General features: G+C 44.3%; 1 protein-coding gene across 1 annotated transcript; it reads right to left on the bottom strand.

The window, feature by feature from the left end:
• Window positions 1-18,867: 18,867 nt before the first annotated feature.
• On the bottom strand, window positions 18,868-31,681 carry LOC149437870 (uncharacterized). The gene is made up of 4 exons (XM_089660554.1): window positions 31,310-31,681; window positions 28,132-28,258; window positions 21,638-21,711; window positions 18,868-20,097 (listed from the first exon to the last, which is right to left on the bottom strand). Exons 1-4 carry the CDS (start codon window positions 31,638-31,640, stop codon window positions 19,724-19,726), a joined length of 906 nt encoding a protein of 301 aa, XP_089516680.1. The 5' UTR covers window positions 31,641-31,681; the 3' UTR covers window positions 18,868-19,723.
• Between the last annotated feature and the right edge of the window lie 29,267 nt (window positions 31,682-60,948).

Raw genomic sequence — 60,948 nt, 5'->3', positions numbered from 1 at the left:
CACAGGCGGCTGACCGGAACGCACTGCCAGGGACCCTCCGCTGCCACCAGCCACCAAGGGGAGACAGAGCCACAACAGCAGCACGGGCAGGACCCAGGTAGGCTGTAAGGGTTATCCCTCATGGAGCTCATGATGGGCGTCTGGAGCTCCCACGCTCTGCTGCCTCACATCGCCATGTTCCAATCCCCCAGTCCCTGCATTGCTTTTTCTTTTACATGGTAATAATGTATTCTCGCTAGAACATCATGTGGGACTGCGTCTGGGAGATAATGAGGTATTGGTAATCTGTGGTTACCTCATACTTCTGTAGGTCTGGCACCAATGTGTGCAATAGTTACAAAAATATATAGAGTTTAGCAGTGGAGATGGACTCAAGCACCGCTCTAAACTTGATGTTGCATCTGGATCTATCTTCCCAATCAGCCAATTTAATTTGAATGGCCTTCAACTCAGCCTGCTGCTCTTTACAGGTTTCCACCAGACTATTATGGGCGATAAATACATCCTCCATTTCATGTTCTATGTGCACCACTCGGCCTTGTAGATGTTATTCCTAGATTGTAAGCTCTAACGAGCCGGGCCCTCTGTTTCCTCTTGTACCAAATTGTATTGTAGCTGTAACGTCTACCTTCATTTTGTAAAGCACTGTGCAAACTGTTGGTGCTATATATATCCTGTATTATAATAATAATAATAATAAGAAGAAGAAGAATGTTGTACGTCAGCATTAATCTTTGCCACCATATTCACCATATCTATATGTAAAGAATCGCGTAATGAAATCAATATTCCTTTGAGCTCAGATAATGACACAGACTGAGTAGATGCTGCGAAATGCTCAAGAGGGGGATGTTGTGGTTAAAAAATCTGGGAGTCATTTCCCTTAATGTTATCATCCTGTGGGAGTCCTTTTCTAGCTTTCATAAGTTTGGCTGAGCTGTTGGTGGATGGACTGTCTGGGGGCGAGATCCCTCCAGAGCTGGTCACAGGCAAGTGAATCGCAGTGATGGTGGAGGTGGAGGAACCACTGGTGTTTGAGGCAGAGTCCTCCACTGCTGAGGTGCACATAGATGGGTCGGGGCCATCTTGGGTTTCCCATTCTCCTGGCACCTGGAAGAAATCCGTCAGCTTTAGCGGCAGTGCTTCCTCTTTTGGGCATCCTGACTACCTCTTTTGGGCATCACAGCTGGCAGCTGGCAGTGGGCACCCTAGTGAGCCTCTGGAGGACAATGCTCACAAACACCACCGTTGCTGAGGGTAGATGCTGTGAAGACCAGTGCTCCTTAGAATGCAGCCATTCCAGAAGCCTGAAGGATATGCCCCCCTTTTTTTGAAACTTTTAAAAACAGCCTCTGATTTTTGGGTCTCTCAAAATGTGACAGACAGTTTCCCGACTATTTAACATCTTTCAAGACCCTGTGTGAGAATGGTGAATATGTGCCCTAGACTGCCATATGCTGTACCCTATACTAATACTCTACTACTGTGTGGTAGCAACAGAAGCAGTTCTTGAGGCAGAGACCAGGTTGGCCAGGACAGGAGGGACAAAAAAAAATGGGTGCTGAATCTTATTCCGTGTCTGCTACAGACGCGACATCTTCTTTGGGGTGACCTTCGAGTTGGGGTACCAGAGAGGACATCCGGAAAATGCCTCCCATGTTGGGGATTTGGGCCACAGCGCCTTCTGGTGATGATCTCTTCCTGAAATTTTAGGAAGGATACACTTCATCCAATTGCTTTGTAAATTACAAACGCGTTATACACGGCTCAAAAAAGTGAAAAGAAGACTTTTTAATCCGAGTCTAGCATCAAGTCAATGAAACTCCTGGATATGAATCTGGTCAGTTAAGTAGCAGAGGGGGTTGTTAATCAGTTTAAGCTGCTTTGGTGTTAATGAAAAAACAGGTGCACTAGATGGGCAACAATGGGATGACCCCCAAAACAGGAATGGTTTTCAGGTGAATGCCACTGACATATTTTGTCCTTACTCATCTTTTCTGACTGTTTTTCCCTAGTTTTGCATTTGGCTAGGGTCAGTGTCCCTACTCGTAGCATGAGGCGATACCTGGACCCTACAGAGGTTGAACAGGCAGTCCAACTCTTCCAGGATGGCACATCAATACGTGCCATTGCCAGAAGGTTTGCTGTGTCTCCCAGAACAGTCTCAAGAGCATGGAGGAGATTCCAGGAGACAGGCAGTTCCTCTAGAACTGGACAGGGCCATAGAAGGTCCTTAACCCATCGGCAGGACCGGTATCTGCTCCTTTGTGCAAGGAGGAACAGGATGAACATTGCCAGAGCCCTACAAAATGACCTTCAGCAGGCCACTGGTGTGAATGTCTCTGATCAAAAAATCAGAAACAGACTTCATGAGGGGGGCCTGAGGGCCTGACGTCAATATATCAAAAATAGTGCTGTGCTAGTCTCACCATAATAAATGTGATCCTAAACATCATGAAATGTTCCACATACTATAACTAATATAATACCATAATATATTACTATGCATATAAATTAACGCATGTATATGTGTTTAGTGCCAATTACAAATGTCCCAATCTCAAAACACAGAGTCCATATATAGATCCAATTGTGAACTGGAAACGTGCTTCAAAACAAAACTTCACCTCCGTGTAGAAATATTCAACATGAATTCCAGTGCCAAACCATCACCAGGTGAGCTCTCATCTTAAAAATATGACCTCCCACCAAGTGTTCGGTCAACAGCACTTTTTGGTCCTGCCAACAGGACCGAAATCGATTCCTCCTCTCCAGTTAATGCTCCAATGTTTCATACATATCTCCTCCTCCTCTCAGCTCCACCCCATGACATGAAAGAATGTTGTAGATAGTGCCTTTTCCTTATTATACTTTATTAATAAAACCAACAAACATATTGCACTCACATGTATAGGGTGCCAGCCCACACTGAGGTATACATCCAATGGATAGATATAGCAATGTTCATAATTGCCTCTGTGTGCTATTCAGACTGATTTCCATATGGACGTTGTGATGTAATTCAAGCCCCGCCCCAACGCTTTTCATCACAGGGCACGTGACTTTTTCAAGGGGAATGATTGGATCATCACCTACTCCACTGTACTTGTATATGCTAGCTGGGCGCCATTTTCCTGTAGTCATATCATAATTGACCATATTGCTGAAGGCCCACGTACTATTTTTGCACATGTAATCCTTTTTTTTGGCAAATCTTACTGCCTATCCTAAATGAGTATATTAATATAAAAAACCCTACAAGGTAAATGTAAATATGCAAATTATAATAATGTCCCACATCCATACTTAGGCAGAAAGAGCACAGCGTCAGATAACTAAACTGCCACATCTTCACAGTCTCTAGTGCAGGGGTATAAAACTGGTGGCCCTCCAGTCCCATCATTCTTCTGCCTTTGGGAGTCATGCTTGTAACAGTCAATCTTGCAATGCCTCATGGGACTTGTAGTTTGGCAACAGCTGGAGGGCCGCCAGTTGATACCTGTGCTCCAGTGGATCCTGTGCTCACTGATCGGCACCATAGAGCATGATTGACATTTGCCATTGAACCCCAGAATTGGCAGGTCCACCACTGGTGCCCTGTGCTTTTCACAGATGAGAGCAGGTTCACCCTGAGCACATGTGACAGACATGAAAGGGTCTGGAGAAGCCGTGAAGAATGTTCTGCTGCCTGTAACATGGTTCAGCATGACCGTTTTGATGGTGGGTCAGTGATGGTCTGGGGAGGCATATCCATGGAGGGACATACAGACCTCTACAGGCTAGACAATGGCACCCTGACTGCCATTAGGTATCGGGATGAAATCCTTGGATCCATTGTCAGACCCTACGCTGGTGCAGTGGGTCCTGGGTTATCCTGGTGCACAACAATGCCCGTGCTCTTGTGGGGAGAGTATGGAGGCAGTTCCTGGAGGATGAAGATATTGATACCATTGAATAGCCCCCACGCTTGTCTGACCTAAATCCAATGGAACTCCTCTGGGATATTATGTTTCAGTTCATCTGACGCTACCAGGTTGCACCTCAAACTGTCCAGGAGCTCAGTGATCCCCTGGTCCAGATCTGGGAGGAAATACCACAGGACACCATCAATTGTCTCATTAAGAGCCTCCCCTGACATTGGCAGGCACGCATACAAGCACAAGGGGGCCATACAAACTACTGAGGACCATTCTGAGTTGCTGCAATGATATTTCAGCAAAATGGACTCGCCTGCTGTATCATATTTCTACTTTGATTTTCGGGGTGTCTTTGTGTTCAGTCCTCTGTAGGTCGATTACTTTCATTTCCATCAAGCGATGGGGCATCCTTACGTTCCTAAGACATGATCCAGTCCATATCAGTAGTGATGAGCCGAACACCCCCCTGTTCGGTTCACAGTTGAACAACCGAACCTACAGAATGTTTGACCGCGAACTTCAAACATGAACAATTTAGTGAGTGGCATCCTAGCGCACCTGAGTATATGGTAAGACATCGCTTAGTTGCTAAAATCCAGATTTTATTATGAAGTCATGTGGTATTTTAGTAGTGAAATCACAGAAATGCATGAAGCTCATTATCGTCTCATATCTATGCCTGGCCATGGTAGCAGAGCACACAGGCATATGATGAATCAGGTCTGTGGACCAATAGGACCGCAACTCATTCTTTTTTGTAATAGGCAGGTTGAGAGTTAAGCAAAAAAAAAATTTAAATTCAGAAACCATAATTGGTTTCTATCCAAATTGTCTGGCAAGAGCTGAATTTGGGTTTGTAGCGACATATTGTTGTGCATGTAAATTGCTTTGGCCCTCAATCAAATTGTACAAATCTTCCTAGAAAAACACCTCCATAAAATCAAGGGGAGTAGTTACATAGTTAGTCTGGCTGAAAAAAAGACAAAAGCTCATCCAGTTCAACCATTACAAAAAAAAAAAGTCCTATACCCACAGTTGATCCAGAGGAAGACAAAAAAACCCAGCAAAGTATGATCCAATTTGCTCCTGCAGAGGAAAAACTTTCTATCCTGATCCCCTGAGAGGCAATCAGATATTCCCTGGATCAACTTTACCTATAAATGTTACATCCAGTTATATTCTGTGTATCCAAGAAACAATCCAGGACTTTCCTACACCAATCCACTGAGCTGGCCACAACCACCTCTTGAGGGAGTCTATTCCACATTCTCACAGCTCTCACTGTGAAGAAACCTTTCCGTGTTTGGAGATTACATTTCTTTTCCTCCAGACGTAAAGAGCGCCCCCTTGTCCTCTGTGATGACCTCAGGGGGAATAACTACACTACATAAGTTCACTATATGAACCACTGATGTATTTATAAATGGAGATCATATCCCCCCCTTATGTATTATACATGGTGATCATATCCCCCTTATGTATTATACATGGAGATCATATCCCCCCCTTATGTATTATACATGGAGATCATATCCCCCCTTATGCATTATACATGGAGATCATATCCCCCCTTACGTATTATACATGGAGATCATATCCCCCTTATGTATTATACATGGTGATCATATCCCCCCCCTTATGTATTATACATGGAGATCATATTCCCCCTTATGTATTATACATGGAGATCATATCCCCCCCTTTTGTATGATACATGGAGATCATATCCCCCCTTATGTATTATACATGGAGATCATATCCCCCCTTATGTATTATACATGGAGATCATATCCCCCTTATGTATTATACATGGAGATCATATCCCCCTTATGTATTATACATGGAGATCATATCCCCCCTTATGTATTATACATGGAGATCATATCCCCCTTATGTATTATACATGGAGATCATATCCCCCTTATGTATTATACATGGAGATCATATCCCCCCTTATGTATTATACATGGAGATCATATCCCCCCTTATGTATTATACATGGAGATCATATCCCCCCTTATGTATTTTACATGGAGACCATATCCCCCCTTATATATTATACATGGAGATCATATCCCCCGTTATGTATTATACATGGAGATCATATCCCCCTTATGTATTATACATAGAGATCATATCCCCCTTATGTATTATACATGGAGATCATATCCCCCCTTATGTATTATACATGGAGATCATATCCCCCCTTATGTATTATACATGGAGATCATATCCCCTTTATGTATTATACATGGAGATCATATCCCCCCTTATGTATTATACATAGAGATCATATCCCCCCTTATGTATTATACATGGAGATCATATCCCCCCTTATGTATTATACATGGAGATCATATCCCCCTTATGTATTATACATGGAGATTATATCCCCCCTTATGTATTATACATGGAGATCATATCCCTCCCTTATGTATTATACATGGAGATCATATCCCCCCTTATGTATTATACATGGTGATCATATCCCCCCTTATGTATTATACATGGAGATCATATCCCCCTTATGTATTATACATGGAGATCATATCCCCCCTTATGTATTATACATGGAGATCATATCCCCCCTTATGTATTATACATGGAGATCATATCCCCCCTTATGTATTATACATGGAGATCATATCCCCCCTTATGTATTATACATGGAGATCATATCCCCCTTATGTATTATACATGGAGATTATATCCCCCCTTATGTATTATACATGGAGATCATATCCCCCCTTATGTATTATACATGGAGATCATATCCCCCCTTATGTATTATACATGGAGATCATATCCCCCTTATGTATTATACATGGTGATCATATCCCCCCTTATGTATTATACATGGAGATCATATCCCCCTTATGTATTATACATGGAGATCATATCCCCCCTTATGTATTATACATGGAGATCATATCCCCCCTTATGTATTATACATGGAGATCATACCCCCCCCCCTTATGTATTATACATGGAGATCATATCCCCCTTATGTATTTTACATGGAGATCATATCCCCCCCTTATGTATTATACATGGAGATCATATCCCCCCTTATGTATTATACATGGAGATCATATCCCCCTTATGTATTATACATGGAGATCATATCCCCCCCCCTTATGTATTATACATGGAAATCATATCCCCCTTATTTATTATACATGGAGATCATATCCCCCCTTATGTATTATACATGGAGATCATATCCCCCTTATGTATTATACATGGTGATCATATCACCCCTTATGTATTATACATGGAGATCATATCCCCCCTTATGTATTATACATGGAGATCATATCCCCCTTATGTATTATACATGGAGATCATATCCCCCTTATGTATTATACATGGAGATCATATCCCCCCCTTATGTATTATACATGGAGATCATATCCCCCCTTATGTATTATACATGGAGATCATATCCCCCTTATGTATTATACATGGAGATCATATCCCCCCTTATGTATTATACATGGAGATCATATCCCCCCTTATGTATTATACATGGAGATCATATCCCCCCTTATGTATTTTACATGGAGACCATATCCCCCCTTATATATTATACATGGAGATCATATCCCCCGTTATGTATTATACATGGAGATCATATCCCCCTTATGTATTATACATAGAGATCATATCCCCCTTATGTATTATACATGGAGATCATATCCCCCCTTATGTATTATACATGGAGATCATATCCCCCCTTATGTATTATACATGGAGATCATATCCCCTTTATGTATTATACATGGAGATCATATCCCCCCTTATGTATTATACATGGAGATCATATCCCCTTTATGTATTATACATGGAGATCATATCCCCCCTTATGTATTATACATGGAGATCATATCCCCTTTATGTATTATACATGGAGATCATATCCCCCCTTATGTATTATACATAGAGATCATATCCCCCCTTATGTATTATACATGGAGATCATATCCCCCCTTATGTATTATACATGGAGATCATATCCCCCCTTATGTATTATACATGGTGATCATATCCCCCCTTATGTATTATACATGGAGATCATATCCCCCTTATGTATTATACATGGAGATCATATCCCCCCTTATGTATTATACATGGAGATCATATCCCCCCTTATGTATTATACATGGAGATCATATCCCCTTTATGTATTATACATGGAGATCATATCCCCCCTTATGTATTATACATAGAGATCATATCCCCCCTTATGTATTATACATGGAGATCATATCCCCCCTTATGTATTATACATGGAGATCATATCCCCTTTATGTATTATACATGGAGATCATATCCCCCTTATGTATTATACATGGAGATCATATCCCCCTTATTTATTATACATGGAGATCATATCCCCCTTATGTATTATACATGGAGATTATATCCCCCCTTATGTATTATACATGGAGATCATATCCCCCCCTTATGTATTATACATGGAGATCATATCCCCCCTTATGTATTATACATGGTGATCATATCCCCCCCTTATGTATTATACATGGTGATCATATCCCCCCTTATGTATTATAGATGGAGATCATATCCCCCCTTATGTATTATACATGGAGATCATATCCCCCCCTTATGTATTATACATGGAGATCATACCCCCCCCCCTTATGTATTATACATGGAGATCATATCCCCCTTATGTATTTTACATGGAGATCATATCCCCCCCTTATGTATTATACATGGAGATCATATCCCCCCTTATGTATTATACATGGAGATCATATCCCCCTTATGTATTATACATGGAGATCATATCCCCCCCCCTTATGTATTATACATGGAAATCATATCCCCCTTATTTATTATACATGGAGATCATATCCCCCTCATGTATTTTACATGGAGATCATTTCCCCCCTTATGTATTATACATGGTGATCATATCCCCCCCCTTATGTATTATACATGGAGATCATATCCCCCTTATGTATTATACATGGAGATCATATCCCCCCTTATGTATTATACATGGAGATCATATCCCCCCTTATGTATTATACATGGAGATCATACCCCCCCCCCTTATGTATTATACATGGAGATCATATCCCCCTTATGTATTTTACATGGAGATCATATCCCCCCCTTATGTATTATACATGGAGATCATATCCCCCCTTATGTATTATACATGGAGATCGTATCCCCCTTATGTATTATACATGGAGATCATATCCCCCCCCCCCTTATGTATTATACATGGAAATCATATCCCCCTTATTTATTATACATGGAGATCATATCCCCCTCATGTATTTTACATGGAGATCATATCCCCCTTATGTATTATACATGGTGATCATATCCCCCTTTATGTATTATACATGGAGATCATATCCCCCTTATGTATTATACATGGAGATCATATCCCCCTTATGTATTATACATGGAGATCATATCCCCCCTTATATATTATACATGGAGATCATATCCCCCCCTTATGTATTATACATGGAGATCATATCCCCCCTTATGTATTATACATGGAGATCATATCCCCCCTTATGTATTATACATGGAGATCATATCCCTCCTTATGTATTATACATGGAGATCATATCCCCCCTTATGTATTATACATGGAGATCATATCCCCCCGTATGTATTATACATTGAGATCATATCCCCCTTATGTATTATACATGGAGATCATATCCCCCCTTATGTATTATACATGGAGATCATATCCCCCTTATGTATTATACATGGAGATCATATCCCCCCTTATGTATTATACATGGTGATCATATCCCCCCTTATGTATTATACATGGAGATCATATCCCCCCTTATGTATTATACATGGAGATCATATCCCCCCTTATGTATTATACATAGAGATCATATCCCCCTTATGTATTATACATGGAGATCATATCCCCCCTTATGTATTTTACATGGAGACCATATCCCCCCTTATATATTATACATGGAGATCATATCCCCCGTTATGTATTATACATGGAGATCATATCCCCCTTATGTATTATACATGGAGATCATATCCCCCTTATGTATTATACATGGAGATCATATCCCCCCTTATGTATTATACATGGAGATCATATCCCCCCTTATGTATTATACATGGAGATCATATCCCCTTTATGTATTATACATGGAGATCATATCCCCCTTATGTATTATACATGGAGATCATATCTCCCCTTATGTATTATACATGGAGATCATATCCCCCCTTATGTATTATACATGGAGATCATATCCCCCCTTATGTATTATACATGGAGATCATATCCCCTTTATGTATTATACATGGAGATCATATCCCCCTTATGTATTATACATGGAGATCATATCCCCCTTATTTATTATACATGGAGATCATATCCCCCTTATGTATTATACATGGAGATTATATCCCCCCTTATGTATTATACATGGAGATCATATCCCCCCCTTATGTATTATACATGGAGATCATATCCCCCCTTATGTATTATACATGGTGATCATATCCCCCCCTTATGTATTATACATGGTGATCATATCCCCCCTTATGTATTATAGATGGAGATCATATCCCCCTTATGTATTATACATGGAGATCATATCCCCCCCTTATGTATTATACATGGAGATCATACCCCCCCCCCTTATGTATTATACATGGAGATCATATCCCCCTTATGTATTTTACATGGAGATCATATCCCCCCTTATGTATTATACATGGAGATCATATCCCCCCTTATGTATTATACATGGAGATCATATCCCCCTTATGTATTATACATGGAGATCATATCCCCCCCCCTTATGTATTATACATGGAAATCATATCCCCCTTATTTATTATACATGGAGATCATATCCCCCTCATGTATTTTACATGGAGATCATATCCCCCCTTATGTATTATACATGGTGATCATATCCCCCCTTATGTATTATACATGGAGATCATATCCCCCTTATGTATTATACATGGAGATCATATCCCCCTTATGTATTATACATGGAGATCATATCCCCCCTTATGTATTATACATGGAGATCATATCCCTCCTTATGTATTATACATGGAGATCATATCCCCCCTTATGTATTATACATGGAGATCATATCCCCTCTTATGTATTATACATGGAGATCATATCCCCCTTATGTATTATACATGGAGATCATATCCCCCCCTTATGTATTATACATGGAGATCATATCCCCCTTATGTATTATACATGGAGATCATATCCCCCCTTATTTATTATACATGGAGATCATATCCCCCTTATGTATTATACATGGAGATCATATCCCCCTTTTGTATTATACATGGAGATCATATCCCCCTTATGTATTATACATGGAGATCATATCCCCCCTTATGTATTATACATGGAGATCATATCCCCCTTATGTATTATACATGGAGATCATATCCCCCCTTATGTATTATACATGGAGATCATATCCCCCTTATGTATTATACATGGAAATCATATCCCCCTTTTGTATTATACATGGAGATCATATCCCCCTTATGTATTATACATGGAGATCATATCCCCCCTTATGTATTATACATGGAGATCATATCCCCCTTATGTATTATACATGGAAATCATATCCCCCTTATGTATTATACATGGTGATCATATCCCCCCTTATGTATTATACATGGAGATCATACCCCCCCCCCTTATGTATTATACATGGAGATCATATCCCCCTTTTGTATTATACATGGAGATCATATCCCCCCTTATGTATTATACATGGAGATCATATCCCCCCCTTATGTATTATACATGGAGATCATATCCCCCCTTATGTATTATACATGGAGATCATATCCCCCCCTTTTGTATTATACATGGAGATCATATCACCCTTATGTATTATACATGGAGATCATATCCCCCCCTTATGTATTATACATGAAGATCATATCCCCCCCTTATGTTTTATACATGGAGATCATATCCCCCCTTATGTATGATACATGGAGATCATTGTGCCAAGTGTAAAGTTTGGTGGAGGGGGGGGGGGGGGGGGTTATGGTGTGGGGTTGTTATTCAAGGGTTGGACTTGGCCCCTTAGTTCCAGTGAAAGGAACTCTTAAGGTGACATTTTGGACAATTTCATGGGTCCCAACTTTGTGGGAAGAGTTTGGGGATGGCCCCTCCTGTTCCAACATGACTGCACACCAGTGCACAAAGCAAGGTCCATAAAGACATGGAGGAGCCAGTTTGGGGTGCAGGAACTTGACTGTCCTGCACAGAGTCCTGACCTCAACCCCATAGAACACCTTTGGGATGAATTAAAGCGGAGACTGCGAGCCGGGCCTTCTCGTCCGACATCCCAGAAGAGTTGGAGCTGTTATAGCTGCAAAGGGCGGGGCCAACTCAATAATGAACCCTACGGACTAAGACTGGGGGGCCATTAAAGTTAATCTGTGTGGAAAGGCAGGCGGACCAATAATTTTGGCAATATAGTGTATATAATCCTTCAGTGCATTAATACAGAAATGTGCAGGTAGCTGCTGAGTTACTTATATAAATAAGACACACACAATACAAGGTGCGACAATTTAATTCCCAGAATGGACTGTAAAAAGAAAGTTTGCTTACACCATTGCTATACAATAGCGGCTGTTGTCACCTTCAAAGTATTCCCATTGTGAAATGACGCTTTTTTCTAGATGAATATGCTGCTGCCAGAAACATTTCTGGAATTTGTTTTCCAGAACGCTGCGCAGTATCTTTGTCTTGACGTGTCGAAATGTCATCAAATCTGTGTCCTTTTGAGACATTTTTTAAAGTGATACTAAAACTTAATTTTCTTTTTAATATAAAATAAAAAACATGTCCTGCTGACCTGCCCTGTGCTGTGATTTTGCACACAGCTGCCCCGATCCTTTTCTTTTCAGGTCCCTTCTTGTGCTCCAGAAAGCTGCTTGCTGGGGGCACCGGTGCACGCTCGCTCCCAAGCTGCTGCTCTATGGTTCCGTAAGACTCATAGAGCTGTGACTCAACCCCACCCTCTTGCTCTCTCCTCATTGATTCACTGGCTGTGATTGGCAGCAGTGGAAGCCAATGGGCTCCCGCTGCTGTCTCAGCCAATGAGGAGGGAGAGTCTCAATACAGCCAAGGCTATCATGAACATTGCTGGATCGGAGGGGGCTCAGGGTAAGGATCTGCACACAAAAGGTTTTTTTAACTTTGCATTGGGACTGCACTGGGGAAGGATGCCCAGAGCTTCCCAACGCAAACAATGTCAATGGGACCTTAATCAACCAAATCAAATCCCAAAAACTAATTAAACAAATTTAAAAAAAAATCTAAATTATTTAAATAAGAATCAAAATGAAATGAAACAAAACAATTTTTTTCATTCTGCACCTGACTGGTCTTTTTATATGCATGGAAAAATCCTGGTGGGACGTCCTGGACCATGTACACTTACCTGCGGGGAAGTCTCATGAAACTTGTATAATAAACTGATTTTTCTACATCTGCCAAGAGAATGGATTTGTTGAATTGAGAGTAGCGATGTGGGGAATCCTACCTAAAGAGTACCCAGAGAAATCTAGGAGAAGAGGCTGACCTGAGTATCTGTTTAATCAAACACTGTGAAGGGGATGACCTGAGTACCTGTTTAATCAAACCCTATGGTGAAAAAAACATCGTTTGACTCACTTAATGTAATTATAGGGGTCAGTACATTCTGGTGAGCCTTTATTTTTTTTCCAAAAGCCCACAGAGCACACTGGTGGAATATTTTCTGGGAGTTGAAGACACCTCCTTACTATGACCACAAGGGCCTACTCGCTTAGTGGAATATCCACATATACCAAGAGATGACCATGTCTCCAGATGAACCCTCCTGGGTGCCTAGTAGCCTCCAATGCTCTGGATCAGTCTCCTGTACCTGGAACTCACATGTATCTGTTTTTCACCATAGGGTCATAGCAAACAGAAAAAAACCTCCATAGCGTGATATTGCAAATACTTTTATTGCCAGCCAGAAGAATATTAAAATGCCCACTCACATTTCCATAGTGTACACTATGTCATCCAGTGTACATACCAATAACAGGATAACGCCTAGTGTACACTATGGGAATAGGTGGATATTCCACTAAGCGAGTAGGCCCTTGTGGTCATAGTAAGGAGGTGAGGAGGCATTTTGGCCACTTACGGATATCACATCACAGTGTGTGGCACTTATTGTCTGTGGTTACATTCACATGCACTTGCACTTCTGGAATTGAACATATGGACTGCTATACAGCATGATGTATTGAATTGGGACACTTTTTTCACGTGTTATTAATTGTGTTCCCCTGCAAGGAATCACTTATTTCACTATCAGTTGGTCCCCCATATTGGGGATTTTACATGTGGGGGGTCACGAGTTCAGTCTGTGATTGTTATGGTTTAAGCTCATACACGTTTTTGTTATTATACATGTTTATATCAGCACTTTTAGCGCTACATCATTTTTGTATAACATTATCATTTACTATGTGGTTGAAGATCAGGTGGTAGCTGCTTAGGGTAGGGTGATCCATTTTCAGCGCAGGAGGCTTCCTTTCTTATTTTTCAAAACCTGCCCCAGTCATCCAGCTCCTGTCTGTCTGGCTGCTATATTTTACCATTGTTCCCGACTCAGAAGGATGTATGTGTTGTATCAGACACACTTAGTATGCTCTAACCCAGAGGGCTAAATGACATTAACTCTGAGTACAGGTAGTCCCCGAGTTACAAACATTCGACTTATGTACAACTCATACTTACGAACGGAGGCAGCGTGACATCACTTACAGTTGCTTGAGCTGCACATTGGTCCCGGAAACTGCTAGGCGACCATCTTGCTGCTCCCCACATGCTGCCACCTACTGTCCGGTGAACCTGTCCACAATCCCACATCACTGCATGGCCAGAAGCATCCGGAACTCGTGTAACTGGTGAGATACGGTTTATTATAACAATCCCGACTACGTCTGTTCTCCCTCGGGCTGGAAGAACTTGTGCATTGTAGGCACTGTGTGTGGCCATTACTCTGTGCCCGCTACAATTGGGAGTATGCCCTAGTTTCCACCTGTAACTTGCTGTACTGTATATAGTTGGTTAATAAAACATTTTATGTACTTTATGTTGCTTGTTCCTAAATGTAAAAACACTCACACTTGGGATGCCGGCACCGGGAAGCGAGGACAGTCAGTAAGGACTGCTCTGGTGAAGACACTGATGGATCGAGGGACAGATGAGTGGCTGTTTTTTACAGTTTTTAGTTTGACTGGAGCTCCGCCTTAAGCTTTGACATTAAAACCTGGAAGCTGATTGGTTTCTATGCAGAGCTGCACCAGATCTCGCACTCTCCAGTTTTAGTAAATCACCCCCAATGTTCACTTTGAGAGGATTTTTTACTTAGCTTAGTGAGTGAGGTGACGTTATACTAACTTCCATCATTCAGGTATTTATAAATGTTACATCTCAAACCAATGGCTTGCAATTTCCCTGGGACTCCAAAAGATGTGGTCCAAATTTCCATGCAATGTACAATAGTGTATTGACTAATTCTGTGAACGTGAAAAAAGAAAAAAAGTGGTTTATTGGCACACAGTAAGGTAAAAATCAAAACCTATGATTAAAAAAATAATAATAATAAAAAATGGAGAGTTCCTTGTAAAAAAAAAAATCATTCTCCATTCTGGAGTGTTTTTTCCATTGCCTGTGACAAGAGAAATAGCTAAAGATCTTTAAACTGACTAGGAGTTTGCTGGACAGCAAGTCTGATAGAACAAAGTCCTTGGTTTGCATTATTATTATTGTTGTTGTTTTTGTTGTTGATATTATTTTTACTAATATTAATTTTGTTGGTAAAATATTGTTGTTAAATATATTGCGAATAATAATAATCATTATTTTTTTTCTTTTGCTGTTATTATTATTATTTTTATTGTTACAAATATTACTGTAAATTATATTTTGAATAATAATAATTTTATTATTATAATTTTTTTGTTGTTGTTGATGTTACTATTATTAGTAATATTTTCATGGTGGATTTTGGTAGTCAGCTTACTGTGTGTCAATATGCCTTTTTCTTTAGTTCCCATGTTCACAGAATTATGTGCACGGTGACGGATTATTATTTGTAATTGTACGCACAGATTTGGGTAGACAAAGGAAAATGTGTACTTCCCATAAAAGTAATGACTAATTTCATCTATACCCCTAACAGCAGACAGCATACCTGGAGATTTGGTACCCGCCCTATATTATGGGATCCAATGCTTTATATTATACGTTTTGAACAAAAGGAAATAGCTGTAGGCAGCGGTCAGGATGAGAGGTCATTTAATGAACAGTTATTTATAATTACAGAGATTCTACAACCTTTCACATATCACAGGAAGTGAGTTGGGCTCATGGCTGATAAAAAGGTGGATCAACCTAACAAGATCAGACAGTAAGATATTGTAGTAGCACCATAAACCATGGCCGGATCTAGGGGGGTGCTGGGGTGGGCGATACCCCCCAGATATCAGTTGTGCCCACCCAGGCAAGCTGTGGATGATGTCCATCAGATGAAGCTGTGTGCAGCGGTTGGCTGCATCTATCAAGTCCAGTGTCTGTGCCAGAGCCCAACCAGCACACTCCCCTCCCCTTCTCTGCATGGACGGGATAGGAGAGATCAATGTGCACTTCCTCCTCCTCCCACTCCTCTCCTTGTGACTGCCCCACCCCTCTCCTCATGTATGCCCCACCCCTCTCCTTGTGTCTGTCCCACCCCTGTCCTTGTATCTACCCGCCCCTTTCCTCATGGATGCCCCGCCCACACTGCAATTCTCAACCAGTGCTGTACTTGAGAAGATGTGTGGGCGGGAAACTTGAAGCTCTATAGCTGGCAACTACATGGTGGCTGCAAGACTGAAGACTGCCTGAGCCACCTGACCAGCCTGGGGTGACTGAGCTGAGCCCATCTCCCTCCCTTCTCTCCCCCATCTTTCTCCCTCCCCCCTCCTTCTCTCCCCCATCTTTCTCCCTCCCCCTCCTTCTCTTTCCCATCTTTCTCCCTCCTCTGACTCTGATTTAAGAAGGGGATTATACCAGAATCTGAGGTAAGGGGACACTCTGCAAGACTCTGATGTAAGAAGTGGACTATACCACAATCTAATGTAAGGGGACACTCTGCCAGACTCTGATGTAAGAATGGACTATACCAGAATCTGATGTAAGGGGGCACTCTGCCAGACTCTGGTGTAAGAAGGGGACTATACCAGAATCCGATGTAAGGGGGCACTCTGCAAGACTCTGATGTAAGAAGAGGACTATACCAGAATCCGATGTAAGGGGACACTATGCCAGACTCTGATGTAAGAAGGGGACTATACCAGAATCCGATGTAAGGGGGCACTCTGCAAGACTCTGATGTAAGAAGGGGACTATACCAGAATCTGATGTAAGGGGACACTATGCCAGACTCTGATTTAAGAAGGGGACTATACCAGAATCTGATGTAAGGGGGCACTCTGCAAGACTCTGATGTAAGAAGGGGACTATACCAGAATCTGATGTAAGGGGACACTATGCCAGACTCTGGTGTAAGAAGGGGACTATACCAGAATCTGATGTAAGGGGGCACTCTGCAAGACTCTGATGTAAGAAGGGGACTATACCAGAATCTGATGTAAGGGGACACTCTGCAAGACTCTGGTGTAAAGTGGTGGCTCTCTGGGGACACTGAGTGACACTCAGTAAGGCAGTCTATACATCAGTCATTTTTTGTTCAACATCGGGGATCCCACGTGGATGCGGAAATCACTCCCGCTGAGGTATTGTGTTCTGACATCGGAGATACTTATCACTTAGTACTGATCAGTGCTGCCGGCTATAACTGGCGGTGCTGATCGGGTGGAAATGTTCCTAGAAGCTGGTTGTACAGAAGTCCATCGGTACCCCACCCTCCAAACTGCTGATTCCTGACCTCTGCTCTGCTAACCCCGTCCTCTGACCTGTACACTCCGCTATTCATTCCTGTTTGTGTACACTGCCCTGCAGACCTCATACCCTCTGCCCCCCTGACATTTATTACTGCACCCCCATATCATACTGGCTAGATCCGGCCCTGCCATAAACAGTATGTTTAGGGGAGATGAGGAAAGGTTCCCATATTTTTAGGGAAGAAATGGAAGCGTTATGGCAGCATTACTGAAGATTACTTCAACTGGAAACCCCTTAAAGTCCTTCCCTCTGACCATTACCCAATCCAAATTATTTTTTTTTATTTTTTTTAAGGCTTTCAAATCAGTTCACTTGCTTGAGTCTCCCACCCACCGCCTTTGCCAGCAATCCAGCATTTCCATCCACGCCGGCCGCAGCCCGGCTCGCTGTCTTTTGAGCCCCCCTTGCTGGACAGCCAATAGGAAGCATCATCATCACCCAGTGAGAGACCACCTGAATGAGGACCCTCCCACTATTTTTCAGTCTTGATGACAACAGACTCAGTGCTCAGTACATCACATGACCATGGATTTAGGTGAGTAAAAGAGATATTTAGATTAGCTGGGTTTTTTTTTTATTAATGTAGCAATTACTCAGAGGAGGATGGGGATGTATTTGTGATATCAGTGGTCATATGATGGAATACCTAGGCTTTTTGCTGTGTAAGTGTAGCGCCCCCTTAGGTAGGTTTGTAGTATGTATATAGTTTAGTTTAGTATAGCGTGGTCTCCTGCTTAACCCCTCCCCCTCCAGAGGATTCCCCCCCCCCCCTTCCTGACCAGGCCATTTTTTGCGTTATGGCGCTGCATTACTTTAACTAAATTTATGTCCCTTTTTCCTACAAATTGAGCTTTCTTTCAGTGGTATTTGATCACCTGTGCGGGTTTTTTTGCGCTATAAAAAAAAGACCGACAATTTTGAGAGACATTTTTTTTTACTTTTTGCTATTAAACATGTTCAGTAAAAATTTTTTAAAAAATCAAATTCTGTCATAAATTCATGCTAAAATGTATTCTGTGACATGTTTTTTGCTTAAATAAATCCCAATACGTGGAAATTAATTGGTCTATGTGAATGTTTTAGCGTTTTCAAATGGCGGTATGGATACTGGGATTTTTTTTTTTTTTACTAGTAATGGTGGCGATCAGCGACTTCCCCAGTGACACCAATACAGTGATCACTACTAAAAAAAAGCACTGACAGTGTGCTAATGGCACTGGTCATGCAGGGGTTAATGTGAGGGGCGATCAAAGGGTTAACTGTGTGTAGGGAGTGTTTTACTATGGGGGCGGGGTGCTTTGCTCCATGTTTGTACAGTTGGCTACACAGATTCACTAAGGAAAGCCCACAGATAAGCCATCCTCAGTTGTCATAGTTAGATTCAGAGTATCCTATTATATCCCTTCCCTTTCCCAGTTCCAATGAAATAAAGACAACAGAGAAGCTAGAACCCCCAGACTGATGATTGGAGTAATAAGTGAACGTTGTGTGCACCTGGTATAAGAAATGTGGTGTGCTTGGCTGTGGGAGAAGATCTAGGGGAAAGGCTGGGCAAGATACAAGCAGCCCCTGCGGGGGGAGCTCTACATAAGAAGCACTGGTGGGAACTAGTAGTAACTTTTATTATGTATTTAGCTGTTTCTGGAAGACAGTTAGCAAAGCTTTATGTCTGCATTGGGGAAGGTCCAATTTGATAACTTTGATCACCTCCTACTTTTCTTTTTTTTTTTTTTCTGCAGTGGTTTTCATACACGAGAACCATAAAAGTGTTTTAGTCATCATACGGAAACGTTTTAAACCATCTTTTATCTGCCAGAGCTTTCAGCCTCTCATACTCCTGTTTTTTAGCTTTTGCTTTTGTCTCGGTAACTATAAATTCATATACAAATTTCAGAAGGAACTTCTTGTGCTGTATACGTTCTTTCATTGGATTCCTTGGCTGTGTCAGGCGGAATCTTACTTCTTGCAAAGCTTCCACGATCACTTTCTGTATATCATTGCACCGTCCCGGAGTCTTCCTGTGGTCTGTGGGGGTGTAATTCTCAATGGCCAGCACCATTTCTGCTCCCGCATCTCTAAACTTTTCTTCTAAGTCTTTGTAGTCGTTCTTAAACTTGTGTGTAAGGACAACAACAGGAAAAACCCCTGTCATAATAAAAAAATAGGAATTTTCAGTTGAAAATGTAAACTTCCAAGAGTTCACTACCTTTAACAAGTTTATTTTTCTGGTCATATTAAGAATGGCCTTTCCTTTTCAGTGTGCAGCAAGAAATGTTCTTCTTTACATCCATGTCAATGGGAACCTGCATATGGCTCCTGACAACTCTCATAATTCAGCGCAGAACCTGAGATCACATTACAGGCACTGAGTCACATTCAAAATGGCATCTCTATGGAATATTTGTATCTTTAGATTTTTGAAATATTGTTTTTTTAAGGTTCAGTTGTAAATTTTCTTTGTTTTTCTGTATGACACTTTTTTTTCTTTTTTTCTTAAATGAAAGTGAAGTATAAAAATGGCAACCCTGGCACTGATCGTAGATTTACTGCATTCAAGGACAGGTGCATTACTGGCCATTTGTGTATTTATACAAAATATATGTAGAGGGAGAAAATGCTGTACAATTGTATATGATCTCAAAAACGAATTAATGAAAGTGTATGTGAACACAAGAACACAAATGTAATATATTGCAGCTTTCCAGTCCTCAGATGGTGAGGAGTGTCAAGGTGTTGTGTCAATTGCAATTTAAATTGCAAAGCTTTTTTGGCCCTATTTCTCCTATGGATCACAGGCGTGCAGTTCATTCTGCATGACTGTGGCCCACTTTCAGCCAACAGACGTAACTCAGCTAGTCCAGGTGCTGGATCGATCCCGACTCTACTGTCAGGATTTACTCAGCAGCCCGAACCGGCAGCAAGTTGCTGAGAGCCTGAGGCAGCCCTTCTTGCCCCCTCCACAGCTCAGCGTTACAGTGAGTGCTGAGGGGCAGAGCAAAGAGCTGGTGACTGACAGTCCCGGTTGGTTTTCTTCTCAGAATGGAGGGGGGAATTCAGTGATCAGGGGTGTCTGATCGCTCAGTTCTCAGTGCAGAATCGTCAGGGGACAGATGCAGCATCAGAGTGATGCTGCATTCACCTAGGTGAGTATATATTTTACATAAAGAAGAGTGACATAAAGAAGAGTGACATGAGTGAGGAGTGCCCTGGATTTTGTTTTCTTTGATTGCTACTTGAAAATGTGCTGTTTTGGTTCATAGCAAGTGGAATCCTTAACTGCTTGTGCCCTCTCCATTCTGACAGAGAGCTTGCATGGGTTCCAAACAAATTCACACCTTCTTGTTGAATGTCCCTGAATAATGGTCATAGCATCCTGGGCCTCTTCCTCCAACATAGATACCACCACTATGTGATTCAAAAAACTTATGGAAGGGGGGGTGAAGGTGTGAGGGATACATTTCTTTAGGAAAACTTTGAGGAACACCCCCTTGACCAGACCTGTGTATATACTTTCAGTCATGGTAAGTGAGCTATTAATTACATTTTTTTCTTTTACAATCATCTTGGCTGATAGAAGAGTCACCTCACTCTATTCTTTTTTGAATCCCTTAAGTCAACAAAGATGTTCTTCAGGTAGTCTTAGCAGTGAAACATCTGAGCTGTAACATCTGAGAAGTGAAGTTACCTGTCATAGCTCTGCAGTTCGTGAAAAAACTGTGCAATTCATAAAGTTGCTCCTGTGGAAGTTTGTGCCTCGCACTAGAAGAAAACCAAAGTTTAGTGTCCTTATATACCAACTTTCTTCAAAGATATTTCATTTTTTTAGATAGGAAAGTTGTTTCACCTCCTGACATCTTGTATGTCTATAAATGATTGGGAAGACTAGCTGAGAAAGGCAGACCTCTTGAATATGGACTGGTGGGTAGAGGATGGGACACAAACTGCTGCAGGACAGTCCCACATGAAATGACATTCAAAGAAAATTGACAACTCAACTTATAACTGCTTGCCTACAATGTAACTGATATACTCTCACCGGCCACTTTATTAGGTCCACCTTGGTAGTACCGGGTTGGACCCCCTTTTGCCTTCATTCTTCATGTCATGGATTCAACAAGGTGTTGGAAACACTTCTCAGAGTTTCTGGTCCATATAGACATGATAGCAACACGCAGTTGTTGCAGATTTGTTGGCTGCACATCCATGAACCGTTGATACAAGGCAGGATGGATCCATGCTTTCATGTTGTTTATGCCAAATTCTGACCCTACCATCTGAATGTTGCAGCTGGAATTGAGACTCAGCATACCAGGCAACATTTCTCCAATCTTCTATTGTCCAATTTCGGTGAGCCTGTGTGAATTGCAGCCTCTGTTTCCTGTTCTTAGCTGACAAGAGTGGCACCCGATGTGGTCTTCTGCTGCTGTAGCCCATCTGCTTCAAGGCTGGATATATAGTGCATTCAGAGATGGTATTCTGCATACCTCGGTTGTAACAAGTGGTTATTGGAGTTACTGTTGCCTTTCTAGCATCTGGAACCAGTCTGTCCATTCTCCTCTGATCTTTGACCTCAACGAGGCATTTTCCTCCAAACAACTGCCACTCACTGGATATTTTCTCTTTTTCGTTCAAAGTCACTTAAATCCCCTTTCTTCCCCATTCTGATGCTTGGTTTGAACTTCAGCAAGTCGTCTTCACCACATCTAGATGCCTAAATGCATTGAGTTGCTGCCATGTGATTGGCTAATTAGCACCAATTAGTTACCAAGCAATTGAACTGGTGTTTCTAATAACATGGCCGGTGAGTGTGTAGGGCAGCAAGAAAATAACATTAAAGTCGTTGTAAACATTTATTTTAATAACAAACATGTCTACACTTACCTGCTCTATGTAATAGAATTGCACAGAGTGGCCCCCGATCCTCCTCTTCTCAGGTGCCTTGCCTGCACTCCTCGCTCCTGAGTCCTGCTGCTGCATCCAGTGACACAGACAGCGGGACTTGGCCCTGCCCCCCACTCCCTTATCAATGGAGTTGATTGACAGGAGCAGGAGCCAATGGCTGCTATCAATCTGCCCAATGAGGAGGGACAAAGCCAGGAGAGCCCCAGCTCTCATTCACAGCTTTGCATCACGATGAGGCTCAGGTAAGCATGGGGGGGGAGGGGTAAGGGGGCGGGTCTGTGACGTAGAAGGTTTTTTTACCCTTTCTTAAGATAGAAACCTTGAGGCTTTAGAACCACTTTAATGCCGACCCCCCGCACACACGTGTTCATGCTGGTTGTGTGCAGTGAGAACGCTCTCTGAGCACTCCCACCACACTGACTAAGCTGTTACCAATCAGAGAGCCAGCAGGATAGACACCCAATCATGTAAGAGTCCTGAGAGCCAATGACAGCGGTCACATGATACAGTTAGATAATTAGCACAACTACTGGAACCATTCCTGTCAGCGGGACTGCGATAGTACAATGGAAAAACAGAATGGTTGGCGGCACAAACAGCAATGTGGTGGATGAAATCCTCTATTGGAATCCTTAACATGCAATATGATAAGAACATGACAGATCCAAGACAGGACAGAGGAGCAGTAGATGCGTTTCACATGAACACGTGCTCATTTCTAAGTCATTTGCAAAATTGAATAAACAACTGAGATGCCTAACAAGGAAAAATTCAATTTAATAGTATTGAAAATAGAGTCCCAAAGTTGGGTAACTCAAAAGTTACATGTAAGTAGACATGGCTGACTCACTACATGTGATACAAAAAGCGGTGTCCTCGGAACCAATTATATCATAAGAAAAACAAAGAAAACCAGGGGAAGGGATCCACTGGCATAGAGGTTCCAATGAGAACAAACCTCGGCTAAACAAAAACCAAAGTATATTCCTAAGTCAAAATCAAAAAATTTGCAAACAAAATGATATGTCCGACACCTCCACCACACACAGACAGATAAAAGACAACGTGGTCATGCAAAAGAACAGCCCACGTTCCGAGGTCCTGGCACCTCCGACATGCACCTGTAACGCTGAACAATTAACGTCAATATTATTATTATTACACAGTATTTATATAGCGCTAAAAGTTTGCTCAGCGCTGTACATTATAGTGGGGACAGAACATGAGACAAGACAGTAACAATACAATACACGAGGGGTTCAAGGGCCCTGCTCTTTCCAGCTTACAATCTAGGAGTGAGGGGATAGTGGTACAGGAGGAAGTGGCTGTGGGGGATGGAGTGGTAGGAGGAGTGGAGGAGATCGGCTGTTAGGTGAGGGTGGGGTAGGCTTCCTTGAAGAGATGGGTTTTCAGGGTGCGCCTAAAGGTGAGGAGTGTAGGTGACAGTCTGATGGATTGGGTAGTGAGCTCCAGAGGATGGAGGAAGTCCTGGAGAAGTCCTGCAGTCGGGCGTGGGAGGAGGAGACCAGGGAGCTAGAAAGTAGGAAGTCTTGTGAGGAGCGGAGGGCACGGGTAGGGTGGTATTTGGGTATCAGGTCGGTGAGGTAGTTTGGGGCAGTATGGTGGACGGCTTTGTACGTCAGTGTTAGTAGTTTGAATTTAATGCGTTGGGCAATTGGGAGCCAGTGGAGGGAATGACAGAGGGGGGTGGAGGACACTGAGTGGAGGCCAGTGGAGGGAATGACAGAGGGGGGTGGCGGATACGGAGCGGTTGGTAAGGTGGATGAGTCTGGCCGCTGAGTTCAGGATAGACTGGAGCGGGGATAGCCTGCGTTGGGGTAGGCCGGTGAGGAGGGAGTTGCAGTAGTCCAGACGTGATATAATAAGGGAGTGAATGAGTTGTTTAGTGGTGTCTGGGGTTAGGAACAAACGTATTTTGGAGATGTTGCGGAGGTGGAGCCTGCATGAGTTTGTCAGCGATTGGACAGGAGGTTGGAAGGACAGGTTTGAGTCAAGAGTGACACGTAGGATTTTGGCTTGCAGGGTGGGACTGATGGTGGTGTTGTTGGTCGTGATGGAGAGGGTGGGTGGGGGGTGTGGGCTGGGGGGAAGATTAGGAGCTCGGTTTTGGAAAGGTTCAGTTTGAGGAAATGGAGCGACATCCAGTCTGATATGTCGTTCAGTATGTCGCTGTACATTATAGTGGGAGACAGAACATGAGACAATACAGTAACAGTAACTGTGCTCTTGCCACGAAACGCGTTAGAGATAAGGATACCTCTCATACCACTTGCTACCTACATGGTCCATGCATGTGACTGTCGGCCATCTTTTTGGATTCTGTGAATCAGCTTCTTTGGATTTTACTATGTAAGTGTGCTACCTGTTTTTACCAATCTCTTGAATAAAAATACTACACTATCAAGATTTCTCTCTTTTGGGTCTTATTGCTGAGTCCCTGAGGTGATCTCCTGATATGAAAGCACACCACCCCTGGCGATAGAGGATATAAGGCAAATTCGTGTTACTGTAAAGAGGCGCACTCCCCCTGGTGGTAGGAGACGGCAAGAGCGGTGCACAGTTGTTCCTGAGGGCTCTACGCTGAGGACCATTGGGCTGTGACCAGGAGTAGGTCATTATACTCCAATGCGCTTTGTCTTGCGCTATCTGTTTAGTGCATTTTACAGCTATTCTCCTATCACAGAAGTCACAGATTTGATTGATACTCGGATCTACTCCTAGATCTAATGACTCTAACATCCCTATCACTATATGCACTTTGATTGGTTGGATGAATCTGTACCACTTACCCGACCACTGTTTACATTAATTGATGTACGCTATACCTGGTGCATGTCGCACTTTTAATGCATTTCCTTCTATTACTGCTGTACATATGTCAATTTTCCTACTATACACTTAAGCGCTGCATTTTTTGCTTTATTTTATTCTCTATGAAGAGGTTACACGAGGTTTACCTTTATGCTAGCAGCTTGAATTTTTCAGACCCAGCGCTCGTTTTTATTCTATTTTATCATTCAGGTAAATGCTTGCTTATAGCAAAGTAATTCTTTGCTATAAGCAAATTGTGTAAAAAAAACAAAAATACTGATCACTTCCCCAAAGTAGTACAATGTTACTATGGTAACAGTGTACTACTTTGGTCATAGTAAAATCTGAAAAAAAAAATCTTAAAAAAAAAAAAAAAGTAATAAAAAATTAAAAATAATAAAAAAATAAAACATATATTTTTTTTTCATACTGTCACCAGTCAGTGTCCCTGTTCACTGCCATGCCAGTTATATGATGACGCTGTACTGCACTGGTGACAGTATGTAAAAAAAAAAAATAGTGAAAATAATTTTTTTCATTTTTTCATTTTCCGAAAAATTCTGACAAAACAAAATACAACTTCAAAAAACTCGCCATTCCTCTTATGAAGTACGTCGGACTGTCTACTCTTCAAAAAGGGGTCATTTGGGAATATCTGTACTGTCCTGACATTTGGGGGGATATCTGTACTGTCCTGACATTTGGGGGATATCTGTACTGTCCTGACATTTGGGGGATATCTGTACTGTCCTGACATTTGGGGGATATCTGTACTGTTCTGACATTTGGGGGATATCTGTACTGTCCTGACATTTGGGGGATATCTGTACTGTTCTGACATTTGGGGGATATCTGTACCGTCCTGACATTTGGGGGATATCTGTCCTGTTCTGACATTTGGGGGATATCTGTACCGTCCTGACATTTGGGGGATATCTGTACCGTCCTGACATTTGGGGGATATCTGTACTGTCCTGACATTTGGGGGATATCTGTACCGTCCTGACATTTGGGGGATATCTGTACCGTCCTGACATTTGGGGGATATCTGTACTGTCCTGACATTTGGGGGATATCTGTACTATTCTGACATTTGGGGGATATCTGTACTGTTATGACATTTGGGGGATATCTGTACTGTTCTGACATTTGGGGATATCTGTACTGTTCTGACATTTGGGGGATATCTGTACTGTCCTGACATTTGGGGGATATCTGTACCGTCCTGACATTTGGGGGATATCTGTACTGTCCTGACATTTGGGGATATCTGTACTGTCTCAAGAAATTAGATTGGCTGTCAGTACTTCAGGATTGATCAATTTTCAGATCTATATCATAGTTTGTGAACTCTATAACTTTCCTACAAACTAAAAAATACATCCTAATTTGGGTTATTTTCACCAAAGACATGGAGCAGAATACATCTCGGCCTAAATTTATGAAGAACAATTATTTATTTGTAAACTTGTATAACAGAAACAAAGAAAAACGTGTTTTTTTTTCAAAATTTTTGGTCTTTTTTTGTTAATTTAGCAAAAAATAAAAACCCCAGCGGTGATTAAATACCACCAAAAGAAAGCTCTAGTTGTGTGAAGAAAATGATAAAATTTTAGTTTGGGTACAATGTTGTATGACCGCGCAATTGTCATTCAAAGTGTGAGAGCGCTGAAACGTGAAAAATGGCCTGGGCAGGAAGGTGTAAAATTGCCCGGTATTGAAATGGTTAAGACATTCAACCAATTTATTTGTCCAATTTATTGGTTTCTATGTAGAAATGATCCTGATTTTGAACTCTACCGGCGTTAGTAAATAAACCCCTAATTGACACTGGGGTGGGAACTGACTGACACTGACATCACCAGTGATACTAACACAGTTTTCAGTGATAATGCTGTACACTGTCACTGTACTAAAGACACTGGCTGGGAAGGGGTTAACATCTAGGGGCAATCAAAGGGTTAACTGTGTGCCTACCAATCTGTAAAGTGTGTGATGTATGCAATATGTGCTGCTTTTACTAATAGATGTGGCTGTCTCTTCTCCCTGATTTGCAGGGAGAAAAAACAGGCACATTGCTGCTCTATGTACAGAGCCCTGTGTTTTTAGTAAACATAGGGCTCTGTACTGTGATTTGCTAAGCTGATCAGCAGGTCCTGGTCATAAGTCATTGGCCGGAACCTGCTGACCAACTTGTGCTGTACTGTATGACAGTACAGATGGGCATTGCGCCCGCATGCGCTCCCCATACCTGGAAATGCTGGATCGCATACATGTATGTTCCCAGCGCAGAGCGGCTGACCTGCCGCAGTAACAGTACATGGGACGGCCCACAAGTGGTTATACTTTATAGCCAATTACAGTCATGCAAAGCAGCACAAAACATACATCAAATATTATAATTTTGTCATAACAATGTATGCAAAGCTTTCTATAGATCCATACCTGTAAACAAATATGGGGACAATAAAATCGGTGTAGTTTGGTGTTAGGTCAGAATCCTCCACCCGGGACATTATCCACACAAAGTCCTTAGTCAGCACCACTTCCTCATCCAAGGGGAGAAAATGACCTGCGAGTGACAACAGACAGACATAAAAAGATACCAGAGTTATAGGAGCTACATGACTGGTGTCCACCATAACGTCACACATCGGGGCCAATTTACTAAAGATTAGAGCATGACCACTTTGCAGAGTCAGTTTTCTCACTTACAGTAGCTTAGTACATGAGGAGAAAATGAAAGCACAATTCTTTTGTTCAGGATATCTTACCATCTGTATGGAAAATGAAAGAAAAAATAAAGATGTTGGCTTGCCCATGATAGGAGGACTGAAGTCAGCCAGATTCAGCGCATCCTCTAAGTGCAAATTCACTTATTTAATGTGGAACTTTAACTAAAATATAAAAACTGTCAGACAGGCAGGAATTGTAATGCAGAAGACTCATGCTTTGCCTCTTCTGCACTAAAGTTACTTACCTGCCTGTCCACCCCTGTAGAGTGAGCCGCTCACTGTACAAATTCAGGGATGCCAAACCTCACGGAACTCCCGTGTGTGTGGCCAATGACAACGAGCAATGACAGCCGCCGCTTGCTGTGGTGGCACACCTGTAGATCCGCTCCTGAGTCCATAGACACACATAGTGCAGCTTGGTCCTGCCTCCCATTCCTTTCCTACAGCATTTGATTGACAGCAACAGAAACCAATGGCTCCCACTGCTGCCTTTGTGTCCTGTGAATTCTTGGAGAGAGAAAAGAGCCACCACAGACGGGCACAGTGCTGGATGGAGTGAGGACTCAAGTAGTTGGGGAAGGGGAGGGGGGGGTCAAATAATGGGACATTTACTACCTTAAAGTGGTTGTAAAGGTTCAAGGTTTTTCACCTTCATGCATTGTATGCATGAAGGTAAAAAACTTTCTGTGTACAGCCTCCCCCCAATACTTACCTGAGTCCCATTCCAATCCATCGGTGTGCATAACAGCTTCAGCTGTCCCGAGTCTCTTCCTCCTCATTGGCTCTCACTGCTGTCAATCACAGCCAGTCAGCCAATGAGGAGAGAGAGGGGGCAAGGCGAAGCCACACCTCTGTGTGTGAATAGATACACACAGCAGCAGCTTGGCAACATGCCTACTCAGGTGCCCCCGTAGCAAGCTGCTTGTTATGGGGGCGTCCGACATAAAGGAGGAGCCAGGAGTGCCAGAAGGGGACCCAAGAAGTGGAGGATCCGGGCTGTTCTGTGCAAAACCACTGCACACAGCAGGTAAGTATATCATGTTTGTTATTTTACAGAAAAAAAATAACCTTTAGTATCACTTTAAAATGATCGGGATCTTTTTTTTCTTAACATTTTAGGCAGGTTATACTTACAATGGTTCTGCACACAACAACCCCCAACCTCCTCCTCTGTGGTCACCCACCAGTGCTCCTGACTCCTTTCCCCTTCCAAATGCCCCTATAATAAGCCACTTACTATGGAGATACTAGTGCAGGCTTACTCCCAAGCTGCGCTGTGTGTGTCCATTGACACACACATTGCAGCTCAGCAACACCACTGCTGCCTCCTCACAGGCTGTGCCTAACAGTAGCAAGAGCCAACGTCCAGTGAGGAGGAAGAGAGAGGAGGGAGCCACTGCTCTGGGGATTGAGATTGGGCTCAGGTAAGTATTTGGTGGGGGGAGGGGGGGGTAGGGCAGCTGAACACAGAAGGATTTTTACCTTAATACAGAGAATGTAAACAACTTTCTGCCTTTGCAACCATTTTAATGCAGGGAATGTATTAAGGTAAAAAATGTCTAGGTTTTACCATCATTTTAAGGACATGAAGTAGGGAGAAAGGAGAAGGTGGCAGGTGTCTCCAAGCTGGCCCTTAGGGGACTATTACTCCCCCTGACACCAGAAATGAGGAATTAATTTTCCCACTGACACCAATCATGGGGTACTATTCCTTCAACTGACACCAAAGACAAGATACTATATCTCACCTTGAGACCAGAGATGGGGAACTAAATCTCCTACTGACACTAATTATAGGGCACAATTCCTCCCACTGGAACCAATGGTGTCATTTTTTTACTCCCACTGACCACCAAGCAGGGCTTTATTTCAGTGGGAATATGGGGGAATGTAGTTCCATCACTAAATGTATGTTATGGCTAGGGATACTGGGGTGTGTTGGAGTATCTATTGATGCTGGCTTGTACAGGATCAGTTGTCACTTGGAGGATCTATTGTTGCAGGGGGTCTATGGTTGTTGACGGGGGCTCTATTGTGTCTTGTGGGAGAACTATTGCTGCTGGAGGGGGTGTTATGTTGCTGGGAGGGATCTACTGATGCTGGCTGCTGGGAGATCTATTGTTTCTAGCAAGGGTCTATTATTGCTGGGGGGGTATTTGTTGCGAGGGGGTCTTTTTTTTTTGGTTCTGTATTCTCTAAAAGGACTGTACTGAGAGGTGGGACCAAGGGACAGTGCTCAAAGGTGGGTGAGGGATGGAGACAAGGGGTGACTCGAAAGGGGGAGTACCTGCACCTATTCTCTGAGAAACAAAAGCCATGCCACCAAGCCTATGACATTGTGATGGCGGAGCATTTTCTACTCCCACTGGCCACAGTCTGAACCCCCATAAAGTAAACTGGCCCTTTGTTTTGAAAATTTGGAGACCCCTGATGTAGAGAAACCTCGAGAACATCTATAGACACCCTCCCAGACTCAGAGAACCGCTCTGTAGTCATCTTTCGGCTATATTGCGGCAATGTGGTGGTTAATAATTGATAATTGACATTTGCTTTAGTAAATCTCTCTCACCATGACATCTGTTGCTGTTTTCTTTATAGGATTATAGTCTATTTTATAGTCCATCGGTCTTTTTTTCTTTTTTTACACCATACTACCAACCAAAAATGCTGACATATGACATAAAAGACCACCTTCATTGTCAGAGGTTTGTGGCAAAATGTTTCCAGTCTTTGCAATTTCTATTTAAAAGTGAAAAATGGCAACAAATTCATTAGATTTGGGGCAGCTGAATACAATATAAACATATTTTATGAGACATTTCATTACCATTGTATGAACTTTCCTCCCAAGCATAATAGGTTGAAAAAGAAAATATTTTATAGATTACCTAGTTGTGCATAAGCCACCGCTTCCTCAGCTCCGTCCTTTGTTCTGAATCCTCTGTTGTCCACGATGGAGATGGTATCAGTAAGTTCATACATGTTTCTCCTCGTTGTGATAACGGAGGATTCAGCTGATCCAGTTCTGGCACGGGTCCGGAATTCGTGTTCTCCAAGGGTGTAGATGCAGGAGTTGACAAAAGCCGATTTGCCATGACCGGTATAACCAAACAGCTGCAGGAGCACCCTGGTGTATGTCTGGTCCTCTGAGGAACCTCCTGGAAGATGAAAATCAAGGATGAATTGTTTGTATTTTGTGGGGTCAATTGCTGGAAACATTGCCCAGTGTCTTGTTTCTGTGATATTCTGTTTCTGGTAAATGTAAAAATTTGCTTCCACTTTTGCTGCGTACAAAGGTGATGGGAGTGTGCTGAAATGTTTCTTATACAGATTACATTCCTTGCACACAGGTATAACAACATGCCACAAACTGAACCGGGTCCTGCCCTTGTATCTTACACACAACTATAGGAAAAATGTTTATTTATTTTTTTCATATTTGGATACCATAAGGGAGGGTTATGTTTGTTTTTTTCTGTTTTTGTTTTGTTTTTTTGCAACTGTGTCCTATTGGGGAGATTTCTTTTCACTTCCTGTCCCATAGCCACAACAGGAAGTGGGAGGAAATCCCTCCAAATTGACAGAAGGTTCTCACCAGAACCAGGGCTCTTTTTCTCAAAGAATAGGTGCAGGAACTCTCTCTATCCTAGGCGCCCTTGTCCCCGCCCCTCACCCACCTCCAAGCACTGTTCCTTGGTTCCACCCCCTAAACCCCCCCCCCGTGTTACTTTTTTTAGAGCATACAGAAGTATCATTTTGTTGTGTTAAGTAATTTGTTAACAACAAGAAAAGCAGTAAAATAGATCCCCTGCAGCCAGCAACAAAATACCCCCCAGCAACACTAGACTCCAAGCAGAAACAACAGATCTTCTCTCAGCCCTTATGTTACATGGGGGTCAGTTGTTGATGGGTGGGATCTACTTTTGAGGGAGGGGTCTATTGTTACTGACCCTCCAGCAGTCAGGAACAATATACCCTTTTGAGGGAGGGGTCTATTGAATTGACCCTCCAGCAGTCAAGAACAATAGACCCTTCCCTCAACAAGAGACCCCCCGCAAAAATAGATCCCCCAGCAACAATAGATCCTCAGCAGCCAGCATCAATAGACCCTCCAGGACACCCCAGCGCCCCTTTGCCTCTACATACAATTAGTGCTGGAGGTGCTGGAATGTGTTCCCATGCGTTCCTGATGAAAGAAGCCCTGACCAGAACTAGTGTCCCCAATGGGAGATTTCCCTTTCTATTCCTGTACTGGTAACAACAAAAATGTTTTTTTTTTTTCAATTTCACTCTGTACAGTAATGGTAAATAGGATGAATAGAGAGGATGAATCTCCCCGACGGCACAATCGGCAATATACACTTGGCAGGGGTTCTAATCCATGTCCACTCCAACTAAAAATGGTAGAATTACAGGCTAAATAAAACTTAAAAATCCCCCCCCCTCCCTTTCTAGCACCTATGTTGGCTAACCTGTATAAGAAAGATGTATATACAGTACTCACCCTTCTTCATCTCGCTCCAGTTGGGTCATGTGATCCGGCTCCCTTGTGTCAGCCAGCAGTGGGTGCAAGGCAAAGGAGGGAGCGACAACAATGGCTGTGACATGGGGGCCTGTAAGAGACATCACCGCTCTAGCTTTCCCAGTCATTGTTCAGCGCCCCCTCCTCTCCCCTGCAGCTGCCACTGGCTGACACAAGGGAGATCATGTAACCAGACCAGAGAGGGCTGAAAATAGGTAATAGGCATAAGTGTATAAGTACACGGCTCAAAAAAAATGAAAAGCAAAAGAAAGACTTTGTAATCCGAGTCTAGCATCAAGTCCATGACACTCCTGGGATATTGATCTGGTCAGTTAAGTCACAGAGGGGGTTGTTCATCAGTTTCAGCTGCTTTGGTCTTAAAGAAATGAACAACAGGTGGACTAGATGGGCAACAATGAGGTGACTCCCAAACAGGAATGGTTTTACAGGAGGAGGCCACTGACATTTTTTTCCCTACTCAACTTTCCTGTTTTTCGTTAGTTTTGTATTTGGCTAGCATCAGTGTTAGTACTGGTAGCATGAGGCCATACCTGGACCCTACAGAGGTTTCACAGGCAGTCCAACTCCTCCAGAATGTCACATCAATACGTGCCATTGCCAGAAGGTTTGCTGTGTCTCCCAGCACAGTCTCAAGAGCATGGAGGAGATTCCAGGAGACAGGCAGTTAGTCTAGGAGGGCTGGACAGGGCCGTAGAAGGTCCTTAACCCATCAGCAGAACTGTTCCTTTGTACAAGGAGGAACAGGATGAGCACTGCCAGAGCCCTACAAAATGACCTCCAGCAGGACACTGGTGTGAATGTCTTTGACCAAACAATCAGAAACAGACTTCATGAGGGTGGCTTGAGGGCCCGACGTCCTCTAGTGGCCCTGTGATCACTGCCCGGCACCATAGAGATGGATTGGCATTTGCCATTGAACACCAACATTGGCAGGTCCGCCACTGGTGCCCTGTGCTTTTCACAGATGAGAGCAGGTTCACCCTGAGCAAATGTGACAGACGTGAAAGGGTCTTAAGAAGCCATGGAGAATGTTCTGCTGCCTTTAACATAGTTCAGCATGACGGTTTTGGTGGTGGTTCAGTGATGGTCTGGGGAGGCATATCCATGGAGGTATGCAAAGACCCCTACAGGCTAGATAATTGGACCCTGACTGCCATTAGGTATCATGATGAAATCCTTGGACTCATTGTCAGACCCTACGCTGGTGCAGTGGGTCCTGGGTTCTTCCTGGTGCAATGGGTCCTGGGTTCCTCCTGGTGCACGACAATGACTGGCCTCATGTGGCAAGAGTATGCAGGTAGTTCCTGGAGGATGAATGAATTGATACCATTGAAAGGCCCCCACACTCACCTGACCTAAGTCCAATAGAACACCTCTGGGATATAATGTTTGGGTCCATCCGATGCTGCCAGGTTGCACCTCAGACTGTCCAGGAGCTCAGTGATGCCCTGGTCCAGATCTGGGAGGAAATCCCCCAGGACACCATCCGTGGTCTCATTAGGAGCATGCCCCGTCATTGTCAGGCATGTATACAAGCACGTGGGTGCCATACAAACTACTGAGGACCATTCTGAGTTGATGCAATGACATTTCAGTCAAATGGACTAGCTTGCGGCATCATTTTTGGCGTGTCTTTGAATTCAGTCCCTTGTAGGTTGAATTACCCCGTCCATATCAGTATAGATATCCAGCATGATATTTTCCCCATTAAGAACTGATGTGTTTTCAAAGTCTTCCTTTCATTTTTTTGAGCAGTGTATATACATCTTTCTTACTCGGCTTAACATAGGTGCTGGGGGGGGGGCATTTTGAATCCCTTGGTGTCAGCGCCTCCCAGCCCTTTAAAGGGTTTGTGGTGCCAGGAGTAGGTTAGGGTGATTGGTTATCACGGCGGTCACATGATCGGAAATCGCAAGTAGTGATCAGGACCTTTCTGTGAGGCACCGGTAAATTTGCTGGATGCACACATGGTGCTCACTCTCGGTGCATATTTTGTTTACATTGGGTACACAAATATGCGGTCCCTCAGCGCCAAGGCCCAGCCACCAAGAGGCCCCATATTTGCGTGCACTTGGCCCCGAGTTAAGATAAGTTAGGTTTAGGCTGAAATTCTACTCTAACAGTTCCTTGGGGGGGATTTACTAAAACTGGAGAGTGCAAAATCTGGTGCAACTCTGCATAGAAACCAATCAGCTTCCAGGTTTTTTCATCAAAGCTTAAGAGTGCTGAAGTTTTAGTAAATCTCCCCCATAGTGGTTTATAAAAAAGGATATTAAACAAGAGAGGGCCTGCCCTTTTATTGGCAGCACAGGACACCACAATGCATAGGAGTGAGTTATTGTGCATCGCCATGTGCTGCAGTGCAGGTCCTTTGCCTTAGCGTGTTAGGGCGCCATTCAGGAAAAACATGTGTAACCCAAAAGTGTGAAACTGAAAAGAACTCTTGTGACTTTTGTGCCTAAAGATTGTAAATATTGGGGGTTAATGGGTGACCAGTAGATGATATGTTATAATTGTATATTTATAATACAGTACATCCAGTTTCCCTGCAAGCCAGTATGAATTCAATGTAGCACCCTATAGTGTACATTGTTTTTTAAAGTAGTTTGAGGCATGTTAGAAGCCTGAGTTTAGTTAGAGGGTTACTTCAGGTCAGGGCTAGGGGGCTCTGTAGGTGAGTCCTCTGGTATCTGCCCCTGCTTGAAGTTTCTAGAATCCAGTAGGCAGAGGTGAGGAGGGGCCGATCTGCATATTTATGAGAGTCTGATCAATCCTAGGCAGAGGCCTTGTAGTGTGGCAGACCACCCCATAAATATGAGAGAGCCATGCTTGCAGGAGAGGTGGGTGGAAAATGTAATGCTGAGAAGTGTTGCTGTGTAGCCTGGAGAGGCTGGAAGCTGAAGAAGAGCCCTGCAGTCCACTGGGGAAGAACAGCCTCCATAGCCTGGAGAGGAACTATTTCAGCTACAGAGGCCTGAAAGCAATTCTATCCACCGCTGCAGGACAAGGACAATGTGAGCACCTCTATACCCCCAGGGCCTAGAAGGGAGAATTCTGCTGGATGCAAGTTCTTGGCAAGTCTTGGCAGTCTAATGCTTAGCCAGTTCCTTGTTCTTGGATTGGATACTTAGCCAGATGAGCTGGGATGAAAGATTGGCTCTTAAGGAACTCAGGGATGAAAGATTGTCTCTTAAGGGACTCAGGGGGAAATGTGATGTTGCTATCAGAAACAGCATATGAAATGGAAATAAAGCAACAATTAGGTGATACCTCAACGTATGTTAAACTATCTAGCAACCTTTTTCCATCATTGGTCATGTCCCTTAATGAAAAACTGTCCTGGGCACATGATGTGGGCTTGATAACCAAGAAGGATCCTGCAATATACATCATTCCCAAGGTACATAAAATGTAAACAACCCCCCTGGAAGGCCCATTATATCGACCATTAAGGGTACCCTGGAGCACATAGGAAGGATATCTTAATCAATCGATGGTGACACGCCTACCATCATATGTTCAGGACACTAGGGATGTTCTCATCCAATTAAACCATGTGGAAGTTAAAGTAGGTACTATACTTGTGGGTATTGATGTTGAGTCGCTTTATACTTCCATTCCCCATCAATGGGGACCGGGAGCAACGGTTCATTTCCTACAGTCATATTATCCTGAAATGGGAGCTCAAAATGAATTTATCTTGAAATTACTTGAATTTGCTCTTAGCCACAACTGCTTTCAATTTTTAGGAACCAGTTATCGTCTGATAAGGGGGACCTCCATGGGAACTCCCATGGGCTCCTGCATATGCGTGCCTACATCTTGGGTGGTGGAAAGAGGAGGTCATCTACTGTTCACCGATGTACCTTGGCCACGCTTGTCAAAAGGCCTGAAAGCAGTCAGCAACCCACCACGCTGACAGGACAGGACAGTGTGAGTACTTCTATATCCCCTGGGCCAGATAAAGGGAGAAGGAGGTCAGGTGAAATATCCAACTAGTTCTCATTTGGGACTACTTAATTGTTATATCTTGGAATCCCTTGCCCCGGGACAATGTTAGGTACCGCCCGGCGGTATCTCTAGTGAACCACAGAACGGGATTCCCCAGATTGTGGAGTCTAAGCCCCAGTCTGCTTATTTGCCAGAGCCCCTGTTGGTGGGGATGGACTTGGAGCAGAACTGAGACCAGGTCGCAGCCCCTGGGTACACCCAACTGTGGTAGAGAGGGTCGCCGGAGGTATGTACAGGAGAAGAGCCTGATGTGAAGAGACTGGCAGGCCCTGGACAGTAGCGACTGGATCCGAGCGGGATGGATGGATGGGTGGATGACAGTATGGAGTATAGCGGGGTCGGACAAGCCAGGTCGGTAACAGCAGAGGCAGAACGGTACAGGGCAGCAGGCAGAGAGTAACCGGGTCACGAGCAAAGGTTCGGCAATAAAAGGTCAAATAATTCAGGAGTAGGCAGAAGAGTAGTCAGGGACGAGCCAGGGATCAGAGCAGGAGACGGTCAACGGATCAGGGTCAGGCAGGGTCGGCAACTTGCAATCTCTCTGGAACACAAGATAACAGGAAAAGCAGGAAAGACCATACTGCAATTTGAGTATTGCCAGAGTCTGTTAAAATAGTGCGCCCTGTGCACTCATTGGTGCCAGGCGTGCGTCTGTGAGCGCGAGTGTGCATGCATGGCCGCCGTGGGCGCCCAGGTCCTAGCACCCGCACGCTATTGCGCCTAGACAGACCGCGCTTCCGCAGACTCATGAGCCGCGGTAACTCCCGGAGTCCCTGACATTGCCCCCCCCCCCCTCCCTACTGGCAACCTCCAGATGCCCAACTGATTTCTCCTTTGGGGCTGGTTGTGAAGGAATTCCCAAATAAACCTAGGAGCATGAACATTTTGAGCAGGCTCCCACAAATTTTCTTCTGGCCCATAGCCTTTCCATTTGATGAGGTATTGCGTCTGACCACCCCTCCTCCTGCAGTCAATAATTGCTTCTATCTCAAATTCCTCTTCTCCATCAATGTCTATGGCCTCCGGGAGTCTAGATCTACAATCTGAAAAGGGATCCGGTGCTGCAGGTTTGAGCAAAGACACATCAAAGACAGGGTGTATCTTAAAAGATTCCGGAAGCGCCAGCTTATAAGCAACCTCATTGATCTTACGTTCTACCCGGAATGGGCCCATGAATCTGGGTGCCAATTTCCTTGAAGGACATGCTAGTTTCAGATTGGTCGTTGCCAACCAAACTTGGTCCCCTGGGTGCACAACCAGTTCCCCTCTTCTTCTCTTATCAAAAGTTCTCTTGCTATCCTCCTGGGCCCTTGCCATTGTCTCCTGTAACAATTTGTTATTGGACGTAAAAACATTTAGGGTCTCTTGAGCCGCTGGGACTGAGTTTTCCGGGACCATATCAGGCAGGAAAGTGGGATGGAACCCATAGTTGGCGAAGAACGGGGACTGCTTAGTGGCCGAATGGCATGCTGTCAGGAATGGACTCAGCACTGGTGGTGGGACTCACCTGCCGTGTGGGCTGCAGTAGTGTTCCTGTTTCGTTGCTGACCCGGCTTGATCCTGACCTCTGCTGACCGTCTCCTGTTGAACCCCTGGCTTGCCTGACCATCCTTCTGCCTGATCCCCTGTACCGCACTGCCCGTGAGTTACTGAACCCAGCTTGTGACCTTGACCATTCTCTGCCTGCTCCTTTGGTACCTTGCTGCCCGCACGTTGCTGACTTGGCCCGTCTGACCATGCTAACTACTCTGCCATCCATCCATCCTGCACGGATCCAGCCGTACCTGCACATACCTCTGGCGGATCCCTCTACCACTAGCAGGTGTACTCAGGGGCCACGACCTGGTTCCTGTCTGCTCCAAGTCCATCCCCACCATCAGGGGCCCTGGTGAATAAGCAGACTGGGACTTAGACTCTGCGCCCCGGGGAATCCTGTCCTGGGGACCACTAGAGGTACCACCAAACGGTCATTACAGAACCCTACGGCCGGCCTGACCGTTCCACCTCTCCAGCCCTGACTACGCCTGTGTTCCTGCACCTACTAAGATTAGTGGAAGGTTGGTTTGTTCACTGTGCGTTTATATATATATATATATATATATATATATATATATATATATGGGTGGCTAATAATAAACTGTATTATTATACTATACCTGAAACCTGCGTTTCCCTGTGTCAGTCCACACCTTTCTGGTCATTCCTAGATTCCTGACATCACACCAAGGCCTTTCCTGACCAGAAGTGGCTGCACAGGGAAGCCATCTTGACTTGTTGTGAAGGATGCATCCTGATGAGGTTATATATTTGTCTATGCTAGTCTTTGATGACAGAGAATATGCCTATCAGACTCTGCGGGAGTATACCAGGGATCAGCTGCTAGAGTGCATACGGGTCGCTCATTCCCTAGTAGGTCAGGTCCTAGAGCTCTCTGAAGTTCAACCATTGATTCAGGCTTGTGTTGAGTTGGCTTCATCTAGTACCCCTGAAAGCAGGGATGAATTCCTTCCTCCATTCAGGGTGAGTCAAATAATATCACTGGTATGGTTGTTGGAGGATGATCCGGATTGCTTCTTGGAGCATTATTCAGCATGTTCACCACATGTGCTAAAGAAGTGTATAAACGCAGTGCAATCTTCGACCAGACAGGCCTTGTGTAAGCTGAGCGTTGTCCAACCCTTACTGCAGACATGGTCAGACTTGTTACAGCTAGCCTCAGTCAGCTTGCAACAAACCAGTCCTGTTTCTCATCATTCCTCTGCTCAAAGCTCTTTTCCTGCATTTCCGACAGCACCCCCAGTGACAGCCCAGTATACCCTGCTATCTACCACATGTCAGTCCCCTGCTCCCACTCGCTGTACCATCCTGCTAGTATCCAAACCGGTCAGCCTGTCGTCTGAGAACCCGTCTTCCGTGGTTCAGCCAGTTGACTTGGTGCCCGCTGTCGTACCAGTTGACTCGGTGCCCGCTGTCGAGCCAGATGACTTGATGCCTGATGATTCGGTGCCCGCTGTCGTGCCCGTTGACTTGGTGCCCACTGTTGTACCAGTTGACTCGGTGCCAGTTGACTCGGTGCCCACTGTCGTGCCAGTTGACTCGGTGCCCGCTGTCATGCCAGTTGACTCGTTGCCAGTTGACTCGGTGCCCGCTGTCGAGCCTGATGACTTGATGCCTGATGATTCGGTGCCCGCTGTCGTGCCAGTTGACTTGGTGCCCGCTGTCGTACCAGTTGACTCGGTGCCAATTGACTCGGTGCCCGCTGTCGAGCCAGATGACTTGATGCCTGATGAGTCGGTGCCCGCTGTCGTGCCAGTTGACTTGGTGCCCGCTGTCGTACCAGTTGACTCGGTGCCCGCTGTCGAGCCAGATGACTTGATGCCTGATGATTCGGTGCCCGCTGTCGTGCCCGTTGACTTGGTGCCCACTGTTGTACCAGTTGACTCGGTGCCAGTTGACTCGGTGCCCACTGTCGTGCCAGTTGACTCGGTGCCCGCTGTCATGCCAGTTGACTCGGTGCCAGTTGACTCGGTGCCCGCTGTCGAGCCTGATGACTTGATGCCTGATGATTCGGTGCCCGCTGTCGTTCCAGTTGACTTGGTGCCCGCTGTCGTACCAGTTGACTCGGTGCCAATTGACTCGGTGCCCGCTGTTGAGCCGGATGACTTGATGCCTGATGACTCGGTGCCCGCTGTCGTGCCAGTTGACTCGGTGCCAGTTGACTCGGTGCCCGCTGTCGAGCCAGATGACTTGATGCCTGATGATTCGGTGCCCGCTGTCGTGCCAGTTGACTCGGTGCCCGCTGTCGAGCCAGATGACCTGATGCCTGAGGACCCAATGCCCGCTGTTGAGCCACATGACCCGATGCCTGATGACTCGGTGCCCGCTGTCATGCCAGTTGACTTGGTGCCCGCTGTCGAGCTTGGTGACCCGGTACCCATGGTTCTGCTAGATGGCTCGGTGCCCGCTGACATGCCCAGTGACTCGGTGCGCGCTGTCGAGCTTGGTGACCCAGTACCCACGGTTCTGCTAGATGGCTCGGTGCCCACTGACATGCCCGGTGACTCGGTGCCCGCTGTCGTGCCAGTTGACTTGGTGCCCGCTGTCGAACTTGGTGACCCGGTACCCGCGGTTCTGCTAGATGGCTCGGTGCCCGCTGACATGCCCGGTGACTCGGTGCCCGCTGACTTGCCAGGTGACTCTGTGCCCGCGGTTCTGCTAGATGGCTCGGTGCCCGGTGACTCAGTGCCCGCTGTCGTGCCAGATGACTTGGTGCCCGCTGTCGTGCCAGATGACTTGGTGCCCACTGTTGTGCCAGTTGATTCAGTGCCCACTGTTGTGCCAGTTAATTTGGTGCCTGCTGTCGAGCTTGGTGACCCGATACCCGCGGTTCTGCTAGATGGCTCGGTGCCCGCTGATGTGCCCGGTGACTCGGTGCCCACTGTCGTGCCAGATGACTCGGTGCCCGCTGACGTGCCTCTGCCCGCTGCACAGCCCGACATGCCAGCCCCTGATGTCCAGCTAAACTGGCCAATAACTGATTCCCAGCCTGCTCCTGGAAATCCTGTGCCCAGTGACCTGCCTTCCTGGGTTCTCCTACACAAAGAGAAGTCTACCAGCAGGAAACCCAGCCAGCCGGTTTACTCCGGCAGTTGGATATTCAGCCAGCTACCTGACCCGGGCGGTGGAACATTTTGCCCACTAAGGACTGTCTTTAGCGTCCTGAGGCCGCTCCTTGAGGGGGGGGGTACTGTCAGGAATGGACTCAGCACTGGTGGTTGGACTCACCTGCCGTGTGGGCTGCAGTACCAGAGCTGACCAGCGGGTGCTCTCAGCAGCCAGAAGCTCACACCTGCAGTCAGCCAAACCTGGGGGCTGATTGCAGAAAGGTGTATTTAAGGCATGACCAGGCCTGTGATCTGGGCCTTTGTGTATGTTTTCCCATGAGCCTCTGTACCTGGTATCCGTGCGTTTATATATATTTATATATATATATATATATATATGGGTGGCTAATAATAAACTGTATTATTATACTATACCTGAAACCTGCGTTTCCCTGTGTCAGTCCACACCTTTCTGGTCATTCCTAGATTCCTGACACATGCATTGTTATAAGCAAACTCTGCTAGGGGCAGGAGTGCCAGCCAGTTATCTTGGAGGAACGAGGTGTAACACCTAAGGTATTGTTCCAGAATTTGGTTAGTTTGCTCAGTCTGTCCGTTCGTTTGCGGATGATATGCTGAAGAGAAAGACAGTTTGATTTCCAAACCTTCGCGCAAGGCCTTCCAAAACTTAGAAGTGAACTGGACTCCCCGATCTGAAACGATATTGTTCGGCACTCCATGGAGTCTCACTATTTCCTTAATGAACACTTGTGCCATTTCGGAAGCAGGAGGTGTACTTTTCAATGGGAGGAAATGAGCCATCTTAGAGAGACAGTCCACCACTACGAAAATCACAGTATGATTCTGCGATGGTGGCAATTCCACAATAAAATCTATAGAGATCATGCTCCTGGGTACCGGCAAGGGTCGCAACAGACCCCAAGCCTTGTCCCAGGTGGGCTTGTTCCATTTGCAGATAACACAGGTCTTAACGTACATCTCACAGTCTTTGGCCATACTTGGCCACCAAAATGTACATCGTACTAACTCTAAAGTCTTGTGTGTTCCAAAATGACCCGCCAATGGGTGGTCATGGCAATAGCCCAGGACCAGGGTCCAAGCTTCTTTGGGTACCAGGATCTGCTCCCCCCTCCATAAGAGACCCTCTCTGCTCTGTACAGAGACTCCAGGTAGGTTGGGGGCCCTTGTGGATGCAGCCTGTAACTTAGACAGGAGTTCAGACTGTAGCAATAAGAAACTACCTGCCGGCAAGATGGTATCTGGCTTGGGCATTTCTTTAGGGTCTTCAAACATCCGGGAGAGAGTGTCAGGCTTGGTATTCTTAGATCCAGGTCAGTGGGTTATATGCAGAGTGAATCTTGAAAAGAATAACGCCCATCTGGCCTGACGCGGTCTGAGGCATTTAGCTGTCCTCAGGTATTCCAAGTTTTTATAGTCTGTGTAGACCAGAATGGGATGCGAGGCTCCCTCCAACAAGTATCTCCATTCCTCCAATGCCGTTTTGATTGCCAACAACTCCTAATCTTCGATGTCATAATTCCTTTCTGACGGGGTAAGCTTCCTAGAAAAGAAGGCCACCGGGTGCATAAGCTCCTTTACCCCTACCCTTTGAGACAGTATTGCTCCCACTCCGTTTTCTGACGCATCTACCTCTAAGATATAAGGCAGTGATGCATTGGGGTGACTTAGGATAGGAGCTGCCGTGAACAGCTTCTTCAAGGACTCAAAGGCGGCCTGTGCCTCTGGGATCCACTGAAAGCTTACCCCCATCTTCATAAGTTGGGTGAAGGAAGATACCAGGCCTGAGAAATTCTTAATAAATTTCCTGTAGAAATTGGCAAAGCCATTAAATCGCTGAACCCCTTTCTTATCTGTGGGGACCGGACATTCTAAGATCGCAGAGATCTTCTGGGGGTCCATAGCAATTCCAGTGGTGGAAATGATCAGCCCCAGGAATGGGATACTGTGCTGTTCGAAGCTACACTTCTCGGCTTTGGCATAAAGCCCGTGCTGGCGAAGACGCCCCAGCACGCTTCTGACATGACCTCGATGCGCCTCCAGAGATGAGGAAAAAATCAGAATATCGTCTAAGTACACGATCACAAAGATATCCAAAACATCGTTCACAAAATGCTGAAAGGTGGCCGGTGCGTTACATAACTCGAATGGCATAACTAAGTATTCGAAGTGCCCGAACCAAGTGCGGAAAGCGGTTTTCCACTCATCCCTTTCACGTATGCAGACCAGATTGTAAGCACCCCTAAGATCTAGCTTAGTAAAAACAGATGCCGACTTTAACCTTTGAAACAATTCAGGGACTAAGGGAAGGGGATAACGGTTCTTAACTGTAATTTTGTTCAGATCCCTATAGTCAACACAGGGCCTCAGGGACTGGTCCTTTTTTTCCACAAAAAAGATTCCGATCCCAGCCGGTGATGTGGAAGGATGGATGAATCCCTTCCGAAGATCCGGTTCTCCAATCAATTTGGGGATCATTCGCTCGTAACCAGGGGAGCCCCAAAATGACTGGAAATAAAGGGGACGCAATGGCGTCCAAGCGGAGGAGTTCTTGATGATGACTGGCCACTGTGGTGTGTATAGGAGGGGTCTCCCGATCTACCAACCCGGACTTAATTTGAGACCCGTCAGCCAGGAAGATGTTCAGGCACTGCTCTTTAGACAGTAACGGAATCTGCTGTTGGGCTGCAAAGCTAAGGTCTATGAAGCAGCTGCAGGTCCCTGAGTCAATAATGGCCATCACTTATACAGTTCTTCCAGGGAGCTGAAATGAGATTGGTACGGCTAAATGAGTTGGGTCATCTAGGCCAGCAGGAGACATAGCAGAAACAAAAGAAGAGTACTTGCATAACTTCTCCGGACAGGAGCACACTATATGACCCGCTAGAGGTCACAGATTGTTTATCCGGCGTCTCTGGCATTCTTTCACCATGAGAAAAGGCTGCATTAGTCCGAGCTGCATGGGTTCAGTCCGGTCTGATGGCTCTAGATTCTTATTACTGACTGCGGGATTCGGCAGGACTGGCACCCGTGGCAGCATCCATGTTGGTCTTGGCCCTTGGCTGGACCTTTCTTGCCTCCATTCCCGCAACCTGCGGTCGATCTGGATGGCCAGGATGATCAAATCTTCCAAGGAGTCAGATACTCCCACTCTTGCCAACTCATCTTTAAGTGGATCAGACAACCCTAGGCGGAACTGATGGCGCAGAGCCGCGTCGTTCCACTGAATGTCTCCGCTCCAGCACCTAAATGCAGAGGCGTAATCCTCTGCTGCCCGGCGACCCTGCTGTAAGGTATGTAGAGCTGCCTCAGCCGAAGCAGCTCATTGAGGGGTCGTCGTATAACTGCGCATCGCTTTAAAGAATGCACCAACTGAGTTCAGGTGTGGATAGTGAGCTTCCAGCAGACGGTGTGCCCAGCCCTGGGGTTCACCCTGCAGCAGGGATATAACACAGACTCTGAGGAAAACGTCCGCGGTTGCAGGTCAAAATATAGCTGGCAAGAGTTCTGGAAGGCCCTGAACTTCCCTCGATCCCCATTGAAACGCTCCGGTGTTGGTACACGAGGTTCCGGTGGGGGTATGGCGACCATTGCTCCGGCGGGGGTTTCAGTAGGTCCCTGGGCTGGAGTCGAGATTCCTGTGCCTGCCGGTGGAGTTGCTGGCAGGGAGAGTGTCTGAATGCGTCCCTCCAGATGCGTATACCCCTCTTGAAGAGTCTTGACAGCTTGGGTGCTGGCATATGTCATCCAGCAGAGAGGGGCCTCTTCCAGACTCAGTCATGGCCGAACGGTCCTGTTAGGTACCGCCCAGCGGTATCTCTAGTGAACCACAGAACAGGATTCCCCAGGGCGCGGAGTCTAAGCCCCAGTCTGCTTATTCGCCAGAACCCCTGATGGTGGGGATGGACTTGGAGCAGAACTGAGACAAGGTCGCGGCCCCTGTGTATGCCCAACTGTGGTAGAGAGGGCCGCCAGAGGTATGTACAGGAGGAGAGCCTGATGTGAAGAAACTGGCAGGCCCTGGACAGTAGCGACTGGATCTGAGCGGGATGGATGGGTGGATGACAGTATGGAGTATAGTGGGGTCAGACAAGCCAGGTCGGTAACAGCAGAGGCAGAACGGTACAGGGCAGCAGGCAGAGAGTAACCGGGTCACGAGCAAAGGTTCGGGAACAGGAGGTCAAATAATTCAGGAGTAGGCAGAAGAGTAGTCAGGGACGAGCCAGGGATCAGAGCAGGAGACGGTCAACGGATCAGGCAGGGTCGGCAAATAGCAATCTCTCTGGAACACAAGATAACAGGAAAAGCAGGACAGGCCATACGGCAATTTGAGTATTGCCAGAGTCTGTTTAAATAGTGTGCCCTGTGCACTCATTGGTGCCAGGCGCGTGAGTGCAAGTGCGCATGCGCGGCCGCCGTTGCTGCCGTGGGCACCCAGGTCCTAGCGCACGCACGCTAGTGCGCCTAGACAGACTGCACATGCGCAGACTCGCGTGCCGTGGTAACTCCCGGAGTCCCTGACAGATATCCTTTTTGCAGCCTGGTGAGGAGGAGGGATTCATGTGGTGTCTGAGAAGTGCTTCTTTAAAGAGACAGTGCTATTTTTTGGATACACATATTTTTATAGTGTACAGGTTTCCAAGAAGTTGTTGTTAAGTTTACAGTTCCTCGGGCATCCCATATACCCCTAGACACCATCCAAGTTGTTAACCCCATAATAAAAACAACTAAAAGCCAGCTCCAGGGCTGCTTACTGACTCTGAATGTGCAAGTGGGAAAATGCATGTTGCCTGGCCGTGCAGAGCTTAGTGGGACCCAAGAAAAATTCAGTGGCCCCTGAGGGGGTAGCACTACACTACTACAAAACATTTTTCTTTATTTTTGTCTTTGTTTGATTTGCTCACACATCATGTCTGGTAAAATCATAGTCACCAGGACAGGAAAGCTCTTCAATGAAGCTCGGGAATCGGGATAACAGTAAAAACCCAACACTTACTTTTCCACTCCATACAAAATTAAAAATAAAAAAAAGTTTTGACTTGACTCCACATAACCAAAACTAATCAGATACATTAAATGAGAAGTTGATCTATAGATTGTATCTGCCCATACATGGATTGAAATGTGGCCGGTCCCTCCTGAACTGCCCCAATTTCGATCCATGTATGGCATGCTTTAAAGCGATTGTAAATTTTAAAAAAATAACAAACATGGTATACTTACCTGCTTTGTGTAATAGTTTTGCACCAATCATCCTCTTCTTGGGTCCCCTGCTGTCGCTCCTGACCCCTCCCCCTTACCCATGGCCCACTAGAGCAAGCCACTTGCAATGGGGGCCCTCATATGTACTTGCTCCCAAGCTGGCTCCGTGGAGTTGATTAACTAAAGGCAAAAAAACTGCAAGGAAAGTTGGTCCAGAGCTTAGTAAATGAGGAGATGATTTGCTGACTTCCATCATCCAATCATGTGCAAGCAAAACTGCTATTTTTTTTTATATTTTCCTTGCATGTGATTGGGTGTTGTTTGCAAAGTGAAGCTTTACCTCATTTACTAAGTTCTGGAGCAACTGCACATTCAGAGTCTGACTGCACTTTGCAGAGTGCACAGCCTATTTTTCTTTAATAAATCAACCCCATAGAGCGGGGCTCGACCCCACCCTCCTGCTCCCTGCTCACTGGCTGTGATTGGCAGCAGCGGGAGCCAATGGTTGCATCTGAGTCAATGAGGAGGGAGAGAGCTGAGAGAGCTCTTATGCACATCGCTGGATTGAGATAAAGCTCAGGTAAGTATAAGAAGGGGGGGAGGAGGTGTGTGGCTTGATCACAGCCAAGATGGCGGCTTAACACTCTGGCACATGGAGGAAAACAATAGCGGCTCACGGCTTACAGAGGCTTTGTTCACTCACCCCAACTTGGCGGTTTGTCTTCCTACATCCAGGTAACATGCCCAGAAAGCAAAAAGAGGGTCACAAACCCCAGAAACTTACGGCATACTTCTCCCAGCCACAGCTGTGGCGTGGCCAAGATGGCGCCGGCTCACATTCCTCTTCTCCTCCAGCAACTCCTCGTTCCCTACACAGGGATAGAATGGCTTCTATGGTGACAACATAGAGTCAGCCACAATATATCAAGCCTCTACCCCAGGGGTGGGCAAACTTTTTGACTTGAGGGCCGCAATGGGTTCATATATTGGACCCGGGGGCCGGACCAAGAGTAGATGAATGATGTGCATGTGTCATCCATAGTAAGTATAGTAATATTCCCCCATAGTAAGCATAGTAATTAATCCCCCATATAGTAATTCATCCCCCATGGTAATTCATCCCCCATAGTAATTCATCCCCCATAGTAATTCATCCCCCATATAGTAATTCATCCCCCATATAGTAATTCATCCCCCATAGTAATTCATCCCACATAGTAATTCATCCCCCATATAGTAATACATCCCCCATAGTAATTCATCCCCCTATAGTAATTCAACCCCCATATAGTAATTCATCCCACATAGTAATTTATCCCCCATATAGTAATTCATCCCCCATAGTAATTCATCCCCCATATAGTAATTCATCCCCCGTAGTAATTCATCCCCCATATAGTAATTCATCCCCCATAGTAATTCATCCCCCATATAGTAATTCATCCCCCATAGTAATTCATCCCCCATATAGTAATTCATCCCCCATATAGTAATTCATCCCCCATAGTAATTCATCCCCCATAGTAATTCATCCCCCATATAGTAATTCATCCCCCATAGTAATTCATCCCCCCTATAGTAATTCATCCCCCATATAGTAATTAATCCCCCATATAGTAATTCATCCCCCATAGTAATTCATCCCCCATATAGTAATTCATCCCCCATATAGTAATTCATCCCCCATATAGTAATTAATCCCCCATATAGTAATTCATCCCCCATAGTAATTCATCCCCCATATAGTAATTCATCCCCCATAGTAATTCATCCCCCATATAGTAATTCATCCCCCCTATAGTAATTCATTCCCCATATTAATTCATCCCCCATATTAAGTCCCCAAGTCCCCCCCTGTGTCAATTCACTTACCTTTGCTCCGCGCATTCCTCTCGCCGTGTTCCCGCGCCGTTCCGGTCTTCAGGGCAGACTGTGAGAGGAGCCTAGCTCCCCTCCCCTCACGTTCGTCACGCTGCCCCGCCTACACTCATCCTGACAGCCGATGTTTGCCACGCTCCGCGGGCCGTAGTTTGCCCATTGCTGCTCTACCCCATCGGTCAAAAGTCCTGAAAAATCCAGGATTAGGATGGAGGATTCAAACTTGCAGCAATGTGAGCTCAAACCCTGATACACAGGAGGACACTAGAGAATTACCAGAATCCATTACATCATTTCCCACATCAAATCAACCTATTTTAGACACCACTCTAAAAGATATGTTAATTTCTGCAGAAGCACTATACTTACTGCCATGATGCCTTGTATGCGGAAATTTAACAAAGAGCTTATAGCTGTGAGGGACAGAGTTACCCACATTGAAAATAAAATGGGGGAATACGCCTCCACAATCAACAAATTAATTGATGCAAATGAGTCTAATGAAGAAGAACAGGTGTGGTTGAAGGTAAAACTTGCAGACCTAGAGGACAGGTCTAGGAGGAACAATGTTAAAATCAGAGGGATCCCAGAAACAGTACTACTAGCATTACTCCATTCCTATGCTACTACTATGTTTTCATCTCTAATGCCAGACTTGTCCCCTTTGGAGCTTACAATAGACAGGATACATTGTATTCCTAAACCTCCACACATCTCAGAACATGTACCCACGGACGTATTACTCCACATCCACTTTTTTCACATAAAGGAGCGACTAATGTTGTTAACACAAAAAGAAGAACACCGCTCCTCTACTTATTCTGATCTTCAATGTTACACAGATCTATCACAGCATACACTACTACTGCATAAAGGCTTGAATAATATCACAAAGGCCCTCCGGAACCACAACACTGGGTACAAATGGGGCTATCCTACGAAGCTTGTCATCACCAACAATGGTACCACCCACGTCATCACGTCGTGTAACAAAGGTTTGCAACTGCTGAAAACCCGGAATATTATTCACAATGAAGCACCAAAAACACTGCCTCTCAGTAGCACTAACAAGATAATACCAGATTGGAAGTGTGTATACAATTCTTGAATACCATTCAGTGCCTTAAGGCATCTTCATGTATTTGAACGTATAGCCCACCACAGCACTTTCTGCCATTAGGAGCTCAAGCCAAATATTTTGCTCCCACATGCTTGAGCAGAAATTCTCTGCACTTGGGTTTTTAAAAACCCCCAGTTTATACTAGAGTTTCTTGTTTTCTATTGTTTTTTGGTTATTAGTGTTCTTGTTGTTCCGTGGACCAGGATATCGGACTGTACTATCATCTCCCCCCCCCCCGCTGTACAAGATATGTACTCAGATACCATTACAAGGCCTTTATATATACCCAACTCCGCAACAATGACTGCCTGTTCCCAGAGGTCTTCATGCTTAACTCAGAAGAGTGTTGATGACAGGAAATTCAAAATTTACCAACATGCCAATCACCATTTTATCTGTTAATGCGCATGGCCTGAATCATCCCACCACAAAGAGCTTCATTGTGGAAAGAGGCGGACCAATCACACTGTGATATCTTGTGTGTTCAGGAAACACTTTCATCAAGAGTCGGCACCTAGATGCACCCATACAAATTTTCAACATTATTATACTGCAAACATGCCTGCGAAGAAGAGAGGAGTGATGATCGCGATAAGGGATTCTGTCTCATTCCAGCTACACAAGGAACTGAAAGATCCAGCAGGGCGTTTTCTGACCCTAATATGTGATATATAAAATGCTAGATTCACACTAGTAGCTATTTATGCACCAAATACGCACAAAATTTATTTTTTGAATGGCTTGATGAGGAAAATTAAGAAAATTCAGTAAGGATCCATCCTTCTCTGTGGTGACTTTAATATGGTTCCAGATCCACATGTAGATTCCAGAATGACTTCTTCTGTTAGAACACCATCTCTGTTGCCTTTTATGTGTTCTCATGAGCTATATGATGCATGGCGATGTGTAAATGCGAATGAAAGAGATTATACCTTTTTGTCTAATAGACATTGTACATACTCTAGAATTGATTTATTCTTGACAGACAGGTGGCTCCTGCCGAAAATCACTCAAGCTAAAATGAATGATATCACATGGTCGGACCAATCATCAATACTTCTCACAGTGGCTGATGCATATTCACAAACATCGACCACGGTGTGGTGTGCTAACACATATCTTACACACAATCCTGCTACTCAAAAATTTCTTGAGAGCCACCTGGCTGACTAATTTGAAATTAATTCACCTTCCACAGATAACCCGTTTATCCTTTGGAATGCTCACAAAGCGTACATCTGAGGCATTTTCATATAACTGGGTACGAATGGAAAGAAACAAAGACAGCGCAGGTTGGATGATCTATTCTCAGATATACGCTCCATAGAGGATCAAAACAAAGTATCACCTTCTCAACAATTAACTGTTAAACTATCTCAAGTAAGGCATAATTTGCGGCTGGTACTTTTGTACATTTATGAAAAGCAGGCCAAAAGAGTTAAAATGCAATTCTACTCCTCCGGTAATAAAGCGGGTAGGGTACTAGCTCGTATGATACAATGAGAATACCATTTCTAATCAATCCTAAATCTCATAACAAAGTCTATGATCCTCAATATATTGCGGACCTATTTAGTGAGTTATTTATATAATTTGGGCCAAGATGCTCAAAGTCATCAGCCCTCCCTACTCGGTATAGAGAATTTTTTGACCAACATACAGATGCTGAAACTTTCTAGCTCACAACTTCAAAATTTGAATACTCCATTTTCTTTATCTGAAGTTCTCCAAACTATAGAAACTCCACCCAGCAACAAATCTCCAGGTCCTGATGGACTGATTGGGGAATATTACAGGAAATGTAAAAATACTTTATCTCCATATCTTATAAGGGTCTATGGTGAGGCAGCATTGAAGACATACTTCCCACCAGAGATGTTGGAAGCTATGATAGTGACGTTACCTAAACCAGGAAAACCACCTGAAACTCCCCTTAATTTTAGGCCAATATCTCTCTTAAATAACGATATAAAAATATACACAAAATGTTGGTGTTATGACTGGTGGATAGTCTGCCCATCTTGATTCACCAAGATCAGTCAGGTTTCACCAAGGGAAGGCAGACTTCTGATGCTACTTGGAGAGTGATTAATATCATTCATTTGGCTTGGAAGCACCGGGCGCCCTCTCTGCTACTGGCTTTAGATGCAGAGAAGGCGTTTGACAGGGTGAATTGGTTATTTTTGCAAAGAGTACTTAATAAATTTGGATTTCAAGAACACATGCTTTCGGCAATTTTAGCCTTGTATCCCCTCCCATCAGCCAGGGTGTTCACGTCTGGTATGTTGTCTAAACCCTTCCAAATAACAAATGGCACTCGCCAGGGATGCCCCTTATCTCCACTGATGTCTAACCTAATGATGGAGCCATTGGCCTCTGGTATTAGACAACACTCCAATATAACACCCCGATTTAACACCCCAATATAACACCCCGATTTAACACCCCAATATAACACCCCGATATAACACCCCAATACAACACCCCAATATAACACCCCGATATATAACACCCTGATATATAACACCCTGATATGACACCCCGATATGACACCCTGATATAACATGCCGATATAACACCTTGATACAATACCCTGATATAACATGCCGATATAACACCCCAATATAACATGCCGATATAACACCCTGATATAGCACCCCGATATAACACCCCGATATAGCACCCCAATATAACACCCCGATATAACACCCTGATATAACACCCCGCTATAACACCCTGATATAGCACCCCAATATAACACCCCGATATAACACCCTGATATAACACCCCGATATAACACCCTGATATAACACCCCGATATAACACCCTGATATAACACCCCGATATAACAGGTGTACAATATAAAAGCAGTAAACATGTTATCAGCTTATTTGCATTACTTCTCCAATATGTATTATAAATTATCATATTATAAAGTTAATGAAGCTAAATCTCATATGCTTGACCTAGGAGTAACTCCGAAACAAAGATAAATTACAGTCCGACGTCCCCTATACAGTTGCAAGAAAAAGTATGTGAACCCCTTGGGATTACGTGGAGTATGAGCATGAATTGGGCATAAAATGTGCTCTGAACGTCATCTAAGTCACAACAATAGAAGAACACAGTCTGCTGAACATAATACTACACAAACATTAGATGTTGCCATGGTTTAATTGCACATAACATGTAAACATTCACAGTGTAGGGAGGAAAAAGTATGTGAGGCCCTAGCTTAATGACTTCTCCCAGAGCTAATTGGAGCCAGGAGTGAGCCAACCTTGACTCCAATCAGTGTGATGATATTGGGTGTATTGTTGACAGCTGTCCTGCCCTGTCCTTAAAAAACACACACCTGTTCTGGGTTTACTGGTTTCGAGAAGCACTGTCTGATGTGAACCGTGCCTCGCAGAAAAGAGCTCTCAGAAGACCTACGTCCAAGAATTGTCGACTTGAATGAAGCTGGAAAGGGTTACAAAAGTATCTCCAAAAGCCTTGACGTTCATGTGTCCATGGTAAGACAGACTGTCTACAAATGGAGAAAGTTTAGCACTGTTGCTACTCTCCCTAGGCGTGGTCGTCCTGTAAAAACGACTGCAAGAGCACAGCGCAGAATGCTGCATGAGGTAAAGAAGAATCCCAGAGTGTCAGCTAAAGACCTACAGAAATCTCTGGCACATGCTAACATTTTTGTTGACACATCTACAATAAGGAAAACACGAAACAAGAATGGAGTACATGGGAGGACACCACGGAGGAAGCCATTGCTGTCCAAAAAGAATATTGCAGCACGTTTGAAGTTTGCAAAAGAGCACCTGGATGTTCCACAGCACTACTGGCAAAATATACTGTGGACAGATGAAACCAAGATTGAGTTGTTTGGGAAGAACACACAACACTATGTGTGGAGAAAAAAAGGCCCAGCACACCAACATCAAAACCTCATCCCCACTGTAAAACATGGCGGAGGGAGCATCATGGTTTGGGGCTGCTTTGCTGCCTCAGGGCCTGGACGGATTGTTGTCATTGATAGGAAAATGAATTCCAGAGTTTATCAAGACATTTTGCAGGAAAACGTACGACCATCTGTCCGCCAACTGAAGCTCCGCAGAGGATGGGTGATGCAACAGGACAATGACCCAAAGCATACAAGTAATTCAACAAAACAATGGCTGCAACAGCACAGAATACGCCTTCTGGAGTGGCCCAGTCAGAGTCCTGACCTCAACCCGATTGAAATGCTGTGGCATGACCTTAAGAGAGCGATTCACACCAGACATCCCAAGAATATTGCTACACTGAAACAGTTTTGTGAAGAGGAGTGGTCCAAAATTACTCCAGATCGTTGTGCAGGTCTGATCTGCAACTACAGGAAATGTTTGGTTGAGGTTATTGCTGCCAAAGGAGGGTCAACCAGTTAAGTCCAAAGGTTCACATACTTTTTCCTCCCTGCACTGTGAATGTTTACATGTTATGTGCAATTAAACCATGGCAACATCTAATGTTTGTGTAGTATTATGTTCAGCAGACTGTGTTCTTCTATTGTTGTGACTTAATTGACGTTCAGAGCACATTTTATGCCCAATTCATGCAAAACTCCACGTAATCCCAAGGGGTTCACATACTTTTTCTTGCAACTGTATATGGCAGGATTCAGGTATAACATATTTGGGAATTACACTTACCAATCGTCCCCAGAAACTATTTAAAGCTAACTATCTACCTTTGGAAACTAGATTAAATAAAAGTCTTTTATCTTGAACTAAGCACACATTTTCATGGTCCGGAAGATTAACGGCGTTTAAAATGCAGATATTACCCCAAATTTTGTATGTATTTCGCTCTGTACCCATACCAGCTAATAAGAAATTATTTCATACTCTACAGTCTATCCTACACAGATTCCTCTGGGAAGGGAAAAAAGCAAGATGTACATTTACTAAACTGATTAAAATGAGATCCGCAGGAGGAATGGGACTAGCAGTCATCTCTGACTACCATATAGCTGCAATTTTGGCTCAGTTGTGGTATTGGTTCCCATACGCACCTACCTCTTTATGGAAGGAGCTTCAACAAACACAAATTTCATGTGAGAATTTATACGTGTAATTATTAGCTTATCCCTACCTTAAAAATGAACCAAAAAATCTCTAACCAACAATCTTAGTGACTTTGAGAGCTTGGAAAACACTGACCCTCTCTAATAACAATCCACTTTCATCTCCTAGAATACATTTGCCTGTTCCAGTATCCATATTCACTAAAGTACACATTATCCACGACTATATGCGCTAATCTGTGGGAGATAACTCATAAATTCATCTTAAGGTGGTATTTTACTCCGCACAGGCTACCTAAATTTCATTCTACACAATGTCCTTTATGCTGGAGAGAATGTCAACATACTGGAACTTTATACCATATTCTTTGGTCATGTAGTAAATCGGATAGCTTCTGGCCCTCAGTGTTTGATATCCTCAACCGAATTATTGGCTTGCCTATCCCACCCTCTCCATCATTAGCCATATTGAACCTAGGGATGGAGGATATTCCTCCTTCCTATAGACAATTCACAACACATTTATTCTTGGCTGCAAAACTGACACTCCTACGCATATGGAGATCCTCAATCTCCCCAAGTATAACTGAAACTGTACAGACACTTCATACTCACCTTACATATCAAAACATGCTTGCAGTTAATACCGGTAAATATTCCATCTTTAATACACTTTGGCAGATTTGGAATTAGTGGTACTCCTCTTATAGGAAATCACAAATGTAAAATATATTCTAGCATGTCTTGTATCATAGCTGGGGTGGCTGGGTGGGGGTCCAGTTTCTTGGTCATTGTGTCACGGAGCATTTCCATTATGTTATTTATATGTTTCATAATCTATCTTCGTGACAACTGTGACTTAAATAAATAATTATATCTGAAAGTACAGGATAAAGCATGCTCATAACATGCCAATATTTTTCTGAAAATGTTTCATGACCTCAAGATGATGTCTCAGTTGATTACTGTCACATCTTATTTGATTTTGATTTTGTTTCTGTTTATTTGAAATACACAATAAAGAAATATTGAAATGAAGAAATGAGTTGTAGTGTCCACTTGTCGGTGAGGAAAAAGTCTATCCTGGAGTATGAGAGTTGGGAGGGTGGAGCCGTGTTGGCATCTCCAGATATCATATAGGTCATTCTTTTGGAGAAATTGTTCAAGGCTACTTTTTGAGACACCTTTTCCAGAAGAGGTGTCCATTTGTATATTGTTTACTATGTTGAAGTCTCCCCCGATTAGTAGTTGACCTTGTTTCATTGATGATATTTTGGTAATGAGTTGTTTGTAGAATCGTAGTTGGTTTGAATTAGGACCATATACATTTACCAGTGTGAAGAGGTTATTTTCTATCAGTCCCACTAGAATGTGGAAGCGGCCGGAAGGGTCAGCATATTCTGAATGGAGTTGAACGTGGAGTGAGTCTTTGATTGCGGTCAGGACTCTGTTTGTTTTTTTGTGGTGGGAAGCTAAGAATCATGTTGTGAAAGTTTTGAGGTGGAAGGACGGTGTCTTAGATAAGGCGAAGTGGGTCTCCTGTACAAAGATGATGTCAGTATGAAGGGCGGCTAGTTCCTTGTGTAGGAAAGACCTTTTTAAAGGAGAGTTAAGTCCTCTCACATTCAGTGAGGCTATGTTAATCATCTTGTGATGGTGGTCTGGTTAGATGGGTCTGAGATGAATTATATCTGTGCAAAGTAGTTGAGCAGGTTGGTGTAAGATTTACAGATGTTTGAAGAGTGCTGCGTGAAGCTTGTGGTGGTATTGTGAACCGGTGTTTAGATTCCATGTGCGGAAAGTTGGTACTCGTATGCTGGTCTTGTGAAGGTATTTGCCAAGGAAGTGTAGGGTGGTGACGGAGTATTGAAGACTGGATAGGGGTAGTAAGAAGAACAAGAAAAACTGCAGGTTAAAAAAACTTGCTAACGGTGCAAGAAACATGGGTGGTCTGGATGACTACTGACATAGTGGGGCGTGAGGAAATATTCGAGAACAAGTAGTTGTCATTTAGAAATGTCCACAAAGAAGTAAACAGAGCTGTAGTTAGAGATAGGCCTAATCTCTACAGCAGCGGATTGGGATGAATTGCTTGGGACTCCGACTTGCTTGAAGATAGCGTTCAGGTCCATTCACCCTCCATTTGGTGGGGCTGGTTACGGTCAATCCTACGGTCTTCGACTGGGACTATATTCCATTCATTGAGGAGATTTATGCTGTCATCTATATTTTTGATAGCGAATGATCTGCCTTGGTGTCTGACTATGAGTTTGGTTAGAAAGCCCCATTGGTAACTTATACCGTTGTTTCTGAGAGCTTTGATGATCGAGATCAATTTCTTCCTGTTAAGGAGGGTTTCTTTGGAGAGGTCCGCATATAGTTTAATTCCTTTATGAGATGCAAGGAGGGCTGCGGGGTTTCTGGCAGCCGCCATTATTTTTTATTTAATTTGGTAATATGGTAGAAGTGAACCCTGATTAGTACGTCTCTTGGGGTGGATGCTGGTAAAAATGAGGGTTTTGGTATTCTATGTGCTCTGTCAACTGCGATTTCAATCATGTTGATTGAAGGGATCAGATGCTTGATCAATTGTTGGTAGAAGGGCGTCGTTGGTGATTGATTCAGAGATTCTGTGTATTTTTATGTTGTTTCTTCTGGAGCGGTCTTCTAAGTCCGCTATTTTATTTTTCATTTGGAGGATTTCAGATTCATGATGTGTGTGTGCATCAACTACTGTGTTATAGGCTGTGAACATTGCAGCCATTTTGTTTTCAATGTGGTGTATACGTTTGGAGTGATCCGTTATGGCGTTTGAGATAGGAGATATTACATTTGAAATGTCGCTATGTAAGGTTTGCCTTAATGAGAACAACATATTTTTCATCGCCAGTTCTGACAAGGGTTGATCTGAAGCTGGAAATTCCTCAATTGCGGATTGTAATTGTAATGTAGGAATAGGAATGACATCTGAGGAATTTGGATCTGGAATTACAGGGCCTTCTATTCTTGGTCTAGATTTGGCAGGACTTCTGTATGTGGGGGATAGAGGAGGAGAGGACTCAGCTGGATCTCCATCATACAGGGGAACCAGGAGCCTGGGGTCCGGAGTATAGCTGTGTGTGGCTGGATCAGTAATGGAGCCTCTGTGCTGTGAGGTGCTTGCATCATTTTGGCTCCTTGTATACAGGGCCAGGTAAACGTCTGTGAGCACTTAGGGTGAGCAGGGGACTTTCTTCTTCTGGGCATGATGTTGGAGGGTGTCGGGGAGTTATACCTCTTAGTGATTTATGTCGGAGTCCTCTCATCGCTCTTAAAACTCACTGCTGTAGCGGTGAGGAGTGGAGCTTTGCTAGCAAGCAGCCATCTTAGGTGCCAGACGCCCATGCACCTCATAACATGCTTTAAAACTGCGCATGCCCCATGCAGTGGCGACAAACTGCATACATTTTTAATATCCATAGGCAACACTTTAAAAGCATTTACAAGCTGCCATTTTAGATTTACAGAGGAGGTCTAGTGCTAGAATTACTGCCCTGGATCTGACGTTCGCGGCAATACCCCACATGCATGGTGCAACCGTTGTTTACATACTGGCACAGGGTCAACGCTCGAGCATTCAGGTACAAGCGTGCGCAGGGGGGCGAGGGTGCTTTTATTTTAAGTTATTTCGATTTTTTTTACTATTTTTACACTGTCCCTTTCATTTTTTGATCACTTTTAATGCTATCACAGGGAATGCAAGTATCCCCTTGGCTTCAATGGGCATTGTCATATATTCTTTTTTTAGGAATCTGGGGTCTATCAGACTCTGGATATCTCCTCTGCCCTTACATTATCTAATCTCACCAAGATCAGAGTGATCAGATGCTTTCCCAATTTACAAATGGAGCTGTTTAAATTGCAAAATTGAAGTGATGAAATGCTTGTAGCTTCCGGTTTCTTAGACTATAGAGATGATTGGCACCATTCTGGTCTCCAATCAGCTCTATGGTCAGCTGGCAGAAACACCGGCTGCATTCTCAGGTTCCCCCGATGGCACGGGACTGCCTGAGAAGGCTGTAGAGGGCAGCAGGGGAGGGGGGGGCATCATCTCCCACTGCTTGTAAAAGCAATCCTGTATCTAATTAGCCACTAGGATTGCTTTTACATGAAATTCGATCGCCGGCTGAAAAAAATGATACCAGGATGATGCCTGCAGCTGTAGGCATCATCCTGATATAAGCAAGTCCAGTGATGTACCAGTATGTCGCTGGTCCTTGTTGGGTATATATGTTATGTTCTTTTTTTTTTGCATGCAGCCTGTGGGCTGAATGAAAAAAAGAGAAGAAATCTCTGCCAGAAAAAAAGTGTGTAGTATGCCCACCATTAGAATATACCGCCCTGCATCCACCCACTTCTAATGGTGGGCATTAGGTTACATGGTGCCACATGTACCAGTTCCAAGATTGTACAAATGTCTAAATAGTGGCACGCTTGAAAAAAAATTATCCACGTATAAGTGGTACCCCATATGGAAAAAGGATGACACCAAGTCCCAAACTGTCTTTTCACTGCTCCCCATGCATTCTGGGCATCCGGGGGGCTCTCTTCCCTTGAAAATCCAAAACTTATATGTATAGCCTGTTGCCCTCTCACAGGTCTTATGCATCTTGACCCCATATCTGGCACGCCTGCTGGGGAGAAATTGTTTGAATGAAAGGCGGCCAGAAAAATTAATGAGGGACTCATCAACATAGATTTTTTGCTGTGTAGTATAGACATCTGTAAATTTTTGGTTAAGGTGATTTACGAGGGGCCGAACTTGTGGAGACTGTCAAATTCAGGCTCACCCTGAGTACGACAGAGTGTGTTGTCGTTGAAATGCATAAAACACATTATATACTCTCATATCAGCAGAGCAGAATTAAAATTTTAATTCAGAAACCGTAATGGGTTTCCATGCGAATGGTCTGGCAAGGTTTGAATTTGGGTTGGCGGTGATAAATTGTTGTGTATAGAAATTTATTTGATCCACAATCAATGCATAGAGATCTTCCGTGAAAAGCAGCTCCAAAAAATCAAATGGAGTAATTAAATTTGCGGTTTCCACCTGAATTCTGGGTTGGGCAGTGAATGGGGAAACTATGGGTGCTGCAGAATTTGTGGGCTGCCAATCAGGATTTGCAAGCACATCCAGAAGGATAATAGGGGCTCTACGGGCCTGTGTGCGAATTCTTGGTGGTTGTGGGACAATACTTGTGCTGACCACCGCACCGGCTTGTACTGCGCTTATGGGAGTCACCAAGCCACCAAGTGATACTGCAGTGCTGGTATGTGAAAGACCAGGATGTACTAGGCCGCTGGTGCTCGCCAGTTCGCCAAAAGGTAGCGTGGCACTAGTACTGGCACTCTGCTGCATATGAGAATCATCAAAATTTACTCGCAAATGCAAGCTGAGATCAGGCTACATTCTGCCAACACTGCGGTACTGTGTGCAATGTATCAAGAAGTGACAGCAACCTACTGACACTGCGCTTGCTGGGGGAGAAGGGGGGGTAAGCATAGGGGCTAAATGCAGTTGCTGGCAGGTGCCGGGGCTGATCCCACTAATGCTGCATTTTGTAGGACACTATACTAATGTGAACGCTGGTATAGTGCTGATCTGACCAAAGATATTGATCCGTTTAGACACTATACTAGCAATGGAGGTTTATTGTGTATGAGCGTGTTCCTGGCAATCAAGGGGTTAAATGTGATGACTGGCGTACTGACGGGCAATCTGACGCCATCTGGGAGGGGAGTAAAAACCAAGGGAGCGTGAATCACATATATATATATATACAGTCATGGCCGAAATTGTTGGCACCCTTGATATTTCTCCAGGAAATCATGTATTTCTCACGAAACGTATTGCATTAACACATGTTTTGCTATACACATGTTTATTCCCTTTGTGTGTATTGGGACAAAACAAAAAAAGGGAGGAAAGAAAGCAAATTCGACATAATGTCACACAAACCTCCAAAAATGGGCTGGACAAAAGTATTGGCACCCTTTCACAACTGCGGATAAATAAGAATGTTACAAGCATG

Source organism: Staurois parvus, unplaced genomic scaffold (genome assembly GCF_062004578.1).
Source record: "Staurois parvus isolate SC_StPar_1 unplaced genomic scaffold, SC_StPar_1.0 ptg001252l, whole genome shotgun sequence".
NCBI lineage: Eukaryota > Metazoa > Chordata > Amphibia > Anura > Ranidae > Staurois > Staurois parvus.
The sequence above is the reverse complement of the archived record's forward strand: the minus strand, read 5'-3'. Positions and strand labels throughout refer to the sequence as shown.

Excerpts from the sequence above, each read along its gene's own strand:
- LOC149437870 (XM_089660554.1), bottom strand. The coding sequence starts at position 31,640 with ATGTTTCCAGCAATTGACCCCACAAAATACAAACAATTCATCCTTGAT. Across the intron at positions 28,259-31,309 it reads GGTGGCTTATGCACAACTAG|GTCATTTTCTCCCCTTGGAT; the intron begins GTAATCTATAAA and ends TGTCACTCGCAG. Across the intron at positions 21,712-28,131 it reads GTCCCCATATTTGTTTACAG|TGCGAGGCACAAACTTCCAC; the intron begins GTATGGATCTAT and ends GTTTTCTTCTAG.